Source organism: Lepisma saccharinum, chromosome 8, assembly GCF_977018435.1.
Source record: "Lepisma saccharinum chromosome 8, izLepSacc3.1, whole genome shotgun sequence".
NCBI lineage: Eukaryota > Metazoa > Arthropoda > Insecta > Zygentoma > Lepismatidae > Lepisma > Lepisma saccharinum.
Genome location: NC_139236.1, coordinates 24288119 through 24360207, shown reverse-complemented (window position 1 = coordinate 24360207; position 72089 = coordinate 24288119). Strand labels below are relative to the sequence as shown.

The window sequence follows — 72089 nt, the reverse complement described above, 5'->3', positions numbered from 1 at the left end:
TTGTGCTCCGCCACGAAGATCGGCCAGTTTCTTTTCGAGTTATACATAGGCGATACAGAAACGCGTAGTGAGAATTTTGATTGTTTAGTAATATTTACTTTCATGAAATAACGAAGCGAAAGTGTAAATTCAACAATGAACTTGCAAGAAAATATCCGGCTTTTACAAGGATGGAAGAAACGAATATGAGGTAAGTGTAAGGTGGCTGTCATTTTCCCCTGCTGTTGAAAGGATGTTAGAAATGTTCCTGGCATTAAAATCATATTTCTTCAAACAATCGAAACTACCTAAAATTTTAATTCTGTTTTTCGAAATAAGTTAAAATAAATCTAACTTGTTACATTTGCATTCACTTGTGGGGATATTTCATTCTAATATCCAAGAATTAGAAAAGGAGTAAAATTATGTGCTTCAAATTGTAGATATTCTTTGTCATTTGTTAAATAACAGATTAGGAGATTCCTTTCTTTGCTTAAAGGGGTTCCAAAGCCATATTAAAGAATAGGCCAAAATTCCCAGACACAACCGTAGCATTAAGATATATTCGGTAAGAAATAAATTTTCTGATATGAAACATTGTTTTATTCATTAGAACCTGGAATACCTATAATTTTGTTACGATTAAAGTTATTTAAGTAAATAACAGAAAATATAAGGTCTCTGTCATGTTCAAACTGCTGCGTACAGATGGCGTTGAAGTGGTAGTTCGTGTCAAGACCGGTGCATTTTTGTCTTTTATGACCAGTAACCAAGATTTTGTTGTGAAACAACGAATCCAGTGTGTAGCCGCTAGTACCTGAAATATAATGTGAAAAGGTGAAAACATTTGGTATCTTCAGAAAGTAGTGGTTATGTTTATGGTTTTTGAAGTGCCATATCGTTGTGGTGCTAATTTTAGCATACACTGTTGCCAAAATTTCACTCCGTGTTTTCTAACGATATGATCATTACAAATGTTTGATTTCCCGAAACTCAAACCAAGCTACCAGAGAATAACTAATGTAACTACTAGGGGAGACCGGGGCTAGTTGACACACGGGTAAGTTGACACGCTGCCGATAAAATCCATATTCTGCAGTTGGTAGTCCTGATGGCTTTGTCGTGGAAGCGCGCGACAGAAACGCAGTTGCTGGTGTAGTTTAGAGCGGATCGCAACCATTCAGAGCTTGTGAGAAGAAAAAGACTGTTTTTCGAGTGGGTAAGTAAATTTTGACATCATCAGATTTTATGTTTTTCTGTATAGTTTATTTGAAGTTATGAAGATGTCGGGTATTGGTTTTCAAGCAACCATATTTCGTTGATAAAATGTATGAATAGAGAATCTTTCTTAGTAATGGTTGTTGTGAAGGAAAGTTCTTTGTTCAAAATGGCGCAATGGGGTAAGTTGACACAAAGTGCTTGGGGCTGGTTGACACAGTGTGTCAACTTGCCCCATGTGCAAAATAATGATCCATACATATTCGTTGGTAATACTTTTCCGCAATAAATATATGTTTTATTGCTAGTGCTGGATGTATTGGCTACATGTAGATCACTTTTTGCCAAGTATTCCACAATTTGATATTGTGAAATATAATAAAAAGAAAACTAAATTTTACAATAATATTTTCCAGTTTAAATTTCGGTTTCAGAATAAATTCTGAATTTGTCATTGTCTGAATGATCATTTTTGAAATTAGGATTTTTAAATTTCTATCTTTGTAATTCCGTATTTTCATGACAATAAACTCTCATTTGATCAAGTACATGTGTTACATATCTGCTTCTCTTTCCTTCCAGAAAATGGTACGCAATTATCGTAGGAAGACTGAACGAGCAAAAACTTCAGCAGATGTTATGCTGCGTGCAGGAAGAGCTGTTCAGATCGATGGCAGATCTATTCGGGGGGCAGATCTATTCGGGGGGCAGCCAAAGACTTCGGGATACCATTTAAAACATTGGCTAGATACGTGAAGACGCTGAAGGACAAAAATGATGTAAGTACAGGTGCAAACGATAATATAACTTTAAGAGTGGGTTATGTGAAGAGTAGAATGGTGTTTTCAGAGCAACAGGAGGAAGAACTTGTAAACTATTTAAAGAAATCTTCGGACATTTATTTTGGGCTGACCCCTAAAGAAGTTCGGAAAGTTGCCTTTCAGTATGCTAAAGCATTGGATATTAGAATGCCTTTAAATTGGAGTGAAACTGAACTAGCCGGAGCAGATTGGTTTTCGAATTTTTTGAAACGTCACAAAGAGCTTTCGATCAGGACACCAGAATCAACGAGTTTAGCAAGAGCATCTGGCTTTAACAGAGTAAATGTAGATGAATTTTTCAGAAATCTGAGGACAGTTTATGATCGTTTGAAGTTACGGCCAAGTGAAGTCTGGAATATGGATGAAACTGGTATTTCGACCGTTCAAAAACCTGACAAAGTAGTTGCTAGAAAAGGCTTGAAGCAAATAGGGAAGATTACATCTGCTGAGAGGGGACAGTTGGTTACCTTGGCAACGGCTGTTTCTGCTACCGGAAATAAAATACCACCCTATTTTGTTATCCCGAGGGTTCATTTCAAGAATCATTTTGTAAGTAAGGGTCCAATTGGTAGTGTTGGAGGAGCCAACCCATCAGGATGGATGAACGAAGTTAACTTTGTGGATTTTATGAAACACTTTGTGAAAGAAGTAAAGTGTACCAAAGAAACTCCTATTCTGCTACTTCTTGATAATCATGATTCCCACCTTTCAATAGACGCCCTAAACTACTGTAAAGAAAATGGAGTAACATTATTATCATTTCCTCCACATTGTTCTCATAAACTTCAGCCCCTAGACAGATCCGTATTTGGCCCTTTGAAAAAGTTTATTAACTCAGCCACAGACGCTTGGATGGCAAACAACCCAGGACGTACAGTTACCATATACGATGTTCCTGCTCTAGTTCAAACAGCGTTACCTTTAGCAGCAACTCAAATCAATATCCAATCAGGATTTGTAGCAACGGGAATAATGCCATTTAATCCACACATCTTTCAAGATGAGGATTTCATGCCAGGATATGTCACGGACAGACCTAATGTTCAATCTGAAAGTGTTAAAGAGACAAAAGTCGACAAACTTACCAGCACAGAAGGAGACTCTGTTCAGGATTCGGGAAATATGGACATACAGGCAACACCCGGAACATCACAAACTGTTAGCAGTGTTCAAAAACTCACTATTAGTCCTGCAAATCATTCAAAATCCCCTGAAGATGTACGACCATTACCAAAGGCAGGACCAAGAAAAGAATGCCACAACAGGAATGTAAGAAAACGTCGTTCTGCTATATTGACAGACACACCTGTGAAGGCAAAATTAGAAGAACAGAAGAAGAAAACATCAAAACCAAAGCGACTCTTCAGTGATAAGAGAAAGTCAGCAAAGAAGCATAAACAGTCAAATAGTTTAGATATATCTTCTGATGAAGATGATGTCTTCTGTTTGGTTTGCACAGATCTTTATTCTAATAGTAGGCCAAAAGAGTCATGGATTCAGTGTTCCCGTTGCAAGTATTGGGCTCATACAGCATGCACCCCAGGAGGAGATTTCTATGTATGCCACAACTGTGATTCCATGGATGATTTATCTGACTGAAACATAATGATAATAGACTGATCACTGCTTAGGTAGAAGAGTGGAGTGTACATCATTTTAGTATAATCACTAAATTATGATTGGCCAATTTGTGTTAATCTCATTACTAAGAATTAATGTGTACTTCAATCTAGTATTAGCAATTCTATAGTTTAAAAAAAAATTGTATATTGATTGTATCGTTTAAAACAGAACAATGTATGAGCTTCAAATACAAAAGAGGTAGAAAACAGTTTTTTTTTTTATGTTTCCTTTCAATGTGTCAACCTACCCCACATAGTGTGTCAACCAGCCCCGTGTATGGGGCACATTGACACACTTCACATGCCTCCATTTTTGTGCTCATAACTCCGAACGTATTGGACGAAAAATATCTCTGTTTCTTCTCTTTAGTAGAGGACACTATGGCAGTTCTTGCAATAGTTTAATTTCTTACTCTGGATAAATACTTAGGTAGCTGTAGGCAAAAAACAAAAAAGTGTGTCAACTAGCCCCGGTCTCCCCTACATATAGGAGAACAATGGGACAAATATTTTATCGGGGATGTGAGAAAAATGGAATAACTTGAAAGGTAAGTCCTATCTGTATACTTAATTGTTTGTTGCTTGATATTCTCCAATAAAAGCAAAACGTTTGTAATATGAAACAGATGCAGAATGTATATGTATTTAATGTTGAGAAAATATAATGTAACTTAATTTCTGCATGAATATAGCTTGAACGTATCTGCACGAGGTTGGAAAATTTTACGTTATGTATGATCCAGATATTTATCGTGTTAGGATTCTTACTAGAGCAAGACATATGCTTCTAATATTGATTACACTGATTACTGTTATTATATTAAATCAGTATTGCACGAAATACTCCATCACCATTCTACCCGTTCTATTCACATGTACATCGAATCTTTTACAATTACAAATCAGGCGATTGTTTCGCAATTTCATTTTGCCCTTGTACGTACATGGTTGAACAAGTCGTTCGGACCTGTTTTCGACATTTTTTTCTTTCTATTTAGAAACTAGGCATTTTATAAAACTTGTAAATATTCATGTACATGTTAGTCTAAGTAAGATTGGCTTCGAATAATTTGGTATTAGATTTCTGAATATTCAACAATTTATAGAAACCGTTCTGTTATAGTATTTCACTGAAGAACGTCAGAAACCTGTTGTGGAAAGTGTATAATTCTCTGTTCTCTTGACCTTTAAGGATTTAAGATAGCTCGTAGTAAAAGTTTATCATAACTTCATGCTTTAAGGTTTGTTCTTAAATTGTAAAAGTACTACAGCTAAGAAAATAAAGTCTCATCATCTACCAATCCATAGTTTGCATGTTCATGGAAAATTTACAAATTAGTATACTTGTATATTAGTAAAGATTATTAGCTTTCATATTGTGAAAGTACAAGGGCAATCACATAATTGTGGATAGCATAGAGCATCTTGGAAATCATATTTTGTTTTGATCATGTACATTTAATTCAATATCCTATTGGATTTAAGTAGTCGTTTGTACTTACAGTTTGCTTTGAATTACAGTTAGGTGTGAGTTTGAATCTTGACTACAACATCAAATAATTATTGTCAAACAATTTTGTATTTCCAACTTCTTGTTCTAAATAACCATGTACATAAGCTTGTGATTTTGCAAACTCGAGTGAAGTGTTGCTAAAATATATTAATACAATTAAAAAAAGATCAGTAGGAACTGAATTTCCATTTCTTTCTTTTTTTTCATTATTTTACCTCCATCTTCTACCTCTTTCGACAATGAAGATGAATCATCAATTTATGAAATTAATGATGAGGATAAACACAATGAAACCAGGGTTCGTCCCTGGACGAACCTGACTCCATAAAGCGTTGATTGTACTTGCAACATAATATGAAAACATATCCAACGATTATTTTGTATTTTTCTGTGAATGTAAGGTCCTCCCCGATGGCGCAGCGGTAGCGTCGTCACTTTGTAATCATGAGGACTGGGTTCGATACCCGGTGGAGGCACATGGTGGTTCGGATTCCACTTTAAACTGTAGGTCCAGTCCCGATTAGCCTTGCATAAAGTGGACTTTTAACATCAAATCAATCAATTTATGAATGTAACAATAAGTGCTGCTATTATTTATTACTTCGTGTTCTTGTTAGGTACAAATTAATGTTTAACAAACATTATAAAGTTGGATCTGAGGGACTGAAGTGAACTCCTATCGTGAAGCAAACCAGTAACCCTTTAATTACAAAACAATATCGTCAACCACTGTAGTACCATTTAGACCCATTATTTTTACATCTATTTACAGAAGATACGTAAGTTTTGTATTTCATTATTAATATTTAACTTGTCTAAGGTTGTAACAATATAATGTAAATATTTTTTTTTAAATACATTATAAGTTGTCTCATACACGATGCTAACTTCATTTTTATTCTTCTTTTTCAGATAAGCATTTGGGAGTTGAACTTTTGTAAACGAGGACGACAAAATTGATTGACAATGGCAACTGTCCACCATCGCAGCTTGAAGATAAGATGCTACGAAATACAAATCGTCAATGAGGATTGTGTGTAATTTACATAACAGAGTAATATACGCTCTTTGGAGTGCATAGGCCTACATTGTTTTTCGTTTCTCCAGACAACTTGGTGCAATGGTGATGATTTACTAGACATCAAAAGTCCATAATCTGCACAAGAAATGATGATTATACAGGGTGTACAAAAAAGAATAATCCGATTTTAAACAATAATATCTTTTCTGTCTTTTCATATATGTGAGTGAACAACGTACTGTTGGAAAGAATAATATCTCAAGTTTTACAGTGAACGCCCACTTCAGTTCTGGTGAAAATGGCATCTGGACAACAGAAAGCGTTTTGTGTACTACGTTTTGCGCAGTGCGAGTCAGTGATAACTGTTCAGCGTGACTTTCGTATTAGGTATGGTGTGGACCCTCCTACTGCACAGAGCATTAGACGATGGCATGCACAATTCCGAGAAACAGGCTGTTTGTGTAAGGGAAAATCACCGGGCCGCCCCCGAGTGTCCGACGCAGACGTGGAGCGCGTCCGTCAATGTTTTACACGCAGTCCGCAGAAATCCGTTCGTCGTGCAGGTCGACAGCTCAACATGACCCCGATGTCCGTCTGGCGTGTGTTGCGTCGTCGTTTACACATGAAACCATACAGAATTCAGCTACTACAAGCTCTTTGTGAAGGCGACAAGGAACTACGTATGGAGTTTTGTAATTTCATTCTTGGCAAGATTGAAGACGATGACAGTTTTGTTCAACGCTTAGTGTTTAGTGACGAGGCAACCTTCCATTTGAGTGGAAAGGTCAACCGCCATAATGTGAGAATATGGGGAACGGAACAACCACATGAAGTTGTACAACATGAGAAGGGACTCTCCAAAATTGAATGTGTTTTGTGCAGTTTCCCGAACCAAGGTGTACGGTCCATTTTTCATGGCAGAGAACACTGTGACGGGAATAACCTACCTTGATATGCTTGAGTACTATCTTTTCCCACAGTTGGAGACTGATTCAAATGACTTCATCTACCAACAGGATGGGGCACCGCCACACTGGCATCGGGAAGTGCGGGGATTTTTAAATCGAAAAATTCCACAACGGTGGATCGGTCGCACTGGACCAAATGATGCAGCGTTACATTACTGGCCTCCAAGGTCACCTGATAATAATCTGTGATTCTTTCTTGTGGGGGTTTCTAAAAGACTCCGTTTATGTGCCTCCGTTACCAAGAACAATGAATGAACTGAGACATCGCATAACAGCAGCTGTGGAAGCTGTAACTGAAGACATGCTAGCTGCAGTTTGGGAACAATTTGAATACCGTATGGACATATGCCGTGTATCTCACGGGGGGCATATTGAACACCTATGAAGAGGCACTTTTCACTTTCATGGGCAAAAAAAAATATTTGTATATGTTTATTTGTTTCAGATATATAGACTTGCCAAATTGGATGATTCTTTTTGATACACCCTGTATATTAAACAAAAAGTGTGAATTATATTTTAGAGCAACTTAAAGAAAAAACAGTGCCTGTGGTGCGATTTCTTTGTCTTGTGTACTAATGAATGGCAAATAATCATTGAGATATTTGTTAGTTGCAATTTTAAGGAATATTTTTAACCAAAACCTAGGACATTCAGTTCGTCCTGAACTGGATGAGTCTCGCACAGCAAGAAGCATACATCTCAGAGAACCAGATAATGTTTTACAGGTTACGAGGAGAGAAGGTACCAAGATACATTGAAACAAAATATTAGCATAAATTTTGATGATATCCTAAGTATCTAATTTTAGTAGCAGAATTTGTTGTAGGTACGTACTTTTGACTTTTTAAACTAAAACTATTGTATTGTATTTGAGAAAACTAGTTAAATATGTTTCACAACAACGATAACACTTTTCACCGATAACCATCTTAAGTCTCATAAAATTATAATTTAGTTAATATATGTTTATACATAAAATATATGGGTAATAAAGTTTAAACTAATTCTCTGTTACTTAAAAATGAAGATCAGGCTTTTATTTTTGTTTGGAAAAAGATATTTTTGTAGGAATGCTGATCAACCAAGAAGTTATGTATTCCCAAGATAATTGTTGGAGATTGCATGTGTATGTACTAATGTCGTAGGTGTACTAATATAAATAAGGTAGGAACACGTGCAGTTGTTGGCTTTTGGTGATGGAAATATAACAACATTAAATTGTAGGTATAGTTACCAATTAGCCTTTCTTTGCATAAAGTGTACTTAAAACATAAAAAATAAAAAAAACATTATTATTGTTATTATTATTACAATTTTAATAATCATCCTTCTTTCAGTTCGGCATTTGCTTGACAATATTGCAAATTTGCGGCTGAAGAAAATTCTTTTCCACGCAAAAAGTAAAGAAGAAAAAGTAACACTTAATTTAGTTACTAGTTATTTGGAGGATTAACAGAGCTACAGTTACTAATTTCAAAAAGTAACTAGTGTTAATTGAAAATCTTGTCACTTGTTAATGTAATTAATTCGTTACTTCCAAGGACTGGATGTCAGCCAAGGCTGCTTAAAGGATTTTTTCTCAGGGAGGCAGTAGTGCTCAGAGTGGGGAGAACGTGGAGTGATGACATCCTACAATTAAGAAAATACTCATAAATCTTCACCTTCTAGGATAATTTTTTCGGCATCCCACCACCCACTGGATGTTCCCCATGTTGTCCATACAAACTTCAGCTCAGCTTTCCCCAAACTGGGTGAAGCATCCTCCCCAGATAGGAATTTCCCCTTCGAGCTCTTGGGGTGGGGCAGAGTAAGATTTCTTATCTTGCCCATCAGTTATAAAAGCTCACATTTTACGTTTTATTATTATTACTATTATTTTACAAATCAAATACAGTAAAGCGTCGATTATCCGAAGTAATTGGGGGACATGGGTGTTCGGAAAACTGGTTTGTTCGGATAATCGAACTGTACATGTTTATTTGCCAAAAAGAAGTACTGTACAGTAAATTTATTCATAAAAACAGGCATCTCTTTAAGTATTACAAAGTAACGTACAAAGGCAACTTTAGTAGGAATATATAGTATGTGGTACAGTTTATTAAACAAAAATATGTACATATTACATACGCATTTTGCATGAACAATACATACACCGACAGAAGTGTGCTGATTTTTGAAACACAGCGACTGGCGGCTTGGCCGGTCAGCAGCGCCTTATGAAGGCCCCATTAGAAGCAATGTTCCGCCAGCGGTGGCTCAGTGCGGCGACTACTGTGGGAAACTTGGTTTGGGAGTGAGGGGGATGATGGACGGTAGGGTGGGAGAGTAACAGGTGCGAGCGAGTACACAGTTCGGTTAAGCGGTCGTTCGGTTGACTGACGTTCGGATAATCGACGCTCTACTGTAATTGGAATTTAATTTAATATACCATGGTGTTGAACTTCAGACCTGAATCCGCTTATCGAACTGCAAACTGAACTCGAATTGCTTCCTTTCCATGAACATCAGTCACTTTGCTAATAAAACAGTTCTTTGTTCTTTGCACTTTCTTTTAGAGATATTATTTTATAAGATGCCTCTTAATTTGCAGTCTTTCGTGGCACCCCTCGATCATGTTTTTACGCTACAATTTCACAATTCGAATTACATGAAGTTTTTCCAGATATCTCAGGGGAGCAAGTGCTCCCTGGCCTCCTTTTCTGCGGGAAATCATTTAAACCTGAAATGTCTACCCAAGAAAATTTTGAGGTAATACTAACTATCACCATCAAACACAAGCAAAGAAATTCCTAGAACAAACACGTCTTACTGACTTCTATTGTAGACCCATGACTCTTTATGTTTTATTTTTTTCCAAAATTGTTGTTTTTCTGTAAATTGTTTTAAGAATGAAACATAACTACAGAAATAGTAAGTCCAAAGAACTCAATCTTTAGTCATTTATAATGCAAAGGACTGGAGAATGACTAGAGAGTAACTATGAGAAATATTGATATATTGAAGACGAAACTTCCTGCTGCAAATTTATGAAGAAAATATGGTAAAGATTTCTGATAAAAGTGAGAAATGTCGTCAAGTAGTGTTGTACAAAATGGATTATCTGTAAGTATCTTCAATAGGTGGGTTTCATGTGACGTCAGGATGCGCACAATCGCCATGTGTGCAGCCAATTTTATTTGTCGTTTGCAAGGAAATGTCCACCACGTAGCGTTCGTTACATCTGCACCAACTACACGTTTATCTTAAATCACGAATGTCTGTGTTAGTATCTTCTGTTCACCGCTTGAATTCCGTATCATTACAAGAACTGACCTCAATCATGGCTGCTCGAAGTCAACAGTTTGTGACATAGGTGAAACACGCCTATTATCTCGTAGTCAATGCAGCAGTTGCTTCAAACGTAATTGTATTATTCTTACTTGCTCTGTTTGGTGTATGAACTAACCACACGATTGTTTTTATTTTTTGTTAATATTTTGGATTATTTTGAACTTTTACTACTTTCCATTGCTGATACACTCCTTTTTTTCTGATAAGAGTATCTAACTGATCTCATAAAAATCAATAACATTGCTGCACACCTACGAATTTTGTCTAAATTCCACTAATCAACCTGACGTCATCTTTCATCAGTAAATACCCTGATCGACAAACCTGTATGTACTTATCTTGATTATGCTCGTAGATCTAGCAACATGGCACTCGGTTGCCATGACAAATGGTGCTGTCATCTGTTATCGAAAAATTACCGCAAAATCACCTTTAGTACGTCCTTAAAATGACTCTAATTTTGTAGGAAATAAAAGCGTGTTTATCATTGTTATCAATACTGTATACGCCATATGGTACATATTCTAGCACGTGTCGTGGTTTGAGAATTAAATATGATGCCAAATTTAACCTTCACGAGTCATGTGGATACTGTTATTATAAGAATAAGTTTTTCTTTGAAATATATCGATCGCTAGTAAGAAAACAGATACATTTGAAAAAATGATAAAAAAAACATTAAATACGGCACTCGAAATATGCAAAGAGTTTGAACTTCCTTCATAAAGATTTGAAACAATTATTTAATTTTAAGATTACTAGATTTAATCTTATGACATATAGAAATCTTTAAAATACTTACGTTAATATGATACTAACCTATAAAAGTAAATATTTGAGCAATTTATAATAAATTCACAGATTAAGAAAACGCATACACGTACAACTAGATTATACCTTAGCTTCAAATATCTGATTTTATTTAATGGCCAAATGAATTATGCTTTTCGACAAACAGAAAGCGAATAAGCTTCTCTTCTTATTGGTCTTCGCTGTTTGTCTTCAAATCCTTGACAACTAATCGTGAAGGTGGCCACACTTTTCCAAGCCAATTCACAGTGAGATGAGCTTCACATATATTACAGTATTCAAGAGCTCAAGGTGATAAATGTGGATAGTAAAGTATAAACACTTAGGATTTTAAAAGCATTTATTTGACATCTCGTTGTCTTGACAAGTATAGCACACTTCTTGTTGTCTTGATAAGAACATCTTCAGCACCTTATGAGTTGTAAGTCCAGATTTCGGCTTTCGAGGACGACTTCTGTTGTGAGAACTTTCTCTCGACACTGAAAGAATAACAATTGAAGTGTTAAATTACATCCAGCGTGTATTGAAATCAGCAGTCAACTGTAAGAAAGTAATTTCTAATCACAAAATAGGATTCTAGGGCATAGTGGCTAGAGATATCTACAATCGTACATATCTATATAGTAAAGGAGGTCAAGAGTACGCACCTAACATTTGAGGCCGTGTAAATAGTAAGGTAAATCACAGATACACAGGAAAGTTTGTCACAATGTTTATTATCCCTTTAGTAATCATTGCTCAGAAATCAAAGAAAGTAACTGTAAAAGGAAAAACTACAGAAAAGATTTTATGAAAGGATAGCACATGCGTACTCTTGGACACATAGGCGGCTAAGAGTACTAAACAGGTCGTTCAAGAGTACGCATTAGCAATTATCACACACATATGGTCCATGTCCAATGTAATCAGAACACTGTTCATGCCACCACTCATGACACACCCCACACTGAACCCAGTCGTCAGCAAAGGACACTCCACACCCAGCGCAGATAGTTTCGGTTTCATCTGCAGCCACCTGTGTGTTATCTTGTTGACGTTGCACAATCTTTAATGGCTTTTTTGTTAGTTTCTGAAGGGGTTGCTGTTTCTTGGTGCTCTGCCTATCCACTAACTTATTTTTAAAAGGTGATCCAGAGAGAATTTCAGATGACCCCCCTTTCCTAGATTCGGAAGGAGTCTTCTGTGCAGGGTTTTCTATTGGTGACAGACCCACTTCCCCTGGTTGAGACACACTGGCATTCGCCGATGGAGTAGGACAAGGTTTAGTAGACGTTGACGTTGATGGTTCGTTATCTGGGGTTCTGCCAAGCCTCCCTGGAATCAAATCTGCACCACCTCCTACGATTGGCGTAAGTGCGGTGTGAACATTAGCAGAAACATAGTCTTCTTCCGTAAAAATGTCCGGATTAAAGGGATAAATCCCCGTACAAGCAAACGCTCGTACAGCTTTCTCCACGGTCATAACCCTACTGTAAGCTGCTCGAAATAATCCGGCAATGTCATATTGAGAAACAATCTCTCCAGGTTATTCACCATCCACTTTTCGACATCTGCTGCATAGGCAGTTTTAAGGGGGCCAAAGATTGCTACGTCCAACGGCTGGAGCTTGTGACTTGTATGAGGGGGTAGAGAAAGTAACGTGATAAAATTTTCTCGGCAATATAGAACTGCAGGTAGTGAACAGTGAGATGAATGGTTGTCAACTATCAGAAGCACAGGATCTTGAGCAGTGGGTGCCCACATGATAGGTGAAATGTTTGAGCCACTCAGGGAACAGATCTGCAGTCATGTAACCACTGTCTGAAATCATTGAAAGTGTTCCCGTAGGAGCATTGTTAAAGAGGGCAGGGTTCAGTCTTTTCCTTGCAAATATCATGGCAGGCGGAACAGGAAAACCAGTAGCACTGACGCAACCAACGATAGTGACCAATTGGCCACGCTCCCCTGCGGACACTTTACAGACCGCTCATTGTCCTTTTGGGCTGATGACTTTTGGCGACTTGGGGGGCACAGTGGATATTCCTGTTTCGTCCATATTGAAGATTCTGGGAGGAGGCAGGGGCCGTTCTTCATAACACCTGCGCAAATTGCCAAAAAAAATGGTTCACATCAGTCTTGTTGAATCCCATTGCCCAACGTAAACTGCACTGTTCTGGTGTACGTAGAGATAAACCTTGTCTCTTGCAGAAATTGGTTACCCAGTCTTTACCTGCTACCTTTTTTTCTTCATTAAATCTTGTGTGAACCAGATAACTTTCAGCAAACTGGTAAGCGACTTGCATCAGTTTCCTGCACGTTAAGCCATAGAATCTTGCGTTGAGGTCTGTGCAATGGGCAGCTAACTCCTTTTCCTGGGTAGTGTTGAAGACTGTTTTAAATCGACCAAGGGATGATGGAAATGTTCCCTGAAATGACAAAACAAGAAAAACTCATGCACAAATGCACTTAGCACATAGGGCTAAAGTACTCTCTCCACCACACTCCAATGAATTTTAAGTGGAAAGAAACGTGTCTTGAAGACACCTCATGCTATTTGAAGTGAGCTAGCTTGTTACATTTTCGAGACATTATGCCTTATATGTTGTCCCTACAAGGTTAAGTCATGAATTACTCAAAACTACTAGGGCTAGGTAAATAATAATCTCATTTGCACTTCTGGGAATAAGAAAGTAGTAAAATGAATACTCATTTCTAAAGCATAACGTTGGCTTGCAAAGTAACTCTGCAATTCAAGGAGCCACAAAAAGTGTTCAGGCTATTGCATCATCAACCTAATAGGCTACAGAAAAAAATGTGTGTGGCGTTGACAATGTGGGCATGCTTAAAACATTTTTCAATTCTGAATATCAGTAGGCTTTCAGTGGAATTTGAAGGAGGTAATCGGGTTCAATGAGAGAAAAATTTACTCCATCATAAAATAATCATATTTCGTTGTGAACATTCTAGGAAATAAATAAGTAGCCTATTTAATTATAAAACGATCATTTCATTATCACACAACGAAAGTTACATTTATCGTATAGGCCTTGAGAGGACTCCATAACTGACTTTGTTATAATTGAAATTCTTATTATTAGCTGTTATTTAAGTGATGTTTAGCCTCATTAAAAATATAATTGACCGGACTCTGCAGTAAGAGCATGTGAAGGAACTGATGTCGTAAAAAGGGCTTAGATACCTGCTTCAATCTTTTCCTCAATGTGCACTCATTCACTCCCATGGTACGCGCGACTTGCCGCTTGCTTTCACCTTGGGCTACTCTTCTCTTTGCCTCCTGGAGATTTTCCTCCGTAAACTGCAATTTCCTCTCTGTCTTCTTTTTATACTTTCCCATCTTTGTTCTCTGCAATAAAAACCTTCCTTAGCCGTACATGGTATGACACGTAGACATCTTTCATACCATTTACATTTAATTTTACTCACAATTATATGTAACGATTTCATATGCACGTGTACATTAACAGGATGGCGACAGACCTGGAACACCGGGAAAAGCCAGGGAATTTCCTTTCTGCTTCTCTGTAGCCACCCTGATTAAACATTTCATACTCGTTTACCTGCAAGGTATGTACAATGCTCACCTTAGACAACCTACGTACATCTTTCATTACAAACTGTTGCCCAAGAGTACGCACGCACGGAAATGCGAACTCTTGCCCTCCACCTACACTACTTCTCATTTCAATCACCAGAGGGGTGCACTGCTTAGACAGAAACAGGTCTGCCTCACCTGTGCATTGTCTAATAAGGCATGTTCTTCGTATTACATGCACTTCGTGAATTTGCCATACTTACATGGTCATATTCCTTACGTTTAACATGCGAAATTTTTGAGCCCCCTACGGACCTCGAGGGCCTCATGGGTTCTTTAGGGCCCAATTTGGCTCTTTAGGTTCCTTTTTGTCCCTTTCAGGGCTCCCCTGGGTCCCTTTGAGGACCCCCGGTACCCTTTAGAGCCCCCAAATGCCCCTAGGGAGAAAGCCTGCACTGCAGAAGAGATCCTGGACAATGGGGGAGCCCAGGTCGGAGGGGGACGTGGAGTACCTCCATGCCTTCCGCCCTCCTTCCCGCCAAATCCCCCCTCCACGTAGGAATGAACACCCCAGAGTTCCCGAACGCCGTAGTGATGGTGCAGCAGAAGAGGAGGATCTAGGGATCAACCCGCCGTAGTGAGCGCCGAAAGGGACGAGAGAGGCACACACACACGCACATGCACGCACATGCACGCACGCACGCACGTACACACATACAGGCACACAAAAAAAGAAAATACTACGAGTTATTAAACTAAGAACTGAGGGGGCAATTGGAGGGTGAACTACGGTGTCTCCGGCCACCATACAGCAGCCAGAGATCACCTTTATATACTAATGGCGTCTCCGCCCGCCATACAGCAGCCAGAGATTGTGACCGATTACTTTGGGTCACGTAAAATAACGCACACGGAGGACGAAAGGGTGATTACGAGGAACAGGAATAGTGCGTAGGAAGAGTGTTGGATTACAGTGAGCGTGTTTTGCATAGTGTCGCAATAGAAGCTGTAGCTAGGTGGGTAAGAACTTGAATGCTATTTGTTAACATTGCATGGTGTGATTATGCAAAGACCAATCACAGCCTTAGAGTTGCAATGGGGTGAGTGAAGCAAAAAGAACGAGAACAGTGCGGTTGGTAACAGAAAAGGAGTAACATCAACTTTCACGGTGCGGAAAGATTTCCTCGGTTAGAAGAAGTGCCGTCGGACGTCGCATTGCGAGTTATCCGCGATTGATAAAACTTTATACGAGCGTCGCTAAAATAATTTTATAATCACACATCACATTCTCTGGCACAAGAACAGCATTAGAAGAAAAGTTGATACCACGGTTTTGTAAAATGTAGTGACTATTGGATTTTAAGGTGTATTTTTCAAATACAAGGTAAAAATTAGATATCAGTTGTTTATTTCTTGTTACACAAACTTGCTAACTTAAGACTTACGAGTGACTGGTCGGTTTGGTACCATAAACCCAGAGCTCGCAAGCCGAAGCAGGGTACTATATTCAAAGCAGAAGTAAAATTAGAAAGCAAGTAAGCAATCGCAAAAAAATAAAAACGGTTGAAATTGGTGCCGAAACCCGGGATAGTTAGTTTTAATCTCACTAAATTTCTAAATTCTAAATTATCCTAAATTTACTTCTAAATTTTCTAAAATCATCGGGGAAAAGCCTTATATTTCCTAGTGAGTTGGATAAACTGTCTAGTGTTTGAGAGGAGGCAAATAGTTTTGATTGTTTATATCTGTGTTGACCTTGTTGTGCTCGATCACAGCTGGAGGAAAAGTGACGTTGTGCATCGACTAGCCAGGAGAGCGATATGTTTTTTGTCCTGCGTGGTGTGGTGCTGTGTTTCAATTAGAAAGAAATGGCTAGAAGAAAGTCTGTTGCCCGTAAATTAAGAGACGACACCCCTGAAGTTAACTGGGACATTACTTTAGAGTGTTGTGGCAAGATGCTGAGCGAAGATGGAAGCATAGAATGTAGCGAGTGTAAACTTTGGAAGCATAAATCATGTGAAAGTATGACTGATGTTGAGTTCGAGTCTTTTGTGAATGAGAAGGGAAAAGTGTTTAGATGTGCAAAGTGCAGTGGCGTAGAGAAAAATGAATCCGTGGGGGAGGATGTAGTGTCGGAAGATCAGAAAAGGGATGATATGAGTAATGCAAATGTGATGGAAATGCTCCGACGGTTGTTAGTGAACTCCGAGAAAATGGATGCGAAATTTGAAAAACAAAACGAGAAGTTAGAATGTATGGTGAAACAAAGTGAAGAAGATAAGAGTGAAATGATAGAGCGTTTTCAAGTGTTAGAAAGTAAAATAGTTAGTGTGGAAAGTGTTAGGGAAGAGTTGCGGTTGCATCGTAAATGGTGTACCGAGGCGCATGAAGAGATGAAGAAAGAAATGGGAATTGCAGTGGCAAAGTCGGAAGGAAAATTAGTGCTACAAGTGGAAGAATTGAGTAATGTTAAGGATAAGTGTAAAATAAATCGAGGTGACCTTGAATTAAAATGTGATACTCTGCGAAGTGAAAATGAATTTTTGAAAGTGCAACAAAGAGAGACAGAGAAAGAGATTCAGGTTATTTCAAGAAGAATACTTTTGTTAGAAAGGAATAACGAAGAAAGTGATGAAGTGTTTGAAAAGAAATTGGAAGAAAGTAAGAGAGAAACACATAATAGAATCAATGCTCTTAAGGAAGAAGTGAAGCGTTTTAAAGGGTTAGTTTTTGAGAGAAATGAAGAAATGACGGGTGAAAGTGTAGAGAAAGCTTTGAAATTTGCCGGTGAAAGTAGGGGTCGTAGAGATAGACGTAGTGTAGAAAAGTCTAGGGGAAGTGTTGTTAAACTACCAGTACGAAGGGTGATTAAGAAAGAAAGAGTGAGTGATAGTGATAGTGATAGTGACGAAGAAAGCGAGTCGTCTCGTAGTGAAGAAAGTGATGAGGAAAGTTTGAAGAAAGGTGCTAGGAGTAAGATACATATTTCCACGAGTGCCAGCTCAGAGGACTCCGATTCCTATAATAAGACGAATCGAAGGAAGAAACAAAGAAATAGAAGAAAGGAAAAGAGAAAGCAAGAGAAAGTAAAGGAAAGTCCTATCAAGTATAGTGATATAACAAAGTTGAAAAAGTTCTCAGGTGAAATGGACGACTTGCTACCGTCTGAATTCTTGCAAGATCTCGAAGAAAGTTTAACTTTAATGGGAGTGAAGGAATATCAGTATTTACATGTACTTCCTTTTGTGTTAACTAAGACAGCAAAGTTATGGTTCTTAGAAACTAAGTCTAAGTACAGCGATTATGAGCACTTCAAAAAGAAGTTCTTAAGGAAGTTTGAATCTGAAGATGTGAAATCTACAAAATTGACAGAGATATTAACGCAGAAATTTATACCTGGACGCGGAAAAGCAATGGAAGAATTCTACTGGGATAATGTGAGACAGTTGAAATTGCTACAATCTTCACTTTCAGAAGACAAGTGTGTTAGTTTGGTCGCTAATCAGTTACCTTTTAGACTAAGAGAAATGTTGCTGGCAGCAAAATGCAAAACTTTGGATTCGGCCGCAGACATTATAAGAAGGCATGAAATTTTGTGGACTGGACAGAAAAACTCAGGACAAAGAATGACAGAAGAAAGAAGAGGGGAAGTGAGAGGAGCCAGGCAGAATGAAGGGAGATATGCTGTGAGGAATGTAGAAGTCAAAAGAAACACTAGAAATTTTTATGGGCAAAATAGAATAACTCCACTGGGAAATAATGGAAGTGTAACTACTAACGTTGGAACAGCGCCATTTCCTTACCAAGGGCGATTTCCACAGCAAGCTCATTTCTCGCCGACACCTCGAAGAAATGAATACTTTGAGAGAAGACAGGAAGATCAAACTAGAAATAGTTTAGCAAATAGGGAAGGAAATGAAATTACCAGAAGTGTACCGGTTAATGGCCAAGGTTTTAATAACTCTACCGCAAACCGTACTAGTTCAAAAAACTAGTAATGGAAGAGTCACGTGATTTTTCTCGGATAGTGACTGATAAAATAAGAACCGAAAATAGAACTGATAATGGACAGACGATAGTAAATCAAACGTTTCTTTACAGTGATGTAGTGAAAAATAGTAAAAATAACCCCGAGAAAGAAATGAATGATATATTAGTTGTGAAAGCTGAAGTTCATGAGCCTCCATTGAGGGAGAAGTTAGTAACTAAAGTAGGCGAGTTGAAAACATTTTTGGAGGAAGTTAACAAAAAGGAATTGTCTCCTAGTGATTTGTGTAGTGAATGTGTTCCTAATTTTGAGAAAGTCAGGAATAGTCTTCGTATTTTACTAAATAAACTGGAAAATGGAAGTAAAAGAAAAAGTTGCACCTCACCAACTATAGTTGACTTCGAATCAAAGAAATCAGTGGAAGATGAAACGGTGAATAAGTTTAAAGAAAAAGATAATAAAGTGGGTTTTAGTGCTAATCAGTGCAAGAATAGTATACAAAGAACAGCTGTGGAGAAAGTTGAGAACAAATGTGTACTTGAAGATTATGAATTGATGGGAGACAGTCAATTAGTGAGATTTGCGAACGTTGTGTTAAACAGATCAGTGAAATTTAACGAAGAAGGAAGAAGATATGTCGGTTTGTGTGAGAGTGGGTGTAAAGTTGATGACTTGTTACAAAAATTAAGGAAAATAGAACATAGCATGAAGTTCGATAAAGTGTTAGTTTTAATAGGTACAAATGATGTCTTAAAAAGAGGAAAAAAGGAAGATTTTAAGAAATCCTACGTAGAGTTAGTAGACTTATTGGAGAATAAGAGTGAAGAGATTGTTTTGTGTACGGTTCCTCCTGTGCCTGCAGTGGCGAATGATAGCAGTTATGATCATTGGAAAAAACTTACATTCTTTAACAGAGTGATTAAAGAGTTGGGAAAAAGAGAAAAAGTTCAAGTGCTCAGCCTAGATAGTTTGTTTTTGAAGGATAACGGAGAAATTAACTTAGATAAATATGAGAAGACGATGGGAAATGGTTATAATTATCGACAAGACTTAGTGCATTGGAATGAACTAGCAATGAGAGAATTTGTAATGCTTTTAGAAAAGAGTTTATTGCAAGTGTGTGAAATTGACGTGAGGTGGTATGAAGATTTAGTGGATGAAGATAGTGCATTTAATGAAGAAATTTTGAATAGTTCGGCTAACAGAAGAAATATTAAACATTCAGTCTGCGTAAAAGCTGAGGTCAATAAACTTCAAGTGACATGCTTAGTAGACACCGGAAGTATGATTTCGATAATGTCCGAGAAGACATGGAAAAAGGTCACATCTGAGGTGACAAGACCTTCATTAACAAAAGTAGATAATTTAATTTTGATTGACTACACAGGAAAAAAGAAATCTAGAGTGCTAGGAAAAACAGTGACTATACTTAACCTGGAAGGAGCTGAGTTATTGATGGAGTTTGTGGTGGTTAAAGAACTCAATCTACCAGTGATATTAGGAAGCGATTTTTTGTTTACGATAGAAGGGGTGTTAGACTTTCAAGAAAAGAAGATGTTTTTTAATACAGAAGTTGGAAGAAGCGTTATTAAGTTTTTACCCACACAGTATGAAGAGGAACAAGGTGAAAATGAAGCTAATGTGAGTCGCGTACAAGTGGAGACAGATGATTGTTTGAAATATACTGAGAGAGCTGAAGTGTTGCCAACTGCGAAAGTTAAAGATCAAAGAGATGCTACAGTGAATGATTTGCGGGAACGAATACAATTTTCTGAAGAATTAACTAGTAAACAAAAGATGGAGTTGTTGGATGCATTGTCTCCTCTAATAGATGTTTTTTCTGATAGACCGGGTACTTGTAATAAGTTTACATATGACATCAAGTTAATAGACGATGAACCAGTTGTGGGAAAATTCTATTCTGTACCTTTTGCATTGAAAAATGAAGTGAGAGGACAAATTGAGCAGTGGCAGAAAGATGATGTTGTAGAATTGGGTCACTCACCATATTTAAATCCACTTTTGGTAGTGCCTAAGCCTCGAAGTGATGAAAAAAGAGTTGTGGTAGATTTTCGTGCAACCAATCAAAAGATAAGACTAGAACAAACCAGAGTAGTTAAATTAGATGATATTTTGTTAAATTTCAATGGAAAGAAGTATTTTACCTCTCTTGATCTGTCGGCAGGTTATTTTCAGATACCACTTACAGAAAATAGTAAGGCATGTACAGCATTTATTTTTGAGGGGAAAATGTACCAATTTAGGAAATTACCTTTTGGAATTACGACAAGCGTTTCTGCCTTTACTAGTGCTTTGAATCATGTTTTGGAAAATGTGTCAGAATTTTGTATAATATATGTTGACGATTTATTAATTTTTGATAGTACTTTTGAAGAGCATGTAAAACATTTGCAAATTGTATTGAAAAAATTGCACGAAGCTGGAATGACAGTTAAGTTAAGAAAAACAGAATTTTGTAAGAGGGAAGTTATGTTTTTAGGACACCTTATCTCTGGTTCTGGTGTGAGGGCCAATCCTGAAAAAGTAAAAAGCATTTTAGAATTGCAAGAACCTAGAAACAAAAAAGGAGATACAGAAGTTACTGGGAAGTTTCACATGGTTGAAGAGATTTGTACCTAATTTTTCCAATATTATAGCTCCTATAGCTGATTTGTTGCATAAAAATAAGAAATGGCAATGGGGAGCCATAGAACAAGCAAGTTTCGATAAAATGAAAGAGGTAATTGCTAATGAAACCATGTTATGTCACCCTAACTTTAACAAAAAATTCTATATTAGTTGTGATGCATCTTCAGTCGCTATTGGTGGTTATTTGTTTCAAATGGAGGGTGAATGTAAGAAGGTGATACACTATGTAAGTAGAAAATTGACTAAAGCTGAACAAAATTACAGCATTACTGAACAGCTAAACACTGGAATCTGCGATTGTGTAGATGGTCGTTAGAATTAGGAAAACACAAATTTAAAGTAACTTATGTTAGAGGAGTGGATAATAATTTATCTGATTTATTGTCAAGAAACAACCCGGAATTTGAAATAGAAAAAGTGTTTGTTAACACAATTGGTAACTTGAAACTTGAAAATTTACCTTTTTCTAAGGAACAATTAAAACAGGCGCAACGGGAAGATGAGAGATTGAGGGAAATCATTAGTATTTTGGAAAATGTAGAGGGAAATGTTATGAGATCAAGAATAATAAATGTAAACAAATTTTATAAACTAGAAGAGGGTGTTCTGTTGACTAGAAATTACCATTTTCTGGAAAATTGGAGATTGTGTTTGCCAAAAATCTTTGTAGCTGATGTGATTAAGGTTTATCATGATCAATGTGGACATTTTGGTGTTGATAAAGTAGTAAATAGGCTGATAAAATCATTTGTTTGGAGAGGAATGAGAAAGGATGTGAGAAATTGGATAAATGACTGTGTTATCTGTGCTAAAACTAAACCAGATAAACACCCTGTTAAAGCCAAATTGGGTATGCATGTGATTAATACCGTAAGGGAGCAAGTATTTGTAGATTTGCAAGGCCAGTTGCCTACTGGGCCTCGTAGAGAGAAATTTTTGTTAACAGTGTTGGATGGGTTTTCTAGGTATTTAGTTGCTTACACTATACCAAACGCTACTACAGAAAAAGTTCTGGATAAGCTGGTTAATTGTTACTTTGTTCATTTGGGTATACCGAAAAGATTGATTTGCGATAGAGGGTCTTGTTTTATTAGTAAACAGTTCAAACAGAAAATGAAAGAGTTTGGTGTTGAGATATATTACTGGAGCAGTTATCATCCTAAAACCAATTTAGTAGAACGTGCTCACCAGGAGATTAACCGACTCATGAGAATATATTGTGAAGACATGCATATAGATTGGCCGTTGTATGTTAGTACAATTGTTAACTTATTGAATTATTCCATAAATTAAACTTTAGGAGAAGCTCCTGTCTCAGTACATTTAAATGAACAGATTGATGGAAATTTGAAAGCTACATTTGGAATCGGAAATGAAATTAATGCTAACTGGAGTAATAAACTAAAAATGGTGAAAGTCAAAACTTGTGAAAAAAGACGGAAATTTGTAGATAAACATGCTAAAAAAGAAGTAGGTAGAACTGAAATTGTAGAAGGTGATTTAGTATTTTTGAAGACTCATAAGCATAGTTCATTAATTGATAAAAAGATTGCTAAATATTTTGACTTGTTTAGAGGGCCTTATTATTGTATGAAACAAACTAGAAATGGAGTTTTTGATCTATTAGATTGTGATACTGAGGAGTTGGTAAGTGACCAACACGTAGAAAACCTTAAGTTATGGAGATGTTCAAGGGAAAAGAAAATTGAGTATTGTAAAAAATTGAATGTTACCAATGTAGTAGGCTAGGTTTTGAAAACCGAAAAATACTTTTCATTTGAATTTAGAAGGTACTAAGTTTTAGAGCTTTCAATGAGAATTTGAAGAATATTTAGTAATTAGTTGATTAGAAAAGAGAAGTGTAGTTTAGTTGCTTGTATAAATGTTAATATGTTTAAAGTTTAATTTTTAGGATAAGAATATGAAGTGTTTTGTTTTAAGTGTAATGAAAGGAAGCGTGTTGTCGAGTAATTGTATGTAAAAAAAAAACAGAAAAAAGAATTTTATATTTTATATAAAAATTGGAATACAGGTTCCTATATATTTGTTATATTATTGGTGTATTTAGAGAAATGTGTTTCATAAGAACTTGATATGTTATTATGTATTAATTATTATTAGGTAAACAGTGTACTACTTCAAAGGATAAAGGATGGTGGAAAATAAGGGATTTACCTAATATTGTATAATTTCTTGTACTTTTATATTATCTCTTGTACTTTTATATTTTGTGCTTTATAAAATAAATGTCAAATTTGAATATAAATTTTGCCAACACAATGTGGTGATAGGGAATGATGATGCGTGTGTAGTGATTATACGAGGAGTGTTCAAAAAGTGAATGACCAACCGAGGAAGTCAAGTGACGAAAGTGAATAGAACTGATCATTTAGGACCAACCTACAGAAATAAAAATTGCTCATTTGACTCGAAATTTTTATTTTTGCCCAGGGAGGGGCAGATTGTGACCGATTACTTTGGGTCACGTAAAATAACGCACACGGAGGACGAAAGGGTGATTACGAGGAACAGGAATAGTGCGTAGGAAGAGTGTTGGATTACAGTGAGCGTGTTTTGCATAGTGTCGCAATAGAAGCTGTAGCTAGGCGGGTAAGAACTTGAATGCTATTTGTTAACATTGCATGGTGTGATTATGCAAAGACCAATCACAGCCTTAGAGTTGCAATGGGGTGAGTGAAGCAAAAAGAACGAGAACAGTGCGGTTGGTAACAGAAAAGGAGTAACATCAACTTTCTCGGTGCGGAAAGATTTCCTCGGTTAGAAGAAGTGCCGTCGGACGTCGCATTGCGAGTTATCCGCGATTGATAAAACTTTATACGAGCGTCGCTAAAATAATTTTATAATCACACATCACATTCTCTGGCACAAGAACAGCATTAGAAGAAAAGTTGATACCACGGTTTTGTAAAATGTAGTGACTATTGGATTTTAAGGTGTATTTTTCAAATACAAGGTAAAAATTAGATATCAGTTGTTTATTTCTTGTTACACAAATTTGCTAACTTAAGACTTACGAGTGACTGGTCGGTTTGGTACCATAAACCCAGAGCTCGCAAGCCGAAGCAGGGTTCTATATTCAAAGCAGAAGTAAAATTAGAAAGCAAGTAAGCAATCGCAAAAAAATAAAAACGGTTGAAAGATCACCCCTATATACTAATGGTGTCTCCGGCTGCCATACAGCAGCCAGAGATCACCTTTATATACTAATGGTGTCTCCGGCAGCCATACAGCAGCCAGAGATCACCCTTATATACTAATGGTGTCTCCGACCGCCATACAGCAGCCAGAGATCACCCTTATATAGTAATGGGGACTCCGGCCGCTCTGACAGCCGGAGAACACCCTTAAATATAGCACAGGCATAAAAACCCATGTTCTACATTAGCAATAGCGGTAGCACGGAAACCCTATGAGTGTGGAGATAGTCTTTCTGTAACAGCATGTTTAGGCCCAGCCTTGTCACCGTTCTCCCTTGTTTCTTTGCCAGGTGAAACTCATGTAATGATAAAGATGAGTGATTGTGGTGCCGACAGAATGGATCTCATGTCAGAAACTATTTGAGTGATATCACAAATATTTTAAACTATCATTGTTCTTATCTTGAAACTTTACCTAAAGTAACTTATATTTAACTAAACTGAACCTACCTAGACTTTAATCCTTATCTCTATTGCTATCATTTTCTGTCTGGAATCCTCGAAAACTTTGCAACATTGTTTCCACACTAATAAAAGTAAATTCTAAACTTAACTTCCTCGACAATTCTTGTGAATGTTCTAATCATTTTGCACCGATTTTTCTATTCGGTTTCCTCAAACACCTGATTACTTCCAAAGTTTTGTCTTTCTGCACTGAGCATTCCTCTCTGATCTAGTTCTCAGATAACTGGATAATGTCAATAATATTCTGTTTTTCCTATCATTATATAGACTCCTAATAAGCTTTTCATGTATACCCTCTCTAGGGAATTTTCTGAATTTGGAGCAATGGCCAGTTCCTATTATTTACTCTAGCTTATAAAAGTCAGTAATATTTTTTTCTATTTCTCCTAAGTGGCACTTCTTTTACTAAGTACTGATTATACATATTCATTGATTTATTTGTACATATAACTTCTTCAATTACAAGTACTTCATTACATAAAACTATCTTCATTCCTATCAGAAACTTTCACCTAAGAGAAACTTCTACTTTAGGTAGAAAGCGCTTCTTGTATGTTAATACTAATACATATCTTTGATGGCTATATGTTAAGTCAGATTGCTAAATGTTCATTTTACCCTAGCTCTGACATTTTATTATATCACCTTCAGACCTAGTTTCCTATATTTGATGTTCAACTCAACCTTAATAGGTTTCAGATTCCTATTTTATATGACTTTTTCTTTGGTAATAATCTCTCCAACGTGCCCTATCTTTCCATTTCTTTCAATTTCTCTTCACCTAAATCTTAATAGGTTTAGTTTACTATTTGATATGGATTTTTCTATTGCTAATAATCCCTCCAACATGTCCTATCTTTCCATTTCTTTCAATTTCTCTTCACCTAAACCTTAATAGGTTTAGTTTACTATTTGATATGGATTATTCTATTGCTAATAATCTCTCCAACATGTCCTATCTTTCCATTTCTTTCAATTTCCTCTTCACCTAAACCTTAATAGGTTTAGTTTACTATTTGATATGGATTTTTTCTATTGCTAATAATATCTCCAAACGTGTCCTATCTTTCAATTTCACTTTACCTAAACCTTGATAGGTTTAGTTTACTATTTTATATGGATTATTTTATTGCTAATAATATCTCCAACGTGTCCTATCTTTCAATTTATCTTCACCTAAACCTTAATAGGTTTTAGTTTCCTATTTGATATGGCTTAATCTATTGCCACTGTCCAACAAAATTGAATTTTTTGTCTGTTAAAAGATAAGTTGTGGGTGATTCTAATTGAATTTGATGTGCTGATTTCAAATCTAATTACAGAATTTTTCCATCACCCATGAAATTTGAGTAACAGGGTACATGCAAAATATCAGGTACATACAAATCTTATATAGCTTTATAGTGATACGATGCAATATTTTTTACAATGGCATATCTAGAACGTTCTCCATGTTCCTCGCTCATTGTCCCAAGGTTTTGCGGGAAGAAATCGAGGTGGGAGTCTTGAAAAGTGTATCTTCAGAGACATATTACTCTCCAGAGCATGATAGTTCTGAATCAAATTACTGACAAGTTCTCTGTAATTTTCTGACTTGTAGTTTTGGAGGAAATTTATGCTTACTTCCTTCAAAGATTGCCAAGCAGCCAATTCCAGCTCATTTAGGCTCTTTTCAAAACCATTATCTTTCATTAGTTTCCTGATTTGAGGGCCAACAAATATTCCCTCTTTTAGTTTCGCCTCAGTAATTCGCGGAAACTTCTCTTTGAGGAACATAAATCCACTACACTCACGGTCCATTCCTTTTACAAACTTTTACAAACTTCTTCATGAGACCAAGCTTTATGTGGAGAGGAGGCAGTAAGATTTTGTCTGTACTTACAAGTGGTGGATGAACAACATTCTCCTGTCCAGCGATGAGTGACTCTCTCTTCGGGCAGTTATTTTTAACATAATGATTTTTTCTATCTCTGCTGTCCTATTTACACAGGAAACAGCAAAATTTGGTGTAACCTAGTTGCAATCCTAAGAGTATAGCAATAACTTTTAAATCTCCACATATCTGCCAAGAGTATTTACAGTACTGGATATTTGTTAACAGTTTCATGTTTTCATAACTTTCCTGCATGCCCCAGGAATATGCTACGGGAATGCTTGGATATTTATTTCCATTGTACAGTACAACTCCTTTCAAACTTGTTTTCCAAGAGTCTAAAAACAAACTCCATTCTTCACTTTTATGGACAATATCTAGTCACTCTAATAGACCATCGATGTTACAACAGAAAACAAAATCCTTATCTTCAGCATACATATCTAAAAAGTATTTTTGGCGTTGCCGGAAAAAGTAACTCTAGTGTCACTCTCCAATAAATGCCATCCTTTTAATCGCGATGCAAGCAGTTCTGATTTACCCTTACTTAACTCTAGATCTCAAACTAAATTGTTAAGATCCCCTTCAGTTATTAAGTGAGGTTCAGTTGTTGAAACACTCCCCACAAAATCACGATCATTATGCAATTCACTACATTCATGCAGACATCAATGGCCTAAAGTTACTAGTGTATTGTTGGAGCAAAGACAGAAAAATATTTTAAATATGGCCTACCAATCAGCTTATTATGGACTGCATGCTGCAATAATAATGCAGAATTATATTTTTATTGTTACAATAAAATGGTGGGTGATTGACAATTTCTGACTTCATTTTCGGAATCAGCAGGTGGCAAAACATAAAGAACCGTTGAAATTTTACTTTTAACAAAACCATTGTTGGACAGTGTAATCTCTCCAACGTGTCATATCTTTCCATTTCTTTCAATTTCCTCTTCACCTAAACCTTAATAGGTTTAGTTTACTATTTGATATGGATTATTCTATTGCTAATAATCTCTCCAACATGTCATATCTTTCCATTTCTTTCAATTTCTCTTCACCTAAACCTTAATAGGTTTAGTTTACTATTTGATATGGATTATTATATTGCTAATAATCTCTCCAACATGTCCTATCTTTCCATTTCTTTCAACTTCTCTTCACCTAAAGCTTAATAGGTTTAGTTTACTATTTGATATGGATTATTATATTGCTAATAATCTCTCCAACATGTCCTATCTTTCCATTTCTTTCAATTTCCTCTTCACCTAAACCTTAATAGGTTTAGTTTACTATTTGATATGGATTTTTCTATTGCTAATAATATCTCCAACGTGTCCTATCTTTCAATTTCACTTTACCTAAACCTTGATAGGTTTAGTTTACTATTTGATATGGATTATTTTATTGCTAATAATATCTCCAACGTGTCCTATCTTTCAATTTATCTTCACCTAAACCTTAATAGGTTTTAGTTTACTATTTGATATTGCATAATCTATTGCTAATAATCTCCCCAACGTGTCCTATCTTTCCATTTCTTTCAATTTTCTCTTCACCTAATCCTTAATAGGTTTAGTTTACTATTTGATATGGATTATTCTATTGCTAATAATATCTCCAACGTGTCTTATCTTTCAATTTCTCTTCACCTAAACCTTAATAGGTTTTAGTTTTCCATTTGATATGGCTTAATCTATTGCTAATAATCTCTCCAACGCGACCTATCTTTCCATTTCTTTATATTTGCTGTACCTAAGCTAAAGTGTAGCTAAGTTTAGGCTCAGCCTCGTTTCGGAACTTTTGTCTAACATATTTTAATTTCAATCTTGTTTGCATTGCCACATTCAATTTATCAGCTTGTAAACGTTTTACACCTCTCCTTTACTTGAATAAACGTCTTATCACTAAGCTGTTAATTATAAAGAAGCGACTGGTCGGTACTGGACGGCATTTTTCTATACCCTGGAAATGTATCTATATTAGTTCATAACGAGTCATTTTCAATAACTACATGAGATATCATAAGCTTTCCGTGATTTAGCATAAACCCTGCTGTAGATCACTGTTTCCACAATTGTGATTTGTTCACACTGGCGCATTAACGGTAACAAAACTTACGGTGGTGGGTACTGCACGACTTTCCCCTATGCTAATCTTACACGCTATTTATGTGGTTGTTAGGTACGACGTGTAAAGAGTCTAATGAAAATGCTGGAAAATTATGTGATGCAGAATCAAATTGGAAAAAATCAAGAAAGATGCATAGGTGTAGTAGAAAATGATTATGGAAGAGATATTGCCATGGTTAAACATTGCTTCGGTAGAAAATAAAAATGTATGTGGAAAAGTCCCAAAACATGGAGGTACAGAGAGAGAGAGTAAGACAGAGAAGATGGCAAAAGAAAGCAAGGAAGAAACATAGAAGCAGTCCGGTCTCCTCTTTCATCGTTCAAAACTGAATGTAACGCCTGCCTCCGTTGCAGAGTGGTTGGCGCTACGAAGCCAGAGATCCTAGGCTCGAATCTTTGATAAGACATGTGGTTTCATGAATTCATGATCCATCCTCATTGCCGCGATTAAACTGGAGAAATACAAAGCGGAGTAAAATAACAAATAAACAAATACAACTAAAATGTAGACTAGGAAAGTGACAGGAAAAAGACTAGAATCGTAGGAATGCAAGTGAATGAGAGCAAAATGAGAAGGAGTATGAACAGAAGGACCCGGATGTAAAGCTCTCCGTAGAGGATTCAATTTTAATTGAATCAGAGCATTCACGATCCAACAAAATCGACAATTGAAATCCGTTGAACTGGGTTCTTATTGGACATCTTGCAAGGTCTGAAAATTCACGCGTACACGATCAATGAAAAATGTCAATTTCACAGTTTGCCAAAAGGTGGCACTGTGTACGTCAAGAAAAAATAAACAGATTAGCTATCAACCGCGAAAAAGAAATGTTATTTCCAAAGAAAAATGTATAAGTGGGTTTCATGTAAAGTCAGGATGCGCACAGTCGCCATGTTTGCGGCTAATTTTATTTGCAAGGAAATATCCACGACGTAGTGTTCGTTACATCTGCACAAATTGCACGTTTGTTTTAAATCACGAATGTCTGTGTTGGTATCTATCGCCTGTCCGCTTGAATTCCGTATACTTTCAAGAACTGGCCTCAATCATGGCTGCTCGAAGCCACAATGCAACAGTTTGCGACGTAGGTGAAACACACTTATAACAGAAACTCGAGAGAAGCGTGGTGTATGCATCTCGGAATTACGGTCTAAGTGTAGGAACTGCAGCAGAGGAACTGTGTGATCATATTGAAAAAATAACATCATAAAATGTAATTTTGTTTCACATTGTTTGCCTAAACTGAAATTTAGTACCAACTCAAGACTGGTTGTTGAATGCAATTCATTGTCTCATCACTCCTTGCTGTAGAAGCATACATTATTTTATGTTGCTATGTTGTATAATTGCGATTAAATAAATAGAGACAAGTATATTACACGATTTCGACTTTCCTTTCTCGCAAGTCACTACCGCTTGTTTCCTCTTTCCGCACAACTTTCTCTTCGCCAGGGAACATAAATAAATGGCAGTCTGTACGTCGATGCTATTTCGATAATCCATTTTAATAACATGTACTCTGATTGGTCCAGAGTTTGTTATGAAGGGCTTTATTTAACCATTCGTAATTAGAAAGTATTTGGCGGAAATCTTGAATTCGAGAAGAGATATGGCGTGTGCTCTGGCGTCACTTGCTTTAAGACTGGAATTCAATGTGTTGTTCGTGTTTCATTTTATCGTGTACGGACAGCTTATGAAATGACATGCTGATACAAGAATCAAAGAGAGAACTCCTAGTGGATAACTTTACCAATGAAATACCATTTCGAGGTAACGTGGAGTTTGAAAAAGAGAAAGGGGGAGAGAGGGGGGAAAGAAAGGGAGGAGTGAGAGAGAAAAAGAAAGAAACAGATGCGAGCGAGAGAGAAAGATAGAGAGGCATAGAGACAGAGAGAGAGAAAGGGAGAGAGAAATAAAAAATAAGGCTACAGAGGGGATGAAAGAAAGAAAGAAGAACAAAGAGAAAGAGAGGAAAATAATGAGGCAGAGACAGAGAGAGAGAGATAAAGAAAAAGAAAAGGAGAGAGAAAAAGTTAGACTAGAGAGGGGGGTAAGAAAGATAGAACAGAGACAGAGAGAGAGATAAAGAAAGAAAGAGCTAGAGAGAGAAAGAGAGAGAGAGAGAGAGAGGAGACACACAAACAAACAAAACATTGAAATCTAAAACGGTTTAATAATAGATCTACATTAACAAAATTGGTCTTTGTTTAAAAAGTATAGACCTGATGAATTACAAAATCAGGAATCCTGAGCTTACTGAAGGCATGGATATTTCAGCAGTTCATAATGATCAGCATGCAGAGATATACGTGTGACGTAACACAACTTTCGATTAAGCAATGCATTACTGAACACATCTTGATACATACACACACACATCTTATAAATAAGAACAATGCCACAATAAAGAAGGTAAAGCGAGTAGAGAAAATAAAGAAAATGGAATTGACATTAATGTTCGCGGTCCAGTGGCTCATGTCTACATTCAGTGGTCAGTTGCTTTTGGATGCCTACACCATTTGCATAGAATAGATTTGAATCCTGAAGAAGGCATGTGTGTTGAGTTTGTGTGTCCGTATGTACTTCATCTTCATCGTCGCGATAACCTCAGAAAAGAAAAAAATACGACGTAAAATAACAAAAGGTACGTCATTTGCCCCATATAAAAAAAACTATAGTATAGAATTCTCGGTTATCTCTGTCTGTAACTGTATAAAATGATATGATGCGATATCCTTTTTTGAGAAATAGCCGTAGTACATACTTAGCTCACTTTACCTAACTGTGTAATCTAATATAACCATATGCAGTAGCTTTATTAAATAATTGGTTGGTTGAGTTGGTGTTTTAAGTCCACTTTGTGCACAGTAAAGCTAATCGGGACTGGACCTACTATGTGCCTCCACCGGGTATCGAGTCTGGGACTCCTTGATTGCAAGGTGACGACGCTACCACTGCGCCATCGGGAAGGCCCTTTATTAGAGAATTGTTACATTGGTTTTCCACTAGATGGCTTTGCTTATGTAAGGGGCGTGGCTACGAAGTACGAGGAAAGTCGGAGAAGAGGGAGCCTCCGGAAGAAAATCACTTCCTACTGATTCGTCGAGGTTATCTGTTATAGTAGTGTTTAGTATTTGAAAGTTTTTTTGTGTCCTCCTCTAAAAATTTTAAAGTTGAATGACTGTAAAGGTCATACAATAAGATGCTAGTCATACTGATTCCAAAACTTGAATTACATCTAGATTGTAAATAGTTTTGAATACCGTCTCTTGCTTGAAAACTGCACGTGGCAGAACCAACGTGTCGCTTTTGAAGTGGATTTCTATACGATATTTTCTGGGCCATTGACTGTGGAGATGGAGTCGTTAGTGTAATGTGCTTGGAAGACAGAGTTTTTAGGTTCGGGTTCTGTGTAAGGCATGAGTGCAGTGGTGCCATGGACTGAGCTCGTAGATTTGCTTTACTTTTATGGGATAATATATGTCATAATTAGGCTGAGGTTTTGCTCTGAAATGCCGCTTTTGGTCCTTTGCTAGGAAAATATAGGCTTTTACATTTAAAAATTGTTTCAGGTCATTCTGAAAGGAATACGTGAATTTTACACTGGCTATTTTTGCCTACTTTAGTAATAACTGTCTATTTCGAAAATAATTGCCTACTTGAGTACCTAAAATGAGAAAGTGATGAAAAATCAGTTTAATATCTGCATATTCTGGTTGGATTTTGAGACTTTTCCTTCTTTCAACCCATGTCCGTCAATTTATCACTCTTTGTTATCACATGGTGCGTTAGTTTGTAACAGTCAATCAGAGTGCACTGTAGTTGAAGGACAATGCATCTGCAACAACTAATCAAATTGCATCACATCACCCTAAAGGGAAGAGCAAGCTCTAACCCCTCATTCATTAGAGAGGTTGTGTGCAATAGATGCAGTGCTCTTTTGCCTGACTATTTTGAGATTTTTAGTGTTTTTCGATTCTCATCCTACTTGAAAGCCATTTTCTCCCTTACTTTCTTAACAATATAACGACGGATGCATAAATGATATAAGACACGGAATAGCATCACATTGGAGACGTAACACATTATGAAGTATTTTCATAACACTAATAAGTAATTAAGTTGTGAGATTTATTTAAGTGTATGTGAAAAAACATGTTATTTTAAGAGCGAGGACTTTATTTCTAAAATACAATATTAAAAAGGCACATTATTGGTTGGGCTCGAGCCCCAGAGGCCCATATAAGTTGGCGCCATTGTATTGTGTCTATCCTATCTATCCTATCATTCACCTTGTTTGTTGTTATTCGACTGAGGAAGTAAAAAAAAGGGGCAGTAAATTAAATAGAATAGAGTGGTCTGAGACTGTTGCCATCTTTTGAATGGCTTTCTGATTGTGGACCATGAGTCACTGGATGAATACTGAAAAGAGAAAAAAATGGAAAGGAGATAGAACTGCTTCCAGGCAACAGAAGACTGAGCTGTGTGAAGTGTAGAGGAGCGAGTCGTGCGAGTTTCCATGTAACCACTGCATCCCCTACAACCCCTCTCCTACGGAATTACAACTACGAAGGGAGAAGGGATTGCCTCGCCCGCCTCTCACAAACGCCAACAGAGGAGAAATTTTCACCCACGCCCACTAGGCCAGCACACCACCCCGGTACCAAGACCAAGATCTCCGGAACGTCCATTCAAACGCGGCACGTCAAGGGGTGGAAGTATGAAGTTTTCACCAACGACTTCTTTTTCAGCAACCTGCTGCTGCCTAAGTCCCTCCCGGCTTGGGTAACATCCCCCCCGGACCATTCACCCCTCCGCAGTGCTGGTTCCTCGCCCCTTTTAACCCTCCCCACCCTACCCCTTTCCCCTAACCGCTAGTCGACCCTTAAGAAATCTACTCCAGTGTTTCCTTGGCCCAATAACTGGCCTCTTTGTCGGGGGAGGGTTTTCTAAATTTAGACAACGTGTGTGCCAAGTTTTTTTTTTTTTTTTTTTTGTGAAACCTGCAAGAGATAGATAGCATTCATTTTTCCCATGTTTGTGGAAGACTGAAAAATAATGTAAATTAGCAGTTTGAAATTTGAGAATTTCTTAAAACTTTCCATTTGGCCACCTCTCCTGAAAATTAAAGGAGATGCCCCACACAATAAATATCGTTTAAAATAAAACTAAAATAGTTTAAAAGGGAGTTTTATTGTGAAAAACATGTTGCTACATTACCTTTTTGCTGAATTAAAGTAAAATACTGTAAAATCATTATATGACATATAAACCTAGGATAAACGTTGAAAATTTATCGACAAATTTGTTTTTAAATAGAAAATTGAAACATTTTCTAAATAGACATATTCATATTCACCCAAGGCTTATTCGTAGGGTGATTATTTAAAACTCATGTTTTTCTTTGTTGTGTAAAATTTGTAATTGAAGTATTATTTCCATGCGGTTTGTGGCAAATGAATAAGGAAGGATGGGAGATTTATTGGAGTATGTTTACCGGTTTATATGCATCCCGGGTAATATCGACCACGCCTCACCAAAAACAGCAAATATTCACCAGTGTACCTTTTGCGTCTATATGGTCTGGGGGTTTGGATGCAGTGCGGAGGTTTAAGTATCCTCCTGTAGATAGCACCGTTGTCATTGTCAACAATAACCAGGAAACTGAGCTGTTATATTGTTTTGCTGGAAAGTTGTGTGCTTTTGCGTAATTGTTGTGCTGAAAAGTTGCGTTATTGTGATCAGGTCACACAGTAAGAATGGTGTACTCCTTGCAGGAACGTGTGTTTATCGTGAAAAGTTTTTGGAAAACTGATTCTGTTGTTGTTGTGTTGCTCACGGGACGGGACAAGCCTTTTGAAATTCGAGACGGGACGAGACAGAATGCCTTTCTCGTCTCGTTTTCGAGACGAGACACGAGACGGGATGGGACGGCTTTTGAAAAGCCTCGTCTCGTCTCGAATGTCTCGAAAAAATAAAAGCAACATTTTTAATCAGTTGCAAATACTTGTTTGCTTGGAATAAAGTATTTCAATTAGAAACGTTGATAAGCGTGTGTTAAGTCAAAAAAAGAAGACTATTCTAGAGAGAGGCATGAATGAATACCTACACTTATTTCCTATACTCTTTCGAAACACAGCGTTACTCCCCATTTTTTAAAAAAAAAATATTTCAGGTTAATAACTTTATGTTACGATAGTACTCCAGACACTATTACAATTCTGAATAACATCAAGTAAAAGGGCATGTAGAGAAGGTGGAAGGAGGGGCCAAAAGATCGTGGAATGTCTGCGTCCGAGGTTTATCTTGTAAAAATAGTCTCAGCTCTATAGGTTGGAAAGATAAACCGACCGACGGATATGGTTTATTTTTATTATTTAATTTTTACATCAAAGGGTGTACAGAAGTAATTGTTATTAGGAAGTAGGAAAAGCATTGTAGGAAACATGGCAGTACAAATTGATAAGGAGTTGTTGGGAAAGTTATTAAGGAATCCAAGATATAAGCAAGAATAAGAGAAGGAGATAATTAGGGACAAATAATCTTGCATTATCGCACTCCGAACAGCTAAGAGGAGGAGAAAATACGGGAAATATGGAAAGAAGTATTTTGGTGATTTTAGTGTTTACAGGGAACCACGACAAGATTTTACCACATGATTATTTGCACGGGTTGCGAAATTATTAGAATGTTATGGAAATTTCGGATATGTTTTTGTTGAGAAAATTCTTGTTGTTTCCCTCAGGCATTCTGCAGGTGGTTGGATTCGATTTTTTTACGTCAGTTTGAAGATTATTTCCAATCTTTTTTTTTTATTTCTTTATTTCTTATTTAAGGAGAATACTATTTCTTGGATTGTAATAACGAAATACTGAGGCTGATATAGAATAGATTTCAAATGAAGGAAGTGCACTAAGTTCTGTATAATCGTCGTAGAAGGAAACTTTGTTCTATGAGGGGACTCGCCAATGGTACAGTGGTAGCATCGTCGCCTTGTAATCAAGGGGTCCCGGGTTCGATACCCGGTGAAGGCACATTGTGATTTGAACCCCACTTTAAACTGTGGGTCCAGTCCCGCTTGGCCTTTCTGTAAATCAGATGAAGGAATGTTGTAGCTGTTCTTTTTATTCTGTAAATTTAGCCTTCAAGTTTATGAGCAAAATACATGTAGTATCTACTGTCTACATTTTCACTCGTTATTAAACACATTTCACAAAGTAGTTTTATCAAACTTCAGAGGGAAGCTGACAGCAATGTCAGGGTGGCGGGAGCTTGTTTACGGCCAGGGTGTATTCCGAGACTATTTTTCGCCGTTCCCCACTGACAAAGGTTTCGCTTTGAACAATGGACACCGTTGCTTCAGGGAGCAAACACCAAACATCGGGCGAGGTTGACCTGCAGTAGCGGGTACGTGCCATAAATCCAGGCCTAAAGTAGAAATGAAAGTTAATGCAAGGGAGGGGCAATAAAAATTCTGTAATTCGGTTTGCTTGCTGACAGGAAGTTTTGCAGGAAAAGCTGAAAAGGAAAACGGCAGACTTTGAATGAAAGAGGGACAGTGAACACAAGTTATTTGTATTATTCGCCGACACACAAGCTTCCAGAGGGGTAGGGGGACGCCCCATGTCAGACACTTCGCCCCCACCACCCAGGCCCCCCAACTGCAGTTAATTAAATATCGAATAATAAGAGAGTTCATTTATAAGAGTATGACGATTTTCACCTTTTCAAAGTGGTGTATTCTGCATGATATCACTTTCCTGCTTATAATACCAACTTGATTAACAAATATTAATTTGCTTCGTCAAAGATTCGAGCGCCCACCTGGGTATAGGTGATTTCTCATTCATTTATGTTAGGGATGTGACGAAGCTGAAAATTTACCGATGCCGATGTACTCACCGATACTTTTTGGAACCGATACCGATGCCGATATTTAACCGATTCCGATATAAGATTATTAAACAGAAATGGGATGTTATTTTCAGCATGACAAAAATAAATTTGCTATGTACATTCTATTGCATATCATATGTATATACATATATATTCTCAAGAGATGCGAATGTACTACATTTGCATCTACAAAATGTTATGTGAACTTTTAAGAAGAACATGGATTCTCAAGAGATTAAACATTAGTACACAAGGAGTTCTTTGAAATGCAAAATGAATTCCTGTTCTGCCAGATTTAACTTCAGAAACACGAGATTCGGAAGCACTTCAGGAAGTAACCTACTCCTTCTCCTATCTCAAATCTGTTCAGCAAAACTGAACACTCAATCACTGAATACTGATGCAGCATGTATGCCCAAGTATTTTCTCAGGGTTTGCTTCAGGTTTGAATATTCATTATTGAATTTCCAATACAACAGCAGATCCTGGTTCAGCAATGTACTGTTTTATTTCCGATTTATAGATAGGTTGATCCTCTGAATGAGATTGCAATAATTTTATTACAAAAACTCTACAATAATGATGAATCATAACCAAATTTTCAATAAATCTTACAAAACTAGAATATAAAACTTATTAGAAGCTAAAAACTCTAGTATAATCTGTACTGGTTTAAATATCGGATTTTTGCCGATTCCGATACCGATGCCGATGTGTCAATTTCGGCCGATTTTCATACATCTGTAATCGGCTTCGGCACATCCCTACTTTGGACCATCTGTAGAATTTCATCCAAGAATTGGATCTGTGCTGATAATCTTTTCACATATTTTTACAATTCATGTATTGGATTTCTTTTTCCAATTCATAGCAGTAACATGGTAGAACATTTATAACATAAAAGTAATATGACACACCATGGCCATGTGGTCTAAGGCATCATGCTCTAGAGTCCAGCTACGGAATGTACACAGGTTCGAGACTCCTAATAACTTTTCTCCTGACATTTCGGCCAGTGTATAGGAGGCCACCCACCAACATGAGGATACTGGGGAGGTACAAATGAGTAGCGTAACCCAGTCGTGGAAACCTAGAACAATGATTGGGGGTTCGCCATGCTGAATACATGTCGCTCCATAACTGGTTCGATGATCTCCCAACTCGGCAGGTGGGAGTGAAGCCGGCAGTCTGCAGGTAGGCCCTGGCCCTCATGGGCAGTTGCACCACGGATAATTATTATTATTATTTTAACATGACAGAAATTTGCAAGAATTCCATGCTACAATTATTTCTACTTTTGAATATGTTTCTTTGTTTCAGGTGAGGAACATCCAGTATTCAAGCCCCGAGTTGTCTGTATGCGTTATTTCCAGATCCAAAGATTGGCTGATATTCTATTTATGTCTATAGACTAAGTCTATTTTAAGAAATTTTTGCCTTTGTATAAGTCTACAAATTAATAATGCTACGAATGTAATAGATCAAAGCAAGGAAAAATATATCAGTTAAACTTGCAGCTGGTTATGGAATGTGCTTTCAAAGTAAAGAAAGTAAAAAATGTAATATATTGTTGTTCAGTGTTATCTCCTCATATAATATTAATTTGTGATTAGTAATGAAAACTGTTAAAACTAGTTATATGTAGAAATTATAAATAGCAAGCTAATAAATTAAATATACAGTGCAAAATTTCAACATTTATACCACCAAAAAAAGATGTTGTATTTCACCATTAAACTTGGTGTCTAAGAAGCTGTAAATTTTGCATTTCATTTTCCTCTTATCCTAAATATGCTCTAAAGATAAATGGGAATTAAATATTTACTCTTACACAATAAAAACTGCTTCGCATTATAACAAAAGCATTATTGAATTTATATATCACAGGTGAAAGCGTAAAGCTACAACATATACATTGGAACATCCCATGTAGGCATATGGGAGGAGGGAGTAAGACACCTGTGAATCTTGACCAATTGTGAAGGTGATGTGATCAGCACCATGCTCCAGTCATTTTTCAATACAATGGTTACATGTAACTGTGAGGCAACAGAAAGCACTTTGTAATTTCATCTGTCTATTTATCTTACATGGATTTGTATTTAATAAAATGGTTAGCATACTCAACCATTCTTGCAAACAGTCCTAGATTTAACTCCTGGTGAGAACCGAAAAAGTTTTGATGTTAAGCCAGCATTGAGAGGACAATGGGGGGAGCTCCTTGAAATGAAGTGTAGCAAACTCGGGTCAGATGACTGGGAATGAAACTCAACATGTTGGTTGTGCGGCACCCAATAAAAAGCTATCTAGCAGGTTTCAATCCTGAAAGGGTTGTTGCACTAGGAAAATTAGTTCAGCTTAGGTTCCATAATTCCTCAAATGCAATTCCTTATCATGGTCGACATTGGCAGAGAGACAGAATCACAACTGATAAGGTCCTTCGAACATAAATAACATAGACAAAATAGTGAATATCTGTGAATGTGACAGCTTCAGAGATTGGCTTAGGGAGATATCTTAATATCCAGCTGATATAACATTCATCAGTTTGGTTCTCTTCTGAGATTCATAGAAACATACCAGGTGTGCCAGTTAATAATTCTTAATTGATCCGAAAGAAAACAAGTGTATCTGGGGAGAAAGGTAACAAATGCTGTATTCAAAATATGCGCCATCGCTAGCTATACATTGTGCCCATCTGTCCGTCAAATTGAGGATGCTCTTCCAGAAAAATCGTTCACATATTGAAGTGATCCAGTCAGCAAGCCATTGTTCGACATCTTCGTAATTATTGAGGTGTTGTTTGGAAAGTAAGTGAGCCATTGATGAAAAAAAGTGGTAGTCTGAAGGGGCTAAGTCTGGTGAGTATGGCAGGTGGGGCAAGAATTCCCAGCCGAGTGCAGAAATGGTGTCTCTGATGCCTTTTGCTGTGTGATGAGGCATTGTCATGCTGCAAAATCACTTTTCCATGTCTTGTCGCCCAATCTGGGCACTTTTCGATCAATGCATGGTTCAAATTGATGAGTTGTTGATGGTAGCGAATGCATTCACTGTTTCACCTGGTTTCAGAAGCTCCTGGTACACTTTCTTTCATGCCGAGAAAGCAACACTTCACACACCGTGCGTTTTTAGCTTTTTCATTTATCTGTCGTTCAGATGATGTGGGACCCATTTTCCTGCCTTCTGGATCTTACCCATGGCATGAAGACGATCAGATGTGGTTTGCCGACCAACATTTAACTTCTCTGCAAGTTGTTGTTGCATTTGAGTATCATCTTCGTCCAACAGTGCTTGCAATTTTTTCGGGTGGCCCTGCGATCTTTGTCTTACAAGTTGAAATCACCACTTTTCAATCGTCAAAACCAACGCACACATGCATCATGCATTAGGACATTGTCACAGTACGTTTCCACAAGGATACGATGGCTTTCACTCGCGTTTTTCTTTTGATTGAACAAGAAAAGCAGGACATGCTCCTTATTTGGTTTGAAGGTCAACATGTTTCCCACACAAACCCAATATCACGATCACTCGTACTTGGCTGCACATCCATGGCATTTTGACTAGTATTGTCCTGGCAACACACTGATGTAACAGTTCAGACTGTGCACCAACCCTTGCTTCCAGCACCATCCAGCGACGAAATTAAGAATTATTAACCGGCACACCTGGTAATAAGCACAAAATATAATATTTTTTGGTTGCACTTCATGAATATAGTGAAGCAATATTCACAGAAGAACGTCACTACATTCCAGGTTCTAAGAGAAGGGGACTTAAAGATGATTAAGATGCAGATGTCTGAAACAAGAAGGATCCATCTGAACCATTCACTTCCAAGAAAGGATTCATCCAAAAGATAAGTAATGATATTTTCCTTAATATTTAACACTTAGTTTAATCCATTTCTTGTTGTTCTGGAGGTTATCAGTGTTGCAGGATTGTGCATTTTGTCTTTATTTCAGGTAGACATATTAGTATTTTTCGTTCATTCTGTTTACTACAAGTTTTCTTCTCTTTTTCAGGTTAAATTCCATCACAGGATGTACCAAGGGAATTGTGGTGAGTTTTCTATAATATTGCATTCTCTTTTCTTGTTATTTTAGGATGTCTGTCTGAAAAAGAGACAGGGTGTTTACCTGCGAGCTGTTAACGTCTCGGAACATCCAGTGCTCACCTTCAGAGCGGGTCCTACTCCAGGGATAGGTGGTGTTTGGGATAGATTACTGTATGTATTATTATTTGTGTTATCAATGTGTGAAAATTTGTATATTCTAAATATTCATTATACTTGTCGCCACTAGGTGGCAGGACAGTGCAGACTCTCTTCTTCGGAGACTGTGCAGGGCGTGGTACTTATCGGGAAATACCCGCACTGTACGAGAGAACAACGATAGACATTGCTACACGGTGGTCGACTCCATTCCAATGTAGTCCAGTGTCAGTGTACATTAAATAGTGTATATAATCAGTCCAGTGTTTAAATATGAAACGCAACATTTTATGGTCCTTCGGGCCGGATTAGTTTACCAAGTGAACAATCTCTATGAGATATGACGTGTTACGCATCAGAACAAACGTCTCAACTCGCCCGCCACGGGAAGAACGAGTGTTTTCGCGCGGTGTCGAAGTGACTTTGTATGCAGTGTTCCAGTTACAGAAGTGTACTGACATTCGTACTTACGTCAATGTACGGTTGCATGTTATGTGCTCAATCGTAGTACTTTGTGTGTCACAGTACTTATTAAGTATCACGTCTAATTTTCAATCACAACCGTTACGCGTGTGGTTTGAACAGACATTCCGTATCGTTATCGTGCGTACGTCGAATGTTTTGTTACAAGACCGAATTATACAAGGTTGTATTCAGTGGACAATCAGTTATCTGCTACGATAACTCATCACGGGACTGAGTATCATAAATTTGGACAGTTTCAAGCATCCACTACAGTATCCTGCTGTCGGCTGAAGTGACGTCATCGCCAACACCCAGGGAAGCTTCAGATCAAGGTCAGTAGTTAGCTAGGCTCGCACCATATTTTGTTTACTCTTTCCTCACGTACAATTTCCTACATATCTTGCCCTCTTTCCTTCGCGATGGATGAAGAAGAGAAAAGAGTGTTGATACGTAGGAGAGCTGGATTTAGGGGCCAGTTAACACGAACACAAGCATTTGTCAATGCCTTTGAAGATACGGGGGAAGTTCAAGAAGTAAGGGTCCGTTTGCAGAATTTAACACCTTTGTGGGAAAAATATGATGAAGTTCAAACACGTTTAGAAGTAGAAGATATAAACGAGAATCACGAACCTCACAGGGAGGATTTTGAAGAAGTTTACTACAAGGTACGGGGTAAAATGGAATCCATTATAGAGAAATATAAACAAGCACAAGCTGCACCTACAGATGGATCGGATGTTGTAAATAATGCTTCATCATTAGGCACCAAGCACATTAAATTACCCACGGTATCTTTACCCACGTTTCACGGTAATTATCAGGATTGGTTAGCATATTCAGATGCATTTCAGGCTATGGTTCACACAAATGACAATATTCCTAAAATACAGAAATTCCACTACTTACGTTCATCATTAGAATCTGAAGCAAGAACACTTATCGATACTTTGCCCATGACCGATTCAAATTATGATATTGCATGGCAATTGTTGAAAGATAGGTATGAGAATAAACGACTGATAGCAGCAAGTCATGTCAATAACATCTTGCATGTGAACGCAATTAACAAGGAAAATGCCACAGAATTACGTCAGTTCATCAATGACGTCACCAGTAACTTAAATGCTCTTCGAGCCCTTGAATTACAAACACCGTTAGAAGATGTTATTTTGATACATCATTTTTTGGCTCAACTTGATTCTCACACAAGAAGGGAATGGGAATGAAGCCATACCGATCAGTCGTTCCCTACACTAAAGGAACTGTTTACCTTTCTAGAACAAAAATGTCAAGCTTTGGAATCAATGAAGTCTGTTCACGTAAACAAAAATGTCAATGAACACAAGGTTAGCCCTAAACAGAAACACATCCGTCAGTCAAATTCTTACCTGACAACTACAAATACACAATGCTATTTCTGTAAATTAGCACATTCCTTATATTCATGCAAGTCTTTTGCAGGCGCAAGTCTGAAGCAGAAACAAGAGTGTGTGTTCAACAACAAACTTTGTTATAATTGTCTCAGATCGAATCATAATTTTAGGAACTGTACTTCAGGGAATTGTAGACGCTGTGGATTGAAACACAATTCACTGTTGCATCCAGACGAAGGCGGTAAACGAGGAGGTCCTCTAAGGCAAGACCAACCAAGGAATGACTCACCAGACACGAGGAATGAAGCTGCAAGGACAACTTCAGTACAATCTTCATACTGCACATTTAAGAGTAAACCAAGATCACACGTTCTGCTATCAACAGCTTTAGTAGAAGTCATCGATTCTAGGGGACAGCCACATACATGTAGAGCTCTCCTGGACAGTGGGTCTCAGTCAAATTTCATCAAGGAAGATCTTGTTCAGAGACTACAGTTACGAAAGCAGAAAAATCATATTCCAATCAGAGGAATCAATAATGTTTCATCGGAAGCCAAGCACAGTGTAGACATTCAGCTGCGCTCAAGAATGGCAGACTTCCAGACTTCACTTACTTGTCTGATACTCCCACGCATCACAGGGAACGTACCTTCTCAAGTTATTCATCATGAACATTGGAACCTACCAACCGACATTGAGTTAGCAGATCCAGATTTCTACAAACCAGAAGGGATAGATCTACTAATTGGATCGGAACTTTACTTGCACTTACTTCTTCCTGAAAGACAAACGAGAGATGAAAACTATCCAGTTCTTCAAAATACTGAATTAGGTTGGATTTTAGCTGGTCGGATGGAACAGCCTGTAGAACCTAGTACACCCACAGTAGCATGTTTTGTACGCATGGAGGATAATTTGGATTCTCAATTACGGCGTTTTTTCGAGTTGGAGGAAATGTACTCGAAACCAAAAACAGCTGAAGAAGTAGCTTGTGAAAACCACTTCAATCAACACAGCACCAGAGATGAAACAGGGCGTTTCATTGTTCGTCTCCCATTTCGATCAAATCATACAGAGCTAGGACATTCATACAACCAGGCATTATTCAGATTACATCAGTTAGAGAAGAGGTTTCAACAACAACCAAAGTTGAAAGAGGAGTATGGCAGAATACTCGAGGAGTATGAAATGTTGGGACACATGAAGCCAGTACAACCAGATCCAAATGAAGCTGATGACGTGTCATACTATTTACCACATCATCCAGTATTCAAACCTAGCAGCAGCAGCACGAAGACCAGAATTGTTTTTGATGCATCAGCAAAAACAACAAATGGAGTCTCATTAAACGATATACTGATGGTCGGTCCAACCACACATGACGATCTTCAGTCTATAGCACTTCGCTTCAGAACTCACAAGGTTGTATTTACGGCAGACGCCGAGAAGATGTTCAGACAAATTCTGATTCATCCAGATGACACTAAGTTTCAACGCATACTTTGGAGAAAATCTACAGAAATGTCAGTACAAACGTTCGAGCTCACAAGAGTCACATTTGGTTTGGCATCATCACCGTTTGGCGACCAAAACATTGCAGCAGTTAGCTGAAGAGGAAGCAACCAAGTTTCCGAATGCATCCAAAGTTTTACAACGAGATGTTTACGTTGATGACCTCCTCACTGGAGCTAACAGTATTGAAGAAGCTAGACAATTGCAAGGAGAACTAATCGATTTACTGAATTCAGCAGGATTCACTTTGAAGAAATGGTGTTCTAATCATCAAGAACTTCTTGAAGCAGTACCAGCTACTCATAGAGAAATGCAACTACCATTTCAGTTTGACAAGGGAGCGAGCGTTACGGCTTTAGGCCTCACGTGGGATCCAGTCACCGATAAATTGCAAGCAAATAACAAGGAGATAGTGTCATGTTATGAAGACAACATCACTAAACGACAAGTAGCTTCTATTGTCGCATCAATCTTTGATCCTTTGGGACTAGTGAGTCCAATAGTAATTTCTTACAAGATATTTCTACAACAATTATGGTTCCATAACATGGAATGGGACGATAAGTTACCAGAACAACTCAACATGGAGTGGAAACGTTTGTTTCAACAGTTACCAAACATTAATCAGATACAAGTTAACAGATTTGTGCTAGTTCAAGGAAAAGTGGTTGACATTCAACTCCACGGATTTTCAGATGCATCGCAAGTTGCATATGGCTGTTGTTTGTATCTTAGATCAACAAATGAAAATGGTGAAACCACTGTACATTTACTTTGTTCACGTTCGCGTGTGGCACCTATAAGAAGAATCACTCTTCCTCGTCTTGAATTGTGCGCTGCCTTGTTGCTGGCGAAACTAACACACAAGGTGTTACAACTACTACAATTGGAAGTCAGTAGAATCAATCTGTGGACCGATTCGAAGATCGTACTGGCATGGCTTGCTTCACCTGCAAGACGATGGAAAACCTTTGTAGCGAATAGAGTTTCACAAATCCAAGAATGTACTAAGCCTCAGTACTGGAAACATGTAGTGTCAGCACAGAACCCCGCAGATTTAATCAGCAGAGGGACAAATGTAGACTCACTACACACCTCTCAAATGTGGTTTCATGGCCCTGATTGGCTATCACTTCCAGCAACAGCATGGCCTTCGAGTCCAACATCGTCAAGGGATGATGACTTCGAACTCGACGAACTTGAAGAACAAAGAACAACTACAGTAAGTCTAGTCACAAATGTACCAAAAATAGAATTCATCAGCAGATTTTCGTCGTTATTGAAACTTCAAAGAGTGATTGCATATTGTTTGAGATTTCTACACAATGCGAGGAACAAACAAGAGAAACACACAGGATCATTGTCAGCAAGTGACTTAAGATCAGCATTGCATACTTGCATTAGAAGCGTGCAACACGAAGTTTATGGAAAGGAAATACGAGAATTGTCTTCTAACAGTCAGGTGTCAAAGGATAGTCAACTGTCAGACTTGCATCCTTTCCTCGATAACAAGCAAGTACTCAGAGTTGGAGGAAGACTTAGACACTCGCAGCTACCATATGATAGCAAACATCAAATCATATTGCCACCGAAGCATCATTTAACTGAATTGATCATTCTTTCAGAACACCACCGGTTATTACATGCAGGACCACAACTCCTTATATCTTCATTACGACAGGAGTACTGGATACCAAGAGCCAGACAAGTGGTCAGAGCTATTCTGCATAAGTGCCTCATTTATTTCAAATTAAGAGCATCTATTTCCAACCAACTCATGGGACAATTACCACCATCCAGAATACAGTCCACTAGACCATTTCTAAACACTGGAGTTGATTACGCTGGACCAATTATCATCAAGCCGTCAATCACTAGAAGCAAATTAAGGTTGAAAGCATATGTAGCAGTATTTGTATGCTTTGCCACAAAGGCCATACACCTAGAATTGGTCGGAGATCTCAGCACCAAGTCATTCATTGCAGCTTTGCGAAGATTTACGGCACGCAGAGGAAAATGTTTGAACTTGTACAGCGATAACGGAAGAAATTTCGTCGGTGCCAATCGCGAATTACAAGACTTGAAGAATGTATTCCAATCATCAGACTTCAACAAGTCTTTAGAAGACCATGCAGCTCAGGAAGGATTCAAATGGCATTTTCTACCACCCAATAGCCCAAATATGGCTGGACTTTGTGAAGCAGGAGTGAAGTCCATGAAGCATCACCTGAGGAGAATCGTAGGGAACTCTGCTCTCACTTTCGAAGAACTTGAAACACTCTTAGTTCAAATCGAAGCCTGTCTTAACTCCAGGCCCCTCACAGTATTGTCACATGACCCTACAGATCCCAGTTTTATAACCCCTGGCCATTTCCTTATTGGTGCACCCCTAACTAGTTTTCCTGAGCCTAGTCTAACTTACATCAAAGAATCCAGTTTATCCAGATGGCAGAAATTGCAGCAGATGTACCAACAACTATGGGATCGTTGGTCAAAGGACTACTTGCATTCCCTGCAGCAGAGGACCAAGTGGAACACCCAAAAGAAGAATTTGGAACCAGGAACAGTGGTCTTAGTGAAGGAAGATCACCTACCTCCACTTACATGGAAACTTGCTATAGTTGAACAAGTGCATCCTGGTGCGGATGGACTAGTGCGTGTTGCAACTGTTCGCACGTCATCTTCAACCTATAAACGTCCAGTTAACAAACTAGTGCCTCTTCTAATAGATCATTAGTTGTACTTTTGTTGATCGACTCGATCAAGAGGGGGGACTATGTTTGGGATAGATTACTGTATGTATTATTATTTGTGTTATCAATGTGTGAAAATTTGTATATTCTAAATATTCATTATACTTGTCGCCACTAGGTGGCAGGACAGTGCAGACTCTCTTCTTCGGAGACTGTGCAGGGCGTGGTACTTATCGGGAAATACCCGCACTGTACGAGAGAACAACGAGAGACATTGCTACACGGTGGTCGACTCCATTCCAATGTAGTCCAGTGTCAGTGTACATTAAATAGTGTATATAATCAGTCCAGTGTTTAAATATGAAACGCAACAGGTGGGTAGGGAGAGAGTAGCCCATCTCCAGATGAACACTAGAAGGAATTCTGGAGGTTGGCAGTGTTGCAGGATTATGCATTTTGTCTTTACTTCAGGTAGACATATTAGCGTCTTTCGGTTTCTTCTGTTGACTACAAGTTTTTTTCTCTTTTTCAGGATAAATTCCATCACAAGATGTACCAGAGGAATTGTGGTGAGTTTTCAATAATATTCCATTCTCTTTTCTTGTTATTTTAGGATGTCTGTCTGAAAAAAAGACAGGGTGTTTACCTGCGAGCTGTTAACGTCTCGGAACATCCAGCGCTCACCTTAAGAGCGGGTCCTACTCCAGGGATTGGTGGGTAGGGAGAGAGTGGCCGATCTCCAGATGAACACTAGAAGGGATTCTGGAGGTTGGCAGTCTTGCAGGATTGTGCATTTTGTCTTTATTTCAGGTAGCCATATTAGTGTCTTTCATTTATTCTGTTTACTACAAGTTTTTCTCTTTTCAGTTCCATTGATATCCACCAGATTGAAGAAAATTACAGGTTGGTATAAAATTGGAAGGTGTTAAGCACATAGACATAGATTGTTTTCTAGCAGAATAAGTATATATTTTAAGGAACCTTAAACACTACCTGCAACAGACAACTCGGTGGAATTGTCAACCACCCTACTCTGAAAATGAAAATCAGGTAAATAAGAGTGTCTTAGTTTTTCCTTTAGTGTCAGTTCCATAATTAAATATTGGTGTAAGCTAGTTGTAATTTTATAAATATTATAATATAATTGTGCATACTGTTTGTGTTAAGTTCAACTTTATGGTTGTGTTCTAATATTTTTGTTTCTGATATAGGTTTTTTACAATTTTGAAATTTTTAATGAATTGATTTTTGTGTTGCTTGCTGTTTTTTAAACAATGGAATCATAATTTTTAACCACACCAGATGGTACTTTCAAGAAATATAACAAATTATGTTCTTATAATAATGAAAAATATAGTTGTTGGCAGAAGTTGATGATTTCTTGGCAGGCCACACATGTAACTGTTATTTTTCTATCACATATTGAAGGAGTGTGATCAGTTGATTTTTGCATTTGGGGTCTGTCTTATCGTATTTTTATTCTAATCCAAATGAAATTACAAATTAAAAATAAACATTACACAGAAACTTGGGTACCTCTTCCACATTTGAGGTTGTTCAGAAATTATCAGCACTTGCAACTACCATCTGACAGTCCTAAGTCTGTTGAAGTGGGAAGGGAGATTATGATTTCAATTTTTTTCACCTGCCAAGACAGACAGACTGCCATTCACTTTTGGCTTGCCAATGGTGAAACTAGCATCTGAGGAATCTACTCCTGTATCCATGGCTGTGCTGTAGTTCCCAGAGTGCAATGGATGACCAAAGCAAGGTGCTATTGGGGCTGGGAACAGCCCCTAAATGTATGGATAGAAAATTGAAAGAAATGACATGCAAGTTGTTGGCAAATACATTAGTAGCTTAGAACAGTGGTTTACAAAGTGTGCGCCACCAAATGTTCCAATAGTTTCACTGAAATGACACTTACTTCCAAATATGTGCGTATCTAGTACTTTTATATGTAAATATTTCTGATTGTGAAATATGTGTTTATTTTTTAACTTGGGGAAGCAACGAAACCACACTAACTGAGCATTGCAGGTGTTAGATAGGCCTACATTCTGACTTGGGTGCCATGGAAAAATCTTGAAACACTAAGGCCGCCGTGGAATCAAAAAATGTGGCAACAACTGGCTTAGACACTTCCCAATAATAATATTAATCTTGTCAATCTTCTCAATCCCAGCAATTGAATTGCTTATTGATGATACAAGTTGTGGTGAAGTAAATTAAATTCTATGGCCCTCACAGATAAAATGTTCTGCTAACACTGATTTTTTCAGATGGAAATTCTAGATGTAGCTGGAACGTTTTTTGACATCATTGTTCGACTGCCCTCTTGTTTGTCCAATGAAGGATTTACTGCAGCCACAAGTGATACAGTAAACACCAGGTGTCTTCAGTCCTTTTCAGTCAGTTTCTGAAAGTGTCCATCCCTGTTTGGTGTTCCTAGCATTTTGTTAATGATGCTTTTTGAGTATCCATTCTGCCTTAAGGCTGTATGCCGGTAACTCATTTCATCTTGAAGGTGCTTTGTGTCACTGATGGAGATTGCTCAGTGAAACAGTCTAGATAGTGTTGTTGATCTGCCACCAAAGCATGTACGGAAGTCCAAGGCAACAAGACCACAGCCGTTTAGACTCAGCCAACCAACTAGAAGTTCGAAGCAAACCATGTGAAACACAAACCATCACATGGTGGTCAACCTGATGGGCAAAGTTTTCGATGAAGTGACCATCTCCCTTCTCTCGAAAGGCTCGAACTTCTCTCCAGTACTGAGGAAAATCCCAACCACAGACATCTTTAGCAGCATTGAGATCTCCCAGATGCAGTTGCCCAAGACAAGCATATGTGGCTTTTAAAATAGCAGTTCCACAAAATCATAACATAACAGCAGCACAGAATAGGACATTATCATAATGACAGCAGACAAAGGAAATGCTTTGGTTATACTCAAATTCACAGACTGTGACAATTCTAATTGACTGCATATACCAGCCACAACTTCAAGACCCCACACCTGCAATAGAACGGCAGACCAGAGAATCACTGAAGACATTTTCATTGCTGTTAGAATCTCAGGACAGATCAACACAAAATGGAAACAGTAGCACCAGAACTTCCCAAAATGTTGAACCAGTCCTGGCTGACAATAGTTGATTGAGAGAGTGGATGTGAGAGACACAACACCCGATAGACCTGTCACCTACACCAGACCTCAACCACACTGCATACATACAAATAGATTCACACAAATATATGTCCTTCAATCCCTGATGAGTGCGACGTTAGGTCTCTAAACCTATCTGGAACTGATCTTGCTTATATACCAAGGGAACCTCTTCATGAATCACTGAACATTTGAAAACTTCGTACATCAAGAAGCCTACAGACATGGTGATCCTGTCCACTAAGGCTAATTACTAGATAATAAATTATTCAAAGAGAGCTAAAATGACCATTATTATACCTAGGTATAAATATGAGGGAGTAAAATAAAAACCTTTGTGATTGTCTTCTACATTCCCAAATAACTAATATTTACTTCATTTCTACTGTGTACAAATTTATAAAATAAACAGTGAACCATTGAGATTAAGAATGATGTATCAATGTCGATATTGTTTTTAAGTTGTTGACTTCGATTCCTTGTTGTTATGTAAGAGGCTCGATTTAAAATGTCTTGTGTCGTAAGTTGCAAAATGAGTTTGTATAGAATGATTTAAAGCGAAATAATATTTATGAAGTTGAGTTGTGTTGTTTAATTCTTGCAACGTAAGTATAATAACATTATGGAAACCATTTGAGTGCTGAGTACTTGCAATTTAATTATAAAATTGCATTAAAGTCTGCTCATCCTTCACGTACTATATACACCATGTGTTTCAAAATTATTTGAGCAATTTCAACTCGTTATAATTTTTTTTATTAATTGTGCAATTTACTGAACATTTTACACATAAGTACTATAACTGTCCAAGTTTTAGTGGTAAAAATTGTAATACAGTAACTCACAAATGCTCAATGTGAGCCCCCTTTGTTACCCTGCATACATCAGTTAGGTAATCCAATTCTTCCCAGACCCGTTTCAGCATGTTTTCAACATCAACAGTTTGCACTGCAGCAATAATGTGTTCTTGCAGTTCAGAGACATCTTGGGGTAGAGGTGGTTTGTACACAATGTCTTTGACATGTCCCCTGAAAAAAAAAATCGCAAAGAGTTAAGTCCGGTGATCTTGGTGGCCAACGTAAAAGCTGTTGATCATTGCGAGCAGCTAGCCCAATCCAGCGGTGTGACAGTCTCTCAGAGTTAGATGGTAGAGCAGCCCAAGGCTGAATCTCGCTCTGTAGTAAATAAAAATACTTTCTATTCTATTCTGTGCATTAAGGAAATTCCTAACATTGCGATGAAAGTGGCAAGGGGCTCCATGCAGTTGATAGATAAAGTTTGCACTGTCATGTTCAAGCTGTGGCATAAGCCACGTAGTAACATAGTAAGCATGTATAGAAATGTTTCTCCAGTCACATTTTCTTCGGTAAAAAAGTACGGACCGTACACTTTAGAAGATGAAATGGCACAAAACACATTTGTTTTTGGTGAATCACAAATAATTTCAACGCTTTTATTAGGCTTCTCAGTCCCACAGATACAAACATTTTGTTTGCTTACTTGTCCCATAATATGGAATGTAGTTTCATCACTGAAACACACTTTGTTCAAAAAATCATCATCACTGTACAACTCTTGGAATGACTCACCAAAATCATTGCTGGACTTGTAATCATTAGGTGTTAAATGTTGTAACAACTGCACACGATAGGAATACATGTGTAAACGCTTATGCACTATGCGCCACACAGTTGTTCGAGACATTTGAAGTTCTTGAATAGCTCTTGCTGTAGTCTTTTGAGGGCTGCATTGAAAACAAGCTCGAACTCTCTCGATATCTACCTCAGACGTGGTGGGCCTACCAGACGATTTTCCCTTGCAAATGCATCCTGTTGTCTTGAATTGTTGATACCAATTGCTAATGGAGTTCTTTGATGCTGGTTCTTTATGAAATTTGGTACGAAACTCACGCTGAACACTCACAACAGGCTGACTAACGTGAAATTGTAGGATGCACAATGCTTTCTCTGCACCACAGGCAGCCATCATATAAATTGTCACTCTGACACCTGGTGGAAGAACTTCAAACTACTATGAACGTACCAAACAAAACTTGAGGATGTGGTCGAAAATATTTCAATACAATTTTAATCGTTGATAGTGTTTTAACACTCATGGAACGATTTCTTTTCGTTCAAATCATTTTGAAACAGGCTGTATATTCAGTGGAAAGTATAGTTGCACCTTAAAGGCTCAACAACGTTATAGGACACACTGCATACTGTTCAAATGTACATGAGCTATCAACTGGTATTAACAAAATGACCTCAAGCTGCAACACTTATCAAGTGAGCTTCAAAGTGTTATTTTGAAGATGGTGCTTCCTCCACACACTTTCACCAGTGAAGGAAAGTTGTGTCTTGCCCCAGGGAAGACTAAAACTTGTAGAAATAATTTGGCAAATAAAAATTCATAATCTTTATGCATGCTTACCATGCGAAGTTTATGAATAGATGAGGAAGTTCGACAACGGCCTCAGTTCGCAGGCAGATGGGTGAAAAGACCGTCACAGTGACTCATAAGTGCTGCATGTGCATCTCAAAGGTAAACAGGCACTAACTCAGTGATAAAATGCAGCAAACTTGTGCAATACTACATGCAGAAATCTACCAGATAAAATAAAAACAAACAAATAAATTGCATTTTCATTTTACTCCCCCTAGTACTTTAATGTATATTAAACAAAACATACTAGTGAAAAATGTTTTATAAGAATATTACTCACTTGAATGTTACTGGATACTTACCCTTCAATGAAAATAAAGTACTCAAACTTGTTGTTATGTAGTGCATACCAGGAAAAGGCACTTAATTGATATATAGTTCACTAATATCAACATTAAGTGATCCAGGAAATCTTGCTGCGCTGTGAAAAGACAGAAAATTAACGATGTTGAATCAACTTATGGGAAATAAAAATAATGAACAGGCTACTTGAACATATATGACAAGAATGGAGTCAAAAGACTTGCTAAACATGTCTCTTGCATTAAAATTGGTGATTCGAATGAATTTTCATAAAGGTATATGATAGTTATTATCAATGTTAGTATTTGTATACAGTTCAACTTTTAATAAAATGTTCACTTCCTGTAATTGTTGTATCCTTGTGGTTCAAATAACCTTATATAGTGTCCAATTTTAAAAATAAAACACAGAAATAGATAAATGCTATCCATATAAGAAAAAGGTAACTAAAAACAGTGTAATACAGTAAAACTCATACAGTATGTAACATTGTTATTCGGACACATAGAATTTCCGAGGAAAAAATGTCATATCTACTAGTAAATATAATCATTTTCATATGTACCTGTAAATTAATGTTAATGAAGGTTTCACCAACAAATGTCAATAAAAATGTATATTCAAAGTGTATAAACAGAGCATATAATTTGTGTGAAAAGAGAAAAACACGCTGTTTCATGCAACATTGTTATTCGTACAGGCAAGAGTTTCAATCTTCCTCGCATACAGCGCCACCGCTATTCGGGCGATTCTGTGCAGTTTGCAACTTTGTAACAAGTTTGAACATGCAGGTGCGCTCCCCGTCAAGCAGTTGGCTCTTATAGGTTATTCGTTAAGAAAAATTGGACGAACAGTCAATAAATCACACTCCACAGTTCAATACATAGTAATCAAATTTAGAGAGGAAGGTTCAACACAGAATGTGCCAAGAAATCCAAAAGAGAGGCGGTTGAATAACCTTTATGAACGCTTTATTTTAAAAAGAGTGCAAGAAAACCCCCGACTAAGTGTTTTTCAGTTACGACCGTTAGTAGAAAATGTTGCTGGCAAGATGATGTTCTATCAAACTGGTGTGGAAGCATGGATATCATGGCAGAATACCATGAAAGAGGCCGTATGAAAATAAGGTGAATCACAGGAATAGACTTTCATTCGCAAAAGAGCACATCCACAAGGACTAGGAATTTTGGGATAGTGTCATATGGTCAGACGAGTCAGATGGGATAAATAGGGTCTGGAGAAAATAAAATAAAGACAATGATCACATTAACACAGTTCCAACAGTTAAACACGGTGGTGGGTCATTAATGATTTGGGGCTGTATGTCAACCAAAGGTGTTGGTACCATCCAGTTTATTGATGGTATCATGGATGCATATGTCTATTTGGACATATTGAAGAACAATGTAAAGCTGAGTGCCCAAAAAATGGACATGCCGCCTATTTACAGATTCCAACAAGACAATGACAGTAAGCATAAGGTGCGAGTTAACATGAATTGGCTAATATGGAATGTGCCCAAACTACTACAAACACCAGCTCGAAGTCCAAACTTAATCCCATTGAGCATTTATGGGCAATTTTGAAGAGACGAGTCCATAAAGCAGACGTCAAGTCCAAACAAGAGTTGAAAACTGTTGTGCAAGCTGAGTGAAATAAAATAAGCTCTGAAACATGTCGAAAACTGGTTAATTCTATGAAGAACAGGTGTCAAGCAGTAATTAAAGCCAAAGGATACGCATCAAAGTATTAGAACTGTTCAGTCAATTTGCTCTGAATATACTTTTTTCTTTTATATTATTAAGTGTACGAACAGAAAAGTTGTACAAAAAATGGCATGTTTCTCTTTCAGTTTCATTTAATTTATTATTGCCATTGGTTATACGAATTTGGGTAAGATTTTACGTTCCTAATGATATTAATTATTGAATTGTAAAGAAACAATTTCAAAAGTGTGTATTTCCTTTCAGGTATTAAAGCATTTTCTTTGAAAATCCATGTGTACGAATAAGAATGTTACGTACTGTATGAGTGTAAAATCAGATTTGTCTTAGCTTTCTGTTTTCATATAGGAATGTTCAAAGGCACCAAGTTCAACATATGAAAGACAACAAGTATTGTTGCATTCACTGTATGGCAGGCAGTGGTAAAGTATCATATCTTAGGAAGGACAATTGTGTTTTTATATTGGACTGGGCCCAGTATTGCAACTTGTATGGTAAAAAAATATTGATGAATAATGAAAATATGACTAACTAACTAACACTCTAGCCTTCTTAAACCCAAAGGTTCATGGCTACAGCAACACAGGCCTTCCATCTGTCCCTATCCTGAGCAAGATCTATATACTCTTTTCCATCCCTACCGATTTCCTTTAGGTCCATCTCAACGTTATCCCTCCATCTTCATCTTGGCCTTCCTACAGGTCTCTTACCATCAGGTTTCCCAACAAGAATCCTGTAAACTCCTCTTTCCTCTCCCATTCCTGCCACATGGCCTGCCCACCTAAGTCTTCTTGATTTAATCATTCTAATATTATCTGGACATGAATACAAATTATGTAGTTCTAAATTATATAATCTTCTCCACTCACCTGTCTCCTCATCCCTTTTAGATCCAAATATTTTCCTAAGGATCTTATTTTCAAATACTCTCAATTTATGTTCCTCTTTCAATGTTAGGGACCAAGTTTCACACCCATATAATAAAACACGCAAAATTGCTGTTTTCTACAGGTATATTTTAACTTTTAGTTTTCTAGATATTAAACGAGAGAAAAGTAAAATGCATTTCCTGAATTTAGCCTGCTTTTTATTTCCTCTTTAATATAATTTTCATTTGTTAGTATTACTCCTAAGTACTTGAATTTGGAAACTGGTTCAAACGAGTTATCAATAATTATATATTGATTATTACCTAACACTTGGTTTCAGCCTGTAAGCATATATTGACATATATTTAGTTTTCTCTTTGCTAACTTCCAAACCATTATTCTTAATTGTGTTTATATCATCCCCTAATAAGTCTACATCATCTGCATATGCTAACAACTGAGTCACACCATTTAATTTTAGTCCTTCCTTAGTTTCTTTTACCTTCCTAACAGCATATTCTAAGGCAAAATTAAAGAGCAATGGAGATAATGCATCTCCTTGTTTTAAACCATCATGAATTGTAAATTTGTCAGACATATTAATACCCACACGAATTTTACTTTCTGTTTCATTGGTGTATACTTTTAACATATTAACAAGCTTCTTAGGTATTCCAAACTCGACTAATATATTATATAATTTCTCTCTCTTGAATGAATCATATGCTTTTTTGAAATCAATTAATAGCTGATGGACACTTTGATTATATTCCAACTTTTTTTTTCAAGTGTCTGTCTGATGTGAAAAATTTGATCTGTAGTTGAACTGTTACATTTAAATCCACATTGATAATCACCTATAATTTCATTAGCATATGGGGTTAGTCTTGTTAAAATAATGTTAGATAATATTTTATATGTTGTTGAGAGTAGAGAAATTCCACGGTAATTATTGCAGTTCATTTTATCACCTTTTTAAACACAGGAACAATAATGGATTATTTCCATAATTGTTGACCAGAGCTGCAAGGTAAGGTCATCAAACTCCATCATGACAATGCCAAGCCTCACACAGCCATGATGCCACAGCAAACAATCATGAAAATGGGATGGGAAGTCGTCCCTCAGCCTCCATATAGTCTTGAATTGGCTCCTTCGGATTTCTTCCTGTTTGGTCATCTGAAGGCCCACCTGCGGGGAAAAATATTTGACAGTGACAAGGACCTCATTTCTTGCGTGAAACAATGGTGTAAAAGTCAGCCACCTGAATTTTACCAAAGTGCGTTCAAGGCATGGGAAGAACGTTGGACGAGATGTGTCACAGCAGATGAAGGCTACATTGAGTGACATGGTCTTCTAGCCAAAGGATCAAAGTATGTTCACCTAAAATTTCATCATCATATTGCAAATAATAAAAATATTATAACCATCTGTGCAAAACTTATTGAACGCCCATTGTACTTCCTTGGATTAGTTATTATCTTAATTGTATCTGAGAATTGATTGTTTAAATAAGTGTGCCTTATTTCCACACCACATCCAAATCAATCCATGGTATAAAGTATACTGAACTTCAGATATCTACAAACAGATCGACTGATAGCTGTGCAACAATTGGATCCAGAAGAGTGTAGACATACGGGAATATTGAAGTTTTTTCTTATTTTTAAAATACAACTTCTTATGTAATTTTTCACAAGCATAGCCAGCTGGTTAACAATTTTTTTTTGGTGGAGGCCCTTCACAGCTTCCTTTTGGTGGGGGCCCTGGGGCAATTGCCCCAGTTGCCCATAGTTTAATCTGGCCCTGGATCTTGCTCAAGATAAGGACAGATGGAAGGCCTGTGTTGCTGCTGCCATGAACCTTCGGGTTTAAGAAGGCTAGAGAGTTAGTTAGTTAGTTATTTTTATCCTTGACTTTGTGGTTCATTATTTTCTCCCTTATGTTCTTTGTGTTTGATTCTTTCCTAAATGTTGATGTTATAGCTCTTTTCATTACTAATAGATGATGGTCACTTCCCATTTCAAAACCTCTATACACTCTAGCATCGAGAACATTCCTAAATTCTGTTTTCTGCACTAAGCTGTAATCAATGATGGACTTCTCCATGCAACTGGGTTCCTCTCTTGTGTACTTATGAATGCCTTTATGTTGAAATTTGGTGTTGACTATTATTAACTCATTGCTGACACACAGATCAATTATTCTTCTTCCATTGTCATTTTGATGTGTCTAGTCATATTTACCCATCACTTCTTCAATACCCTTTACTTCTTTACCAACTCTTCCATTTAAGTCTCCTAGTACATATATTTTTCGTTCACTGTCGTCTATTACTTTCTGTAGTTCTTCATAAAAAGCAACCTTTTTTTCCGCTGTCTCGTCATTTGGTCCATATGCAGCAATATAGGCATGGGCGTATTTCAGGGGGGTTTCAATGGGTCCAACCCCCCCCCCCCCTTTGGTTCAGTAAAATTGCCAGATCACCCGTTCTATCCGCTATGAACAGAGACTTGTTCGTAAAAATTTCTTCAGACTTATTTTGTTATAAATTATAAGCGTATAGAACGGGACACAAATGGGAAAGATATTAATTTCACACACCAGATTGGATTGCAAACCAAATGTCTGCAACTTTCTTTTCGATTTGTCCCTATTGGAGATTGTAACTGCATGTGGGTTAGCTTCAGTTACCGTTACTTCTACTCTCTCTTGGTTGGGTGGGTGTGGATTTAGAAAAAAATGGTTGGCGAAGGTATGATGGTGTTGATGTAATGAGTGGTAGCATTAAGGGGGTGAGACAGATAATTTCACAGAAGTGTACATTGTTCAGCACATATTTTAACCTTGGCTGTTGGCCATTTCTGTGGAATTTCTGCGATATTGAGACTGTCAAATCAGTTATAATTTTTCCCCCTCGAGTCTTCTCAAAGGAGCTGCTCCCCATGGTGAAGTAGTTAGCACATCAAGCTATGATGCCTGGGTTTGAAACCTGGCCTAGGCATGAGCGTTTGTGGGTGTCCATGCTTCAATTTCATCATGTCATCACTCATCCCAATCTTCGCAAATTAGCCAAAAGTGGCACAAGATGCGAAGCAAAATAAAGGAAACCAATCAATCAATTTTCTCAAAGGAATTTGGTCTTAAAAAATGCAGTGCAAGATAGCCAGGGAAATACTGTAACGTTCTCAAGTTCTTTGACACAAGATGGACAGAAAAGTATGAATACTAAGTAAGGTGACCTGTGAAATTGTATACACTAATAGTAGAAACTTTACTGATGTCCATTTTTGGACCATTTTGTAGTAGAAATGAACCCAACTTTCTCTGAACACAGTCAACACATTGAAAATTGCAACAACTTATTCAAATATGACATGCCTATTCCTCATTCATTGCAACAGTGTCAAAATGATGGATGGCCTGGTTGATATTTTTTACATTTTCAAATCTGAATGAAAAATTTGGCAAACAGAAATTAGAAAGGTATGTCCAGGGTCTGCATTGTAGGCAGTACAAAATTGTGACAAGCTCTTGTACTCAAATATGCACAAATTGTTGATGATTTTGGCAACACTGCCAGTTTCATCTTCAACATCCGATAATGTCCTCACAATTCAACAGGAGATTTTTGACTAATGGACCCTGCACTGCTTAGTGTACATACATACGAATATTAAAATAACACCGATGATGTTATTTTCAATTTTGTAGCAAGGAGGAAAAGAGTAATTCCAATACTGTATTTTAAAGTGAACCTGGGATTAGCATTTTCAGTTCATTTTATGTAGAGAAGTTAGAAGTTCCTAGATATACTTAATTTAATAAATTTGTGGCCTTTCATGTGGTGTCAGATTGGGTTTTGATAAGCCCGATCATACCTAGGGGTGGTATACATCCAGGATTTTCAGGGACAATCCCGGAATGGTATTTCCTGAACTTTTTTATATTTAAATGCGTGGACGTAATTATAAAATTCTCATTTTACAAAACAATCTAACTCTACATTTAACCACTCCCTCTCCATAATACAAGAGTTAACGAGGTACAGATGGTACTGCAAACATCTTTGACTTGACGATGGCACCACCGTCTGCTAGCAGTGCTGAATTTCAGTTACGATTCTCTTCTATTATATAGTAACCTGCTTACTACAAAGAGTCAGTGCCTATCTGTTCAGTCCGCAGTTTTCAAATAAAGTTCCCACAAAATGTGGGATGTAAATGACAATTATGTTGTACATACATACAACTTAACCCTAATTGTACCAAAAGTTGAGTCCCCCCCCCCCCCTTACATGAACTATATGTATGCCCATGAATATAGGTAATAGTCTGATAGTCTGTACTATTGGTATCTACAGTTAGTCTCTCGTTTATATACTGGCAGTCTTTTATATAATATCAATATCTTTCTGGTATGATTATGCCTACTCCTGCTTTAGCTCGTTGGTTCATGTCCACTCCTGAGTAGAATAAAAGATATCTATTCCCACTTTCTGGTTCCATTATCTGTTTGCATCCTCTCCCCTTCTTTTTAGCTTCGGTTACTGCTAGTATATTTACTAGGGACGTTCAATATATAAGTTTCCCTGTGCTATAAAATATTATATAAAGCAATGCCATTAAAAAGAACAACCCATCTCATCATTCATGAGAAATTACAATACCGCAAAGTGTGTGCACATTGGGTTCCTCATCAACTGAGTCGCGATAATCGACTGATGAGAATGGGATGCAGCCTTGAAGGTTTAATGCAAAACCAGCAAGATGGCAATCAGGGCCGTAGCCAGGCAGGGGCTGGGGGGGCTGAGTCCCCCTCGAACTACTCAGCCCCCTTGACATTAGGTAAAGCTATTCTGTGCAGTGAAAAGTGAAAATGTAGACAGCAGATATCATTTCCCTCACAACTTTGATGAAGGATAAATTCAGGGAGCATGAACAGCAGCTATTACATTTGTTCATCCTATTTATAAGAAGAAGTCTTAAGTAGCGGCAAGTATTTAGGTGATTTCTCTTCTCTAGACTTCAGAAAGTTTCTTCACAGGGGAGCTTCTTTATCTGTACCTTCGTTGCCCCTGTTGCAATCTTTCATTTATACAGAAATCTGTGACTTTGATGTCATAATGCAAATTCCCTCCACATCTGCGTCAAAGGTCAACAGATCCCAAGTTTTGCGAACGAAGGGGAGTTTTATTGTTTCGGCCGGGGAGTGGAATGTACAGTAGACCCTATGATTGAATATTGTCTATCTTTTTCTGTGTAATATAAATATCTGTATCATCAAACATATGGAATGTGTAGTAAGGGATGATTTCAGTAGAAGCCAATTAACACCTCAAGTGATATTTTAAATGATATAGAAAAATGTAGTATTTGTGTGATATTTCTAAACGTTATGTAACTTAATGACTCTCTCCTCCCCAAACACACACCTAATTTACCTTCATTCAACATTGTTAAACTTTTGAAAAATGGACTTGATTTACAAAGCCACCCTTGATAACCCATGAGCACCCCCCCCCCCCCCCCCCCCGGAGATCAATTCTGGCTACAGGCCTGATGGCAATGCATTCTTCTTGACGATAATGCTCGCTCCTACTCAGCAGTGCAAACACAACACAAAATTGAAGAATTGGGGTGGGAACAGCTGTCCCACCCTCCATACAGCCCCAATTTAGCGCCAAGTGATTTCCATCTTTTTCCGGTGTTAAAGTCTGAATTGCAAGGTTACCATTTCGAAACAGATGAAGAAGTGAATCGCAATGTGAGAATAGTGCTCAATAACCAGAGCCCTGATTTTCTTGCAAAGGGAATGGACAAATTGGTGCAACAGTGGGACAAATGCCTGAATCTCTATGGGGATTATGTGGACAAGTGAGGAAGGATCCTCCTACACATGTATGTATAGTTTTCTAATGTATCTTAAAAATATTTTTTTTTACAGCATACGGAAACTTATATATTGAACGACCCATGTAGTTTAGCTTTGTTTATTTCTCTCATAAGTTCTATTTCTTTTCCATGCACACGACACACATTCAAAGTTCCAATTTTCAAAATCCTGTTTCCTGGTCAAAAGTAGTCATCCACCTGGCATCCTTCTGTTTGCTTATAACAAGATATTCTCGGACTAATGGGTTGTCAGCCCCCTGAGTCCAAAGCCATTGGAGATGCCTCCCCTCTTAGCCCTTGGCCTGCTAGTTCCTATGTCAGGGTGTACTCCCTTAGCCTTTGAGGATCCATCCTCAACACAAGGGCGTGGGTTCCCTCTTTATTTTAAACCCCAAGAGGCAGGGTTGCCTCTTCTGCCATCTGCACCGTACCGAAGGACTCCTTTTCCACTACATCTGCCATTGAGGACTTGACCGTAACACTGGCAAGGGGCCCTTACATGGTACTATCAGCTGGAGCCAGCTGAACAACAGTTTTTTAAAGAGGTGTTACTCCTCTGGTTCATCCGCCTCCTCTGCCATTGAGATGACCATCCTTCTTCTTCCGCCATTGGAGCCGTTGACCAGTAGGTTGCTTCTTAGTCTCGCTCTTCCTCGCTAGACTGCCCAGCATGGGAGACCCTACCAGTAGCTATGCTACTGGTGATATAGCCTCGTGAATCATCAGAGCATGCAAGCCCCACCACCAACTACAAGGTCACGCAACCACTAGGTGGGGCAACAAGAGGTTTGAAACAAGGATGAATACTCAGTCCCCTCCATTTCATCATATTGATGGATGAAGTCATAAAATAATGTAACAAAAAAGTCAAAAAGTTACAGCTAGGATCAGTGGCATAGCGTTATAGTATGCCCGTATGCCCGGCGTTCCCAGATTTAAAATTTCAAAAATGCGTAAATGCTGTGAATATAAAGTAAAACTTGACGAATTCCATATATGTTTGACCTTCATGGCATTATAATAGCTATTTTTCGTGATCCGCTTTGAACGCTCCACTCCCACCAATCGTTCTAGCATCTTTTTTCAATGCCTTTCCTGGCCGGACGCCGAGCAGGTTCGGCGTAAAAGACTCTATATTCCTTGCTGCCTTTCTGGAGGGAAAGCTTCGATGTCTACAGCATGCGCGTAAATGCTCTCTCGTACGCCAGCGTACGCAGCAGAGGTCTACCCGGCTACCGTGATTGGTTCATGTGACCCATCCTGCCTTCTGAAGGACGACAGCGGTAGAATTCCTACCTGGTTCTTCGTGCTCATGCAACTCGTGCTATGTGATGCTACAATACGCAATATTGACTGACGTAACTTTACCAATCTCAAATATACTGCTTCTTAATGATCACTGCATTGTATAATTTATCGCAATGTGCAGCGATGTGCATTAGAAACTAAAAGATCAACACAGTTTTTGTCAAATAAGTTGGTGAAGTCCTCGTGGTAGAAATTCAGCCTGTGGCTGCTCTACCACTTAACCATCAAAACTATTATTTTTTCGTTATTATCTAACTGCTTAATATTGTGTCAATGGAAATGTTTACCATTCATTTGAAAACTCTTAAGATCGAATTGTCTCTGGACAAAATTATTTTAAAATGTTTATCAGCATTCTCAAGATGTAATAAACAGTGGTCTGAATTACTAATCGGCACTGTTACATCAGTAGAGTGTACGATATTTGGATCATCCACCCACCTCCGTGTCAGAGTGCTTTTCACAGTGCGCCAAGACGACAGAGGTCCCTGGTTTGAATCCCGGCGTGAGCATGGGTGTTCTTTGTCAGTGTACCTTCATCAATATCATCACTCATATTCATATTCGCAATTAACCAAAAGTGGCAGAAAAGCGAAGTAAAATAAACCAAATCAATCAGTAGTTGGATCATCCACAACAATGACGTCTACTGTTGTGCAGAGGCGCTTGTGATTCAGGTAGGTTTTTAATTACTTGCGTCATGCAGAAAGATATAAAAAAGGTATAAAACACCAGAGTTCAAAACATTTGTGGCATAGTGAGGCATCTAATTTTCTAGCTAAAACATGCATGGATGATGTTTTATTGAAAACCCAGCTGACATCAGGCAAATAAACAATACCTGTGGCGACTAATTCCATAAGTAAATTATTAAGCAAAAAAGGGCCGACCCTTCCTCCGTACTTGGCGTTCCCACCCGAAATGGCCATGCTACACCACTGGCTGGGATATAAAAACATGAGGCCAGTACAACTGTCACATTTTGCATATGCAGACGATATCCTAATTTTAGGAAGCTCTGAGAAAAATCTACAATATAAGATGAAAATTTGCAATAAACAAATCCTAAAATATGGGATGAGAATAAATAATAATAAAACGAAGACCATGATAATAGCAAGAGAAGAGGTAGAGCATAAAATATACCTTGAAAAATCAAGAATTAGAACACGTTAATAGCTTCAAATAATAAAGTCAACAAAACTAGCAGTGTATAAAACCATATACATACCCACAATTCTCCACAGCTGTGAGTCCTGGACATTGACTTCAAAACACCAAAGTAAACTGCAGACAATGGAAATGAGATTCTTGCATAAGATAGAAGGAAAGACAAGAAGAGATCGAGTGAGAAATCAAACCATAAGAAATTGTTTAAGAGTTTCTCCCTTACTAGAGAAAGTAGAACAGAGCCAACTAAGATGGTTTGGTCACGTGAAGTGAATGGTTGGAATGCACGTATCCAAAGCATTCTACGAAGTGAAAATGCAGGAAACAAGAGGAAGAGGAAGACCTAGAAAAGTGTGGGAAGACGATGTAAAGAAAGCTCTGGAAATAAGGGGCAGCGACTGGAAAGAAGTGCAAGATCTAGTGCAAGACAGGGACAGATGGTAATCCTTCTACACCACAAGGTAGAAGAGGACAGATAAGTAAAGTAAAGTATCTATTTCTTTTTATTCAATTTTTGCTAAGATTACTTCTTCATTTTAAAGTTCACAACACATTTTCCTTTCCTTTATTTAAAATTCCAATTTATTTTCTCTTGCAAATATAAATAATTCACTTTATTTTTAGCTTAGGTTTTGATAAAATTATTAACCATAAAATAAATGGTTCTCTTTGTTTGTTAGTTTTAAGTCCCTTTATGCACATATAGGCTAATCTGGACTGGACTTACAGTTTAAAGTGGGATCAAAGCCACACTGAGCCTCCACTGGGTATCGAAGCCCAGACTCCTTGATTACAAGGCGATGATGTTTCAATTCAGATTTTTATTTTTTCAAAAGTCAAGAAAACTTTTTCTGTTACTTGTGAAATTAGGGCATGCAAAGAATAAATATAAATGAGTCTCATCTCGTAATTCTGCTCTGAATTGACATTGACTTCAGTTAACTATTTTTATGTTTAAAATGTGGTAATTACTTTGTGTATAAATATCTAGTTCTTTATTAAATTACTAATACTAGCCTGGGTAAATTATATTTAAAATGAGGTGGCTTATTTTCTCCTACTTTAGCATTTCAACAATATGGATTTCCATTTTTATTGTTACTGTGTGTGTACAACACCCATTCCCTTAAATATTGATTGTTTGGTTCAACAATAAACTTGGACATTATTTATTGTTAGGATATCTAACTAGTAATTTGTATCTCCAAATGTGTGAGTTTGTTACAAAAGAAGAAGTAGTATATAGGAATCAAGACAATAAGAAATATATAGGTTAAAACCTAAATCTTAATTTCTGGCTACCTGGTTATAGTATAATAGAACTTCTTTAATAACGTTATCTCTAGTATTTATAAAATATTTATTTTACATGAATTTTTAAAATCACTTACACTCTTATGTATTGGATGAAACATGTTCTTGATGTGTGAGATGAATACATATGCATACACAACATTAGCAGGACAGGACCTACAGTTTGAAGTGGGATATAAAGCAACGAAATGTGCCCTACTTGAATCTGAACCCAGAATCCCATGATTACAACGTCCTAGTATTAACTAGGCTGTCTGCAATTCCTTTAAAATTAAATCCCCTGACATTTCCATTCCAAGAACCAAATTTTTCAGGTGGAAACACGAAATGTGAAATAACACATTGTTATATTCATTTTTCATGTTTTTGAAAGGTGTGAGGTGCATATTCCCAACATATTTTGTCACGAAATGATGCGAAATACACTCATAAATACAAAATTTAGAGTTTATTTAGAGACGTGACATTTTTTTGAAGTCTGAATTATCCTGTGTGGATTATGCAAATCACGGAAAATTGATTAATTCTGCTGTAAATATTTGAGATGAAAAATGGACTCCTTTCCACATGATACTCTGATAACTACACTACCATGCTATTAGAAAGGAAATGTTTATTTTGTGTAGTAAGTGTAGTTTTTTTAATTAAATTTAGGGTTACGATCAGTGATTTATCCACACCTCCCTAACACCCTCCCAAATTTTGATGAACACCCCCCAAGCAGAAAAGTGGAACACCCCCCTGCAATACTTCATCATTAACAGCAAGGAATCATTTGTAGCTGAAGAAGCATAGTCCAATGGACCTTTTGATCAACTAAAACCAAAGTGTCAAGGAAGGAGGGTGGAATGTGCAGCATGGCGATTTCCTGGAAACAGCAGCTCCCTTGACAAGGCTTTGGTCAGCTCTAGGGAAGGGACACTGCCATCTAGAAAATGTCAAACTGACCTCTCGCCCTCCTTCCAGGGAGCACATTCCGTGCACAGTGTTCACAGTTCAGCATTTGAATACCTTATATATTTCTTAAATACGTTACAGATTTGTAAATTCAATTATTCAACCCCTGAGTCAATGAAATTTACATTTTGTTGCATTTTCCTTTCGATTCTTTCATGTGAAAAATGTACGATAAAAGTAAGGGAAGAAATTCAAAGATACAGGTTTGACTCCTTGTAGTGAATTCTGTTACTATGGTTAGCAGCACTAATTTCTGTAACTTGGCGAGATGAATGATTTTGGAGTGGTAGAGAAAAGAACAGTCAAATGCCTTAGGTCAGTCTCAGTGTAGCATCTCCGTTCGTGTGTTGTCTTTCTGTTTAGTGTATAACAATGTCTGAAACTTTACTGCAAAACTGTCTGAAGGAGATAGAGAAAATGAAAAACGAGAGGGAAAGAAGCCGAAAGTGGTGAGTAGAAAATCAGTGACACTATATGTAGGTATAATTTCTTCCAACCGATATTCATAAAGTACCAATATAAAATTTACTGGCCGAGTATTCGATATAAAATGGCAAGTATTTCATGAAGAACCTAAGTGATTCATTCACATCTATAGTTGATGACCATTTTTGTGGCTCCAAGAGTTCTTACCTTTGTAAAAGGAATTATATACTATTAGAAAGAGAGTTGTAAAAGGGGGAGGGTCCACGTGGGGTGCTTGCCTGAGCGCTAAGTACAAATTGGGTACCGAACAAGGAAAACAGATAAAAATAGTAAAGCATTAACGTCGTGGTGCCCTGTGAAATTACTAGCACCCTATGAAATTAAAGCAGTTTGCAAAGATATAGCTTTAGTCAGTTCCCTGACATAATGACATGTTTAATTTTATTCAACTTTTCAGAGGAAGCAAAGGAAGTGTAAGCAGGCCCGTAGTTAGAGGGGGAGCAGGGTACAACTGCCCCCCTGAGAGCCTGCTTTGCCCTCCTGTGAAAAATACAGAACACCTGAAATTCTCACTAATTTTTGCAATTACTCTAGCAACATAACAAAGACACTTATTGATTTTGTGATTTATGAAGGTGTGTGGGATTCAGTATAATGTCGTATCAGAATTGGGGAGGGGGGGAATTCCCTTTCTAGCAACATAGTGATAGTGATTCATGTGGTAGAGAGAGGGAGTGGATATTTGATTTTTGTTACTTAGCGTTGGTTTTCTGCCACTTATAGCTAATCGCAACAATGAATGATGATGTGAAATTGATGAAGAGACACTCATAAACAGTGCCACAACCACAGGGCGGCAGGGGTCATTGTCCCCCCCACCCTCCTGACCTTGGATGGAAGTCCATTCTAGGGGAAAAAAAATACATCTTCCCTTCACCCCCTACCCCCCCCCCCCCATCCCTGCTCCATCCTGTCCGTACCCTTCCAGAGACAGCATGCTTCGCCACTGGTAATATGGTAGAACATTTATAATATAACGATAATATGACAGAAATTTGCAAGAATACATACTACAATTATTTCTACTTTGAACATGATTCTCTATTTCAGGTGAGGAACATCCAGTATTCAAGCCATGAGTTGTCTGTTTCCAGACAGAGTATTTTCAGTTTTCAAGTTTGACTGATATTATGTTTATTACGCATTGTCTTACTAATATTATTTTAAGAAAGGTTCGCCTTTGTGTTTAGTCTAGAAAAGGATGATGCAGTGAATGTGATAGGTCATAACAAAGAAAAATATATCAGTTAAACTTGCATGTAGATATGAAACTTTGTTTTCAAAGTAAAGAAAGTATAAGAAATGTAAAATGTTGTTGAATGTGATCTCCTCATATAATATTAATTAGGTGATAAGTAAGGAAAAATGATAAAACCAGTTATATGTAGACAGTGTAGCAAGCCAATAAATTAAATGTACAGTGCAAAATTTCAACATTCATACTACCAAAAAACTTGGTGTCTAAGAAGCTGTAAATTTTACTTTTCATTTTCATATCTTGTTAAGCATAAATATGCTCTAAAGATTAATGGGAACTAAATATTTACTCTTACAAAAATTAAACTGCTTTGTATAGTAACAAGAACATTATTGAATTTATATGCCACAGGTAAAAGTCATACACATTGGAACATGCCATGTAGTTATATGGAAAGAAAGGGGTGCAGGGGTAGGGCACCACACATTAAGTCTTGACCAATTGTGAAGGTAATGTGATCAGCACCATGCTCCAGCCATCTTTCAATACAATCACTACATGTAACTGTGAGGCAATAGCAAGCACTTGATAATTTAATCTGTCTATTTATCTTAGATGAGTTTCCATGCAGTCAAATGAACAGCACACTCAACCTTTGGTGCAAGGTTTAATTTCTGGTGAGAACCCAAAAAGTTTTGATTTTAAGCCAACATTAAGGGGAGCTCATTGAAATGGATTGTAGCACACACTGGTTCAGATGCTTGGGAAAGAAACTCAACATGTTGGTCCTGAGTTACCCAATAAAAAGTCACTTAGCTGGTCTCAGTCAGTTTAGATACTGTAGTTTCTCAAATTCCAATTCCTTGTCAAACTCAGCATTGGCAGAGCCACAGAATCACAACTGATGATAAGGTCATACAAATATAAATACCACAAATGAAATAGTGAATCTAACAGCTTCAGAGGTTGGCTTAGGGAGATATCTTGATATTACACTGTTGTAATACTTCATCAGTTTGGTTCTCTTCTGTGATTCCTAGAAACATAATAAGTGGAAAATATTATACGAAGGGCATTCAAGTCAAACTGGGACTTTAGTAAGTGGCTAGTGTGTCATATTACTGACAGGTGGTGCACATGTCGGGGGGCCAGTCCTTAGATTGTTAATTAAGATGGCAGACAACAATGTTAGTGCATACATGGAATGGTGTGAGGTGATTAAGTTTATTGTGAACAAAGATGTAAAATCTGCAGAAATCAACAGAAGACTGCAAACTCAGTATGGTGATGAGACGCTCAGCTGCAGTCTGAAAATGATTCAAAGATGGGCATACGTTCGTAAGTGACGATCCCGGTCATGGTGGTTCTCAGCCCACAGCTCTCCTTGAATGATAGAGGCATACTGTCAAACCTTTCTATGCCGAAGCTTTCCAGGCATTAGTTAAATGCTGGGATAAGTATAAACGAAGCAGTGAAGTATGTTGAAATATAAATGCAGTTTACACTCCTTGAAATTCGTTTTTTTATTTAATAAAGTCAAAAGTCCCAGTTTGACTTGAACAACCCTCGTATTTTCGGCTGTACTTTATGAGTATAGTGAAGCAATATACACAGAAGAACATCACTCCATTCCAGGTTCTAAGAGGAGGGGACTTAAAGATGATTATGATGCAGATGTCTGAAACAAGAAGAACTCAGCTGTGCCATTCTACTTTCAAGAAAGGACTTGTACAAAAGATAAGTAATTATGTTTTTTTTAATATTTTATATTTACTTCAATCCATATTTGTTGTTCTTATTTTAGGATGTCTGTCTGAAAAAAAAAGACAGGGTGTTTACCTGCGAGCTGTTAACATCTCGGAACATTCAGCGCTCACCTTGAGAGCGGGTCCTACTCCAGGGATTGGTGGGTAGGGAGAGAGTGGCCGATCTCCAGATGAACACTAGAAAGGATTCTGGAGGTTGGCAATGTTGCAGGATTATGCATTTTGTCTTTTTTTCAGGTAGACATATTGGCGTCTTTCGGTTTCTTCTGTTGACTACAAGTATTTCTCTTTTTCAGGTTACATTCCATCACAGAATGTACCATGGGAATTGTGGTGAGTTTTCTATAATATTCCATTCTCTTTTCTTGTTATTTTAGGATGTCTGTCTGAAAAAAAGACAGGGTGTTTACCTGCGAGCTGTTAACGTCTCGGAACATCCAGTGCTCACCTTCAGAGCGTGTCCTACTCCAGGGATTGGTGGGTAGGGAGAGAGTGGCCGATCTCCAGATGAACACTAGAAGGGATTCTGGGGATTGGCAATGTTGCAGGATTGTGCATTTTGTCTTTATTTCAGGTAGACATATTAGTATCTTTGGGTTCATTCTGTTTACTACAAGTTTTTTCTCTTTTTCAGGATAAATTCCATCACAGGATGTACCAGAAGAAATGTGGTGAGTTTTCTATAATATTTCATTCTCTTTTCTTGTTATTTTAGGATGTCTGTCTGAAAAAAAGACAGGATGTTTACCTGCGAGCTGTTAACGTCTCGGAACATCCAGCGCTCACCTTCAGAACGGATCCTACTCCAGGGATTGGTGGGTAGGGAGAGAGTAGCCGATCTCCAGATGAACACTAGAAGGGATTCTGGGGATTGGCAATGTTGCAGGATTGTGCATTTTGTCTTTATTTCAGGTAGACATATTAGTATCTTTGGGTTCATTCTGTTTACTACAAGTTTTTTCTCTTTTTCAGGATAAATTCCATCACAGGATGTACCAGAGGAATTGTGGTGAGTTTTCTATAATATTCCATTCTCTTTTCTAGTTATTTTAGGATGTCTGTCTGAAAAAGAGACAGGGTGTTTACCTGCGAGCTGTTAACGTCTCGGAACATCCAGTGCTCACCTTCAGAGCGGGTCCTACTCCAGAGATTGGTGGGTAGGGAGAGAGTGGCCGATCTCCAGATGAACACTAGAAGAGATTCTGGGGGTTGGCAGTGTTGCAGGATTGTGCATTTTGTCTTTATTTCAGGTAGACATATTAGTATATTTCAGTTCGTTCTGTTTACTACAAGTTTTCTTATCTTTTTCAGGTTAAATTCTATCGCAGGATGTACCAGGAGAATTGTGGTGAGTTTTCAATAATATTGCATTCTCTTTTCTTGTTATTTTAGGATGTCTGTCTGAAAAAAAGACAGGATGTTTACCGGCGAGCTGTTAACTTCTCGGAACATCCAGTGCTCACCTTCAGAGCGGGTCCTACTCCAGGGATTGGTGGGTACGGAGAGAGTGGCCGATCTCCAGATGAACACTAGAAGGGCTTCTGGAGGTTGGCAGTGTTGCAGGATTGTGCATTTTGTCTTTATTTCAGGTAGACATATTAGTATATTTCAGTTTATTCTGTTTATTACAAGTATTTCTCTTTATAGGTCCATTAATATCCACAGGATTCAGTGCCCTGAAGAAGATTACAGGTTGGTAAGAAATTATATGGTGTTATGTACATAGACATAGATTATTTTCTAGCTGGTTAAGTATATATTTTTTTCAGGAACCTTACACTATCTGCAAACAGACAACTCACAACCACCCTATTTTGAAAATGGAATTCAGGTAAATAAGATAGTCTTAGTTTTTCTTTAGTGTCAGTTGCATAATTAAATATTCATGTAAGCTAGTGTTAAATTTATAAATATTATAATATATTTGTGCATACTGTTTGTGTTAAGATCAAATTTTATGGTTGTGTTCTAATGTTTTTGTTTCCAATACAGGATCTTTGAGTTTTGGGGCAAATTAAAAATTTTCAATTGCAGAATCATACAATCATATTTTCGTGGTTAATTGTAACGTTTTTAAGTTAAGTAGATTTCTAATGAACATTTTTACATTTTCAGAATCTGTTTTTAATCGAACTTTTAATTATATGTCTATTTTTATAATTTTAACATTTTCAATTAATTGATTTTTG

At 37.5% G+C, this 72089-nt stretch overlaps 3 protein-coding genes across 3 annotated transcripts; all 3 read left to right on the top strand.

Annotated features, from left to right (window-relative positions):
- Positions 1–42138: 42138 nt before the first annotated feature.
- LOC145991709 (uncharacterized) lies at positions 42139–42945 on the top strand. Its single transcript, XM_083127767.1, has one exon. It carries the CDS (start codon positions 42139–42141, stop codon positions 42943–42945), a length of 807 nt encoding a protein of 268 aa, XP_082983893.1.
- A 78-nt stretch (positions 42946–43023) lies between these two features.
- On the top strand, positions 43024–44703 carry LOC145991708 (uncharacterized). The gene has a single exon (XM_083127765.1). The coding sequence runs from the start codon at positions 43024–43026 to the stop codon at positions 44701–44703; it is 1680 nt and encodes a 559-aa protein (XP_082983891.1).
- A 211-nt stretch (positions 44704–44914) lies between these two features.
- On the top strand, positions 44915–47341 carry LOC145991707 (uncharacterized). Its single transcript, XM_083127764.1, has one exon. It carries the CDS (start codon positions 44915–44917, stop codon positions 47339–47341), a length of 2427 nt encoding a protein of 808 aa, XP_082983890.1.
- The last annotated feature ends 24748 nt before the right edge of the window (positions 47342–72089 follow it).

Coding starts and splice junctions, on each gene's coding strand:
- LOC145991709 (XM_083127767.1), top strand. CDS start 42,139: ATGGATGAAGAAGAGAAAAGAGTGTTGATACGTAGGAGAGCTGGATTT.
- LOC145991708 (XM_083127765.1), top strand. CDS start 43,024: ATGAAGTCTGTTCACGTAAACAAAAATGTCAATGAACACAAGGTTAGC.
- LOC145991707 (XM_083127764.1), top strand. CDS start 44,915: ATGCAACTACCATTTCAGTTTGACAAGGGAGCGAGCGTTACGGCTTTA.